Below are 51107 nucleotides of genomic sequence, written 5' to 3'. Positions count from 1 at the left end.
CCTCTGTTCAGCCAAGGTGGCATGCAGAGGGTGAGAAACATTGTCAGAGTTTTCCGTAAGGTCCTTTGTTCTACCACAGCCCCCAGTGTGTCCAGGTTGACTCCTATAACAGAGCCAGCCTTTCTGATCAGTTTATTGAGCCTGTTGGTATCACCCGTGTTGATGCCATTGCCACAGCACACCATCGCATAGAAGATTGTACTGGCGACAACAGACTGGTAGAACGTGTGAAGGAGAGGTCTGCAGACTCCAATGACCTCGGTCTCCTCAGGAAGTCAAGGCGACTCTGGCCCTTCTCACAGCCTCTGTGTTGGTGCTCCACTCCAGGTGCACCTCCAGCTACCTGCAGGTCCACACCACATCCCCACCAACGGGGAGCAGTGCAGGCTTACTCTTCCTAAAGTCCATCACCATTTCCTGTGTCTTACCGAAGTTGAGTCGCAGATGATTCAGCTTGCACCATTTGAGGCCGAGAGGAAAAATGGATAAGCCATGATGGAATGGTGCAGCACACTCGATGGGCCAAATGGCCTAACTCTGTTCCTATAGCTGATGGTCCGAGCAATCTTAGGGGTACAAAGCCATGAGGGGTGAAGGTAAGGTGAACGCGCACAGTCTCAAGAACAGCCTCGGCTGTAAGAGCAGTGAACGGTTTTCTCGATGTTGATACAGAGTCATGACTCGTAATGTGAACCCAAGAGGCTCTGCAGACATTGGAATCTTGATCAATGCACTCGAAAGCGAGTTCATCATCCTTCAGCCATACAGCTAAACAAAACATCGTTCCTCTGGGCCAAGGTGCAAAAACACAGTACGTACAGTCACTCATAGCACGTAGAGTTACTCTTCAGCACAGACAGTCACAATACAAATGCCAGAATGCGCTACCTGGTGTGGTGGTACAGGCAAGTACATTAGAGACGTTTAAAAGACGTTTTGGGTAGGCACATGGATGTGAGGACGGTGGAAGGATATGGACATTGTGGAGGCAGGAGGGATTAGTGTTTGATTTACTTTTTAGTGACGTTGTTGGCCGAAGGGCCTGTTCCTGTACTGGGCTAGATACCGTAAGTCCCTGAGCAGCATGGCCCAGAGACTGGCAGGTTGACATAAAGTGTGAGGGACGTGTTTATGTACGACGGCATAATGTTACGTGCATTATTACAGTGAGGTAACGTGGGCGCCACAGTGGCGTTACGGTTAGCGCACCGCAATTACATCACAAGACATTTTGGAGTTCAGAGTTCAATTGCAACGCCGTTCTGGATGTCCCCCATTCGGTCATGGCTGACTTTTTTTTTTAGCATTCCCGTTCTCCCCGTAACCCCTCACCATTCAAGAACCTATCAATTCTTAAATACCCTCAATGACCTGGCCTCCACAGCCTTCTGTGGCAATGAATTCCACGGATGCACCACCCTCTGGCTAAAGAAGTTCCTCCTCATCTCTGTTCCAAAGGGACATCCTTAAGTTCTGAGGCTGTTCCCTCTGGTCCTGAACTCCCCCCACTATATGAACGTCCTCCCTATCTAACATCCGCTAAGTTTCAATCATATCTGCCATCATTCTAAACCTTTGCGAGTGGAGACCCAGAGCCGTCAAACGCACCTCATGCGTGCTTGGCGCCACAGTAGCGTAGCACTTGGTGCAGCACTGATACAGCTTGGTGTTCGGAGTTCATTTCTGACTCCATTCTGTACGTTCTCCCCATGGAGTGTGTGGGATTTCCCTAGGTGCTCCAGTTTCCTCCCACTGTCCAAAGGCTCCTTGGTCGTTGTAAATTGTCCCGTGATTCGGTAATCGGGGTCGTTAGGTAGCTGTGGCATCACGACTCAGAGGCCCGGACGGGCCCTCTCCACTTACCGCTCAGTTTGTTCGTTTTGTGCCGTGTCATATAATGTGGGTATTGTCCTTGGCAAAGTTTTCTACAGAAGTGGTTTGCCATCGCCTTCTTCTGGGCAGTGTCTTTACAGGACGGGTGACCCCAGTCATTATCAATACTCTTCAGAGATCATCTGCCTGGTGTCAGTAGTCACATGTGATCTGCACCGGCTGCTCATATGACCATCCACCACCTCCTCCCACAGCTTCAGGTGACCCTGATCAGGGGGTTAAACAGGTGCTACACCTTGCCCCGGGGGACCTGCAGGCTAGTGGAGCACCTTACACCTCCTTTGGTAGAGACGCATCTCCACCCCACTACCAAGGGCAACAGCTATGGAAATGAACAGTTACCAAGACCCTTCATCAGGCCATAGTCTACTTTGTTATGATCTTGCACCCTTATCGTCTGCATACACTGCACTTTCTCCATAACTGTTACACTTTATTCTGCATTGTTATTGTTTTACCTCAATGCACTGTGTAATGATCTGATGACAGTGGTGTCGTCAGCAAACTTAAATATGGCATTGGAACTGTGCTTAGCCACACAGTCATAAGTGTAAAGCGAGTAGAGCAGGGGGCTAAGCACTCAGCCCTGTGGTGAACTTGTGCTGATGGAGATTGTGGAGATGTTGCTGCCCATCTGAACTGACTAGGGTCTGCAAGTGAGAAACTTGAGGATCCAGTTACCCAGGTCTTGGAGCTTATTGATCAGCTTTGAGTGGATAATAGTATTGAATGCCGAGCTGTAGTCGATAAAGAGCATCCTGATGTACAAGTTTGTTGTCCAGATGTTCCAGGGTTGAGTGAATTCCAATAAGATGTCACCTTCTGTTGACCCGTTGTGACATTAGGCAAACTGGAGCAGATCCAGGTTACTCCTCAGGCAGGAGTTGTTATGCTTCATCACCAACCTCTCAAAACGCTTCATCACAGAGGATGTAAGTGTTGCAGGATGATAGTCATTGAGGCAGGTCACCACGTTCTCCTTAGGCTACTGAAGAGAGGGACTAAAGACTCACTTAATTTTTAAATCTTTTTATTAATATATAATCTTATACAGCTATAAAATATAGAAATTCAACAAATTAGTATATATATAATTAATAAAGCTGAAAAAAAACATATATGCTAATGAAAAAAAATTTATAAAAGAAGAAGGAAAAAAGAGAACCCCAGCTAACTGCAAAAAAAACCCACGAACTATAAAACCAAAAAAAAGAAAAAAAAACCATTAGGAACCAACTCCCGGAGCGATACATCTTACAATCATTTATATATATATATATATATATAAAGAAAACAGCAACCGCCAAATCACATTCATATAACATAAAATTGGAAGGAAACCATGTAAATTCATTCAAATTAAATGATAATATTTAGCAAAGAGCCCCACCTTCTCTCAAAATCAAATCGGGGATCAAAAGTTCTACTTCTAATTTTTCCAAACTAAGACATAACGTTACTTGGGAAACCATTGAGTTAGTGTAGGAACAGAGGCATCTTTCCACTTCAATAAAATAGCTCTTCTTGCCAACAATAGCGAATGCAATTACATGTTGGTTTGAAAATGAAATACCCTGAATATGATGCGGAGCTATTCCAGATAGAACAGTCAATGTATTAGGTTGTAAATTAATTTTCAAAGCTTTAGAAATTGTAGAAAATAAGGATGTCCAAAAAGATTTAAACGAGGGACATGACCAGAACATATGTGACAAAGTAGCTACTTCATTTTTGCACCTATCACAGTAATTATCTACATTAGGGAATATTTTGGATAGTTAAATAATAGCGGTGAACAATTTTAAACTGAATTAAACAATGATTGGCACATATCGAAGAAGAAGTAACCATTTTCAAAACTCGCGACCAGTCTTCATTAACAAAAGTCATATTAAGTTCTCTCTCCCAATCTTGTTTAGTCTTCAGTGAGAGGTTGAGACTAAAGATATCGGTGAACACCCCAGCGGTTGATCAGCACAGGTCTTTAGTATTCGGCCAGGTACTCCGCCTGGGCCGGATGCTTTCTGTGGGTTCGCCCTCCTGAAGGATGGTCTCATGTCAGCCTCAGAGACCAAAATCACAGGGTCATCGGGGGCTGTGGGAATTTGTTTAGGTACCTCCATGTTCTGCCTCAAAGCGAGCCTAGAAGAAATTGATCTCATCTGGGAGTGAAACCTGTTGCTTGGTTCTGCTTTACAGGAGGAGATAGCATTCCCATTACCAATAAATCGAGTCCTCAAATCCCGACAACATCCTTGTAAAGTTTTTCCGTACTCTTTCAAATTGATTGATACCTTTCCTGTAGGTGCAGTGCTGGGCAAGGGTCTGAGGCACATGTACGGTATGTCATGGAATCTTTTTTTGTGCGTCAGCAGTATGGTGTGATACATAAAATTACTACAGTACTGTGCAAAAGTCTTCAGCCCCTTAGCTATATAATATATCTATATGTGTGTGTGTGCCTAAGGCCTTTGCACGGTACTGTAGGGGACCAGGTTAGGCCAATGGGGCCCGTTTCTATGTTTTGTCTCCATGTGTTTGGCCTCCCTGAGAGGTTGAGCCAGTCGGGTTTATTATCACTGACATGTTGTAAAATATGTTGTTTTGCGGCAGCAGTATATCGCTTTACATTTTAAATAACTATGAATTATGATTAGATTAGATTCAACTTTATTGTCATTGTGCCGAGTACAGATACAAAGCCCATGAAATGCAGTTAGCATCTGACCAGAAATGCAAAGAATAGTGTTATTTACAAAATAACTGCAAAATTATGATAAGAAAGAGATTAAAAATTAGATTAAATAAGTATGCAAAAAGAGAGCAGATATACTGAGGTAGTGTTCATGGGCTTATTGTCTGTTCAGAAGTCTGACGGCAGAGGGGACGAAGATGTTCCTGAATCGTTGAATGTGTGTCTTGAGGCTTCTGTACCTCCTCCCTGATGAGAACAGAGCATATCCTGAGTGGTGGGGGTCCTTAATGACGGATGTCACCTTTCTGAGGCATCGCCTTTTGAAGACGTGTTGGATTTTGGGGAGGGCTGGTGCACATGATGGAGCTGGCTGAGCTTACAACTTTCTGCCGCCTTCCTCGATCCCGTGCAGTGGCCCTTCCATACCAGTCAGCACGCTCTCCACCATACATCGGCAGAGATTTGCTGAGAGTCTTCGCAGATATACCAAATCTCCTCAAAATCCTGATTAATGCAGGCACTCTATTGTGGACTGAGAGAGGGAGGGGGGAATCATGGTTGGATAAATGAGAAGGGAGAGGGAGGGAGCAGGAAGCACCAGAAGGACATTCTGTGATGATCAATAAACCAATTGTTTGGAATCTAATGACCCTGTCTTGAGTCTCAGGGCTGGGTGTGTTTGCACCCACAACACTCCGCCACCCCTGGCACTCCTTCTCTGCCATCTGTCCCACACCCCTCCCGCGGTGCTCCATCTCACCGTTCCCAACATACTTTGCTCCCGCCAGATTCACAAACACGCTTTCCATGGTGACACCCCTCAACCCAGTCTTGTTGCTAACTACGTCCCTCTCTCCCTCTTCCTCCACCCTCTCCCTCCCTCCCATATACCCCTCCCCCTCCCCTCCTCCCCTTCCCCTCTCCTCTTCCCCTCTCCCCCTCCCCTCTCCCCCCCTCTCCCCCTCCCCTCTCCCCCTCTCCCCCTCTCCCCCCCTTTCCCCCTCCCCACTTCCCTCTCCCCTGCTCCCTCTCCCCCCCCCCAGGTGGAGATGCTGGAGAGGAAGTATGGAGGCTACTTCCTGAGCCGCCGGGCAGCCCGCACCATCCAGACAGCCTTCCGACAGTACCGCATGAACAAGAACTTCGAGCGCCTCCGCAGCTCGCTGAGCGAGAGCCGCATGTCGCGCCGCATCGTGCTGTCGAACATGCGGATGCAGTACTCGTTCGAGGAGTATGAGCAAGGCCACGGCGGCTGCTTCGAGGGCCGGGGGATGATGGCGACGATGGCGATGGGGCCAGGGCCAGGGCCCGGGCCTGGGCCGGCCATGTCGGCGGCGAGCCGGGGGCTCGGCTCCCGCAGCCACTCCGAACGCAGCGACCAGTTCCAGGAGGGCGGCTCCACCACGGCCTCCAGCGACCTCACCAACGAGATCACCGAGCTGGAGGAGGTCTTCTCCAAGCAAGTCCGCTCGCTCGCCGACTCCATTGACGACGCGCTGGGCCGGGAGCGCCGGGGGGAGGAGGAGGTGGACGAGGAAGAGGAGGAGGAGGAGGAGGAGGAGGACGAGGAGGAGGAGGAGGACGAGGAGAGCCGGACCGAGGCCAGGCGGGTGAAGGCTGAGGACTCCACCACCAGCTACAGTGACGTTACCCTGTACCTGGAGGAAGGGGAGGGCGCCCGCTCGGCCCCCGCCTCCCCGGCCCCCTCGGAGCCCTGGGCAGCGTCCCCCCGGGAGTCGGAGGCCCCCGAGCCGGGTGGCCGGCGGCCGGCCGCCTGCGCCGAGTGCCGCGACTACCGCAAGCGGGCCGCCCACTTGCCCCTGCTCACCATCGAGCCGCCCAGCGACAGCTCGGTGGACATGAGCGACCGCTCAGAGCGCGGCTCGCTGGGCCGGCAGCTGGCCTACGAGGCCGAGGCGCAGCCCCCGCTGCCGCCCCTGCCCCTGCCCCTGCCCGTGCCCATCCACCACCCTCCTCCCCCGCCGCCTCCCCCTCCTCCCCCGCCGCCGCCTCCCCCGCCGCCCGCACCCCGCCGCCTCGACCCTCCCGGCGAGGCCAGCCGCGACGGCAAGGCCGAGGCCGAGCTCTCGGACGGCGAGAACGACAGCCTGGACAGCACGCTGAACTCCAATGAGACCATCAACTGCAGCACGGGCTCGTCGTCGCGGGACAGCCTGCCCGAGGCGCCCACCTGCCCCCAGACCTACCTGCGCGAGACCCGACACAGCTGGGACTCGCCAACCCTCAACAACGACGTCTTCCAGCGCCGCCAGTACCGAATCGGCCTCAACCTCTTCAACAAGTACGTGAGCACGGGGTCCGGGGCGCCTCTGCGGTCTGCATGTGTGGTCGGGGGTGTGTACGGTCCACCTGGGTGGGGCACCACCGGTTCATCCATTCCTTCTCTCTCTCTATCTCTTTACCTCTATCTCTCTATCGAAGCTACTTCTCTACCTCTGTGTTTCTCTCTAAAATCCCCCTGCTCACTGTCTCTGTCTCTCTCTGTCTGTGTCTGTCTCTCTGTCTCTGTGTCTCTCTCTCTCTCTCTCTCTCTCTCTCTGTTTCTCTCTCTACCTCTTGAACCTCTGCTCTCTGCATCTTCTACATCTCTCACTTGCTCTTTGCTTTCATTCACACACACTGTCCATTTCTAACTCCATCTCTCCCTCTCCCTCCCCATCACACTCTCTCTCTCCCTCTCCCTGTCTCTCCCTCTCCCTGTCTCTCCCTCTCCCTGTCTCTCCCTCCCTCCCCGTCTCTCCCTCCCTCCCCGTCTCTCCCTCCCTCCCCCGTCTCTCCCTCCCTCCCCCGTCTCTCCCTCCCTCCCCTTCTCTCCCTCCCTCCCAGTCTCTCTCTCTCTCTCTCTCTCCCTGTCTCTCTCTTCCTCCCCCGTCTCTCTTTCCCCCTCCCCGTCTCTCTCTCTCTCTCTCTGTCTCCATCTCCATCTCTATCTCTATTCTCTCCTCCCTCCACAAGCCTGAGAGAGCAGACAGTACTTCTTGTGTCCCTATCGAGCTCTGGGGGTGATGCACGGTGCTTCAGCACTTGGGGATAGCCAGCCCCCATCTATTGGAAGTCGTGAATCTGCACGTTGAGATTCAATGCACTGCTGAAGGGACCCAGGCGTTGGTGGTGAGCAGGAGACAGGGAGGCACAATGGAGGCTTAGAATTTAGATGCGTGTTACGCCCTCCACCGTGTCCTAACCCCACTTCCCTCTCACTTGTCTGGGGCAGGAAACCCGAGAAGGGGATTCAGTACTTGATTGAGAGGGGCTTTGTGGCGGATACACCGGTGGGAGTCGCCCGCTTTATCCTCGAGCGCAAGGGGCTGAGTCGACAGATGATCGGCGAGTTTCTGGGCAACCGGCAAAAACAATTCAACCGCGACGTGCTGGAGTGAGTCCGCCACCTCCGCAAACCCTCCCCGCCTCGCCCGCGCCGAGCCCCTCCCCACTCCTCCGCCTCTCCTCCAAAACAAAAGATTGAGATTTCAACTCCGTGGCCTCTTCATTGGGTATGTCCCAGTGCTTGTGGTCTTCTGCTGCTGTCGTCCATCCTCTTCACGGTTCGCCGCGTTATGCGTTCAGAGATGCTCCTCTGCACACCACTGTTATTTGAGCTACCGTCCCCTTCCTGTCAGCTTGAACCAGTCTGGCCATTCTCCTCTGACCTCTCATTAACAAGCATTTTCACCCACAAAACTGCCCCTCACTGGGTGTTTTTTGCACCATTCTCTGTAAACTGCAGGGACTGTTGTGAGTGAAAATCCCAGGGGATCAGCAGCTTCTGAGATACTCAAACCACCCCATCTGGCACCAGCAATCATTTCACGGTCAAAGTCACATTTCTTCCCCATTATGATGTTTGGTCTGAACAACAACTGAACCTCTTGACCTTGCCTGCATCTTTTATGCATTGACTTGCTGCCACACGATTGGCTGATTAGATATTTATATAAACGTACAGGGGTACCGAACAAAGTGGCCGCTGAGTGTACTAATCAAACGTATGTTGAAACATGCACCGAAATGTGTCATTTGCGTTAGCAACGAATATAACCTCAGGATGTCCTGGGGACAGTCCCATAAGTGTCGCCACATAGCCTGCCCACAATGTTCAGAAGAACACAACAAGCAATAAATGACAACGGCAAAGCAAGTGCATTTCCTCCCTCCCACCTGCCCACACATACAGTCCTCCAAACCCAGGTCAGGCCTTCGGGCCTCCATCCTCCAGCTTAGGCCTTCAGGCCTCCTGGCTTCGGTCTCTGGATATCTAATAGACATTCGGGCTTCAATCTTTACTATCGAGCCCCAGACTACCCTATGACGAGACCCTGAACTCTGGACTTGCCAATCCACCAGACCTCCTGCATCCTACATCTGATCTTGGGACCTGCTGGCCTGGGAGAGCCTGGCACCTGCGGATGTCCTTCGTCACCCAACCACGTCGCTGGCCTTCGAGCGTGGATTGGAGGTGTGGCCTCTGGGTGCCCTCCATTGCCCGTCCACGTCACTGGACTTCGAACACGGAGCGCATAGTGGAGGCCTGATTCCTGACTCTGCTACATCCCCGCCCCCTAAACCCTAAACTGACCTCTAACTCCCCCAAATCCCTGTCTGTAAACCCTAACATGACACCAACTTCCCTCTCTGTCCCCAATTCAGCCCTACAAACTTAAAGAAATACGACTAAAACAGATTTATCAATTAACCAATCCACACCTGCGAACACGGAGCGGAAGCCTGGCCCCTAACCCCTCCGCACCCCTGTCCCTAAACCCCAGCCTGACCCTTAACTCCGCTTTCCCTCACTAAAACCATCCCTATAAACTTAAAAGAAACACCCGTCTGAGCCACAATCTCGTCGGAGACCGCAGTTCAACGTCGTCTCGACTGGTGAGTAGCCTTAACTGGAAACACTCATCAGGTTGGGCAGGGTTTGTGGGGGAGAGGGACGGAGTCAATATTACAAAACCGTTCTCTGACCTTTGCACTTCCCTACGCTCGCCGCTCCCTCACCTCTCAAAACCCTTCTCAATCCTTACCCTCCCCAACCAGTTTTCCTTCAAGGTGGCATTTGCACTTCCTGAGTGAGAGAGAGAGAGAGAGAGAGGTGGGGTACTGCCCAGTGACCCCTGGGTTAGAGAGAGAGAGAGAGAGAGATGGCCGACTGCCCAGTGACCCCTGGGTTATAGAGAGAGAGAGATGGACAGAGAGAGGGAGAGCGAATTGGACAAGGAGAGAGCGGCAGAGAGAAATGGAGAGGGGGAGGTGCAGGAATCAGCCAGGGTTCCTTCTCCCCATCAATGCCCAGAGGCCACTGGGTTAGAGTGAAGGGGGTAGAGAGAGATGGAGAGGGTGGAGAGATAGAGAAGGGGGGAGGGGGAGAAAGAGAGAGGTGGGGGAATCAGGTATGGTTCCTGCTCCCCAACACTGTCCCGTGACCCCTGGGTTAGAGAGAGAGGGAATGAAGAGTGATAGAAAGAGAAAGGGACAGAGGGAGAGAGAGATACGGGGGGGAAAGTCAGAGAGGTTTCCTACTCCCCGTCACTGCCCAGTGATCATGGCACGAGATGTCTGTAACCCCAAACCGCAGCCATCTGCAGACACATACACCTCAGGACCACAGGCACGTACAGCACACCAAATCCCTACTGATGGTCAATCGTTACAATAATCCAACACTAAGTCCATTTTACCCTCCCCGCCGGACACAGCAATCTCCTCCGGATTTGACCGCTCAGCTATATGGCACAAAGAATTTTCAGCGGCTGGCTAAACTGACTGCCCTCCCCCTACCCCCATCTGCTATACAGATATGCGCGCGTGCGCGCACACACGCGCACACACACACACACACACACACGCGCGCGCGATTAATCCCTCGTCTCTCCGTTGCCCCCTCAGCTGTGTGGTGGACGAGATGGACTTTGGCGGGATGGAGCTGGACGAGGCGCTGCGCAAGTTCCAGGCTCACATCCGCGTGCAGGGCGAGGCGCAGAAGGTGGAGCGGCTCATCGAATCCTTCAGGTGAGTGGCCCCCGCCCGGTTGGTCTCCGTCTCCATCCACTTCCCACAGGACAGCTCCTCATCCATCACCTGGCAAACACGCCTGCAGTCCCCACCATCACCTCCCCATCTATAACCGCCCCAGACCCTACAGCCCTCCCTGTCCACTGTACTCCTCCCCATCCCTGTAATCCTCTCCGGCCTCTACATCCCTCCCCATCTGGTGCCCCAACACCCCTCTCTTTTTAACCTCCTCCCTCCCCTACACACCTCCCTGTCTCTGTAACCTCCTCCGGCCCCTGCACCCCTCCTTCTCCTTGTAACCTCCACCTTCCCTTACACACCCTGTTTCTGTAACGCCCTCTGTCTACTGTACTCCTCCACATTTCTGTAATCCTCTCCGGACCCTACACCCCTCCTCTCTTCTTAACCTCCCCCGTCCCCCACACTCCTCCTGTCTCTGTAACCTCCTTCCTCCCCAATACCCTTCCCAATCTCTGTAACCCCCTCCCTTCCGGGACCTCTCCCTGTCTCTGTAACCTCCTCTGGCCCCTACACCCCTCCCTCTCTCAGTAACGTCCTCCTCTGTGCCCTACACTCCTCCTGTCTCTATAACCTCCTCCCTTCCCCATACCCTTCCCCATCTCTGTAACCTCCTCCCTTCCGGGACCTCTCCCTGTCTCTGTAACCTCCTCTGGCCCCTACACCCCTCCCTCTCTCAGTAACCTCCTCTGTCCCTGACACTCCTCCCAGTCTCTGACCCCCTCCAGCCCCTAATCCTGGTCTCTGTAAATGCCTCTGGCCCCTACACCCGTCCCTGTCTCTGTGACTCCTTCCAGCCCCAATGCCCCACCCAGTCTCTGTAACCCCCTCCATTCCGGGACCTCTCCCTGTTTCTGTAACCTCCTCTGGCCCCTACACTCCTCCCTCTCTCAGTAACCTCCTCCTTCCCCTACACTCCTCCTGGTCTCTGACCCTGTCCAGCCCCTAAACCTGGTCTCTGTAAACGCCTCTGGCCCCTACACCCGTCCCTGTCTCTGTGACTCCTTCCAGCCCCGATGCCCCACCCAGTCTCTGTAACCCCCTCCAGACTGCTGCCCCCTGCGTGCCAGTGGACGGGGCAGAGCAGGTGGTCCGGTCTGCGCTGTCGTCCCTGGGGGTCTAGTCTGACGCCTCACGCCCTGCCGCTCTCCCCAGCCAGCGGTACTGCATCTGCAACCCGGCGCTGGTGCGTCAGTTCCGCAACCCGGACACCATCTTCATCCTGGCCTTCGCTATCATCCTGCTCAACACCGACATGTACAGCCCCAACGTCAAGATGGAGCGCAAGATGAAAATGGACGACTTCATCAAGAACCTGCGAGGTGAGTGCCTGTCTCTGTTGGAGGGGGTGTGGCGTGAGGTGGGTGGGGAGGCGGAGGTGACCCTCAGTCAAGGTCTGAGTAAACTTAGTACAGAATTTATTTGTGTCACCATAATCTACCTCCAGATCTATTTTCTTGCGGGCATTTACAGGAACATAAAGAAATATAATAGAATTTATGAAAAACTATACAGTGTGCAAAAGTGTTAGGCACATATATACATATCTTGGGTGCCTAAGACTTTTGCACAGTACTGTATTTATCAACATGGAGCAGAGAGTGAGTGTAAATCTGGCAAGATCAAAGGATGTTGGGAATGCTGAGGGTACGGGGAATGCTGTGGGAGGGGTGTGGGGCAGGAGGCAGAGACTGAAATCACAGGGTCATCGGGGGCTGTGGGAATTTGTTTAGGTACCTCCATGTTCTGCCTCAAAGTGAGCATAGAAAGCATTGATCTCATCTGGGCTGGTCCCAGGACAAATCCTCTGAATTTTTTGAGTTGAATCGACCTTATTTCTTACATCTTTCACATACATGAGGAGTAAAAATCTTTACGTTCGTCTCCATCTAAATGTGCAACGTGCAATCATGGTAATTTATAATAAATAGAACAGTCAATGTAATGTAGAGTACACTCAAGTCAGTGTGAGTTCATCAGTCTGATGGCCTGGTGGAAGAAGCTGTCCCGGAGCCTGTTGTTCCTGGCTTTTATGCTGCGGTACCGCTTCCCGGATGGTAGCAGCTGGAATAGATTGTGGTTGGGATGACCTGGGTCCCCAGTGATCCTATGGGTCGTTTTTACACACCTGTCCTTGTAAATGTCCTGAATAGTGGGAATTTCACATCTACAGATGCGCTGGGCTGTCTGCACCATTCTCTTGAGATTGAGGGAAGTACAGTTCCCATACCAGGCAGTGATGCAGCCAGTCCGGATGCTCTCAATTGTGCCCTGTAGAAACCAAAACCAAGGAATTTAAAGTTACTTGATATAACACCAAGGAATTTAAAGTTGCTGACCCTCTCCACCTCCAATTCCCAATGAAGACTGGGTCATGGACCTCCGGTTTCCTCCTCCTATAGTCAATAATCAGCTCTTGGTTTTGCTGACATTGACTGAGAGGTTATCGACCAACCCCTATCTCCCTAGCATTTCCTGGGTCCTGAAGCCTCCCCCCCCACCACCACCCCTACCGTGAACTGGGTTTCCTACCTCTTCTGCCCTGATCATTGTCCATGAGTGAAGACCGTGGAGCTGCACGGGGCTGTGCCGAGCAGGGCACAAGTTAATCCCCTCGGCCTGCACGTGATCTGTATTCCTCGAATCTGGGCAGCATCCTGGTGAACTTCTGCCACGCCCTCTCCGAAGCTTCCACATACTTTCTGCAACCAGGACTCAGACTCGGGTTTATTACCACTGACGGATGCGGTGAAATCACGGAGAGCACGGCAGCGTAATGATCGACAGCCACTCACGATCCGGGTACGATTCCCGCCGCCATCTGTAAGGAGTTTGTATGTTCTCCCAGTGACTGTGTGGGTTTCCTCTCACCGTCCCAAGACGGACGGGTTAGGGTGAGTGAGTCGTGGGCTTGCTATATTGGCGACGGTATCATGACGACACTTCCGAGCTGCCTCCCAATACAACCCCGGACACAAACGACGCATTTCACAGTACGTGTGACAAATAAAGCTAATCTTTAAATCTTATCATTTTGTTTTGTGGTAGCAGTGCAGTACGTTTAAAAAATTGCAATTGAGGGTGGTGAGGTAGTGTTGATGAGTTCAATGTTCAATCAGAAAGTGATGGCAGAGGGGAAGAAGCTGTTCCTGAATCGTTGAGTGTGTGTCATCAGGCTCCTGTACCTCGTCCCTGATGGTAGCAATGAGAACGGGGCAGGTCCTGGCTGGTGAGGGTCCTTAATGATAGATGCCGCCTGTTGAAAGAAGTCCTCAATGGACACACCGCTCCAAATGTGGCCAAACTGAAGTTTTACAGAGCTGCAACATTACTTCCTGACACTCGTACCCCACTCCCCAACTGAGCATCACACTTGGAGTATTGTGTTCTGTCTGGCTGTCCTCATTATAGGGAAGCTTTAGAGAGGGATTTACCAGGATGCTGCCTGGGTTAGAGAGCACGTCTTATGATAAGATGTTACTTGAGCTAGGCTTTTCCCTTTGGAGTGAAGGACGAGAGGTGACTTGATAGAGGTGTACAGGGTGATAAGAGCAGATAGTCAGGATGAAAATGGCTAGTACGGGGGGGGGAGCGCAATTTTAAGCTGTCTTCTATACTTCATAAACTTTTTATTCCCCTCTCTGGCCTCTTCCCTCTTTTCCTCATCTGCCCATCGCCTCTCTCTGGGTCCCCTCCTCCTTCCCTTCCCAAACCCCCATGGTCCACCCCACCTCCTATCAGATTCCTTCCTCTCCAGCCCCTTACCTTTCCTACCCTCCTGGCGTCACCGATCACCTTCCAGCGATCCTCCTTCCACGCTTTTACTCTGGCGTCTTTCCCCCTTCCTTTCCACTCCTGGAGGAGGGTCTCGGCCCGAAACGTCGACTGTTTATTCACCTCCATCGACGCTGCCTGACCTGCTGTGTCCCTCTAGCATTTTGCTTGTGCTTTGAAGGTATTGCAGGAAAGTATAGGGAGGGATGTCAGAGGTAACACACAGAGTGATGGGTGTGTGGAACTTCCTGTCAGGGGTGACGGTGGAGGCAGATACAGCAGGGACATTTAAGAGAGTCCGAGGTGGGCACCTGGATGATAGAAAACTGGAGAGTTATGTGGGAGAGAAACATGAGAAGAGGTTAAAAGTTTGGCAAAACGTTGTCGCCGGAGGACCTGGACTGTGCTGGAGTGTTCTGTGTTCTAATATTCCGTGAAGGGAAGCATGCTGTACACTTCTCCTTTACCCCACTCCTACATGTGTTGTAACATTCAGCCGTTTCTGGACTTCGGCTCCACATCGCTGCTGCTCGCGGTCTTGGTGGTGGCCATGTACACTCCCCCAGCATTTGCCCTCCTCAACACCTGACACCCAGGTTTAACTCCATCTGCCATTCTGCACAGTGGGGAAAGCCCAGCGCCGTCTCTGCTTACTGAGAGGGTGAAGAGAGCTGGACCGCGCACGTCGACACTCACGTCCTACTGCAGATGCGTAGTTGGCATCCTAACAAGCTGCACCACTGCGCGGTACGGAAGCTGCACTGCGGTGGGCGGGAAGGCTTTCCAACGGGCAGTCAAAACTGCCCAACGCATCTCTGGCATCAAGGGCATATATAGAGAAAGGTTTCAGTAACGTCGTGAAGGATCCCACCCACCCTGCTCGTGGGCTGTTTGTCCCACTCTCACCAGGGAGGAGGCCACGGTAACAGGACCAACAGACTCAAAGACAGTTACTTTTCCCAAGCAGTCAGGCCGATCAAAACCGCCAGCCACTAACCCACCCCTCCACGCCCCCGACCACCACTCCTTTATCATTTCCTGTCAGTCACCTTATGTACAGACACTCCTGTGCCTAATGTCACTTTATCAATCTCGTACACCACTGTGCAAAACGTCTTGTACATCTATCATTAGGGTGCACAAGACTTTTGCACAGTACAGTATTTATCACTGTGGAGCGGAGAGCAAGTCTGGTGGGAGCAAAGGATGTTGGGAATGGCAAGGGTGGCGCACCGTGGGAAGGGTGAGGGACAGGTGGCAGAGAAGGAGGGCGGGGTAACGGGGAGGGTGGTGTAGGGTGCAGACACACCCAGCCCTGAGCCACCAGGCAAGGTCATCTGATTCCAAACAATTGGTTTACTGCTCATTACGGAATGTCTCTCTGGTGCTTCCCACTCCCTCACCCCTCTCCCAACCATGATTCCCCTCTCCCTGGCCCCCTTCCCACTCTCAGACCACAACAGAGACCCGTATCAGAATCAGCTTTATCATCACTCACATACGTCGTGAAATGTGTTTTATATTTTGCGGCAGCAGTAGAGTGCAATACATAAAATTACTACAGTGCTGTGCAAACGTGTTAAGCACCCTAGCTATGTGTGTGCGTATACAGAAGACTTTTGTACAGTACTTCATACAAGCTATCTTGCTTATTTATATTTATTGTTTTTTTTATTGTGACTTTTACCTTGTATGTTTTTTTCTGTGTTGCATCATATCCAGAGTAACAATTAATTTGTTCTCCTTTACACTGGGGTACTGGAAATGACATTAAACTATCTTGAATCTTGAATTTCTCCGTCTCGGCCTGCTGCACAGATTTTGCAAATTCCTGTGCCTTCCACAGCAGTTAATTCTGTGACAAGTCTCTTTAATTATAGCAAAAAGGGGGGGGGCGTTGTACTTCAGTAGGACCCACCAGGATAGGACGTACACAATGAGTGGTAGGCACTGAGGAGTGGCGGGGAGTCTGGGAATACCGATCCATCATTCCTTGAAAGTGGCGGCACAAAGAGAGCTTTCTGCAGATTGGCCTTCATCTATCAGAGTATCGAATATGGGGGATGGGATGTTATGTTGAGTTTGTATAAGACATCAGTGAGGCAGAATTTGGAGCATTGTGTGCAGTTTTGGTCACCTACACCCAGGAAAGAAATCAGTAAGATTGGAAGAGTGCAGAGAAAATGTACAAGGATGTGCAAGGGCATGAGGGTCTGAGTTGCAGGGAAAGGTTGAATAGTTTAGGATTTTATTCCCTGGAGCGTAGGAGAATGAGGAGAAATTTGAGAGAGGTATAGAAAGTTATGAGGGGTATAGATGGGGTAAATGCAAGCAGGCTGGGATTGAGCAAGACTGGAAGGAGACGTTGTGGGTTACACTCATTCACTGATCCGGATACAGTGAAATATTTAAGGGGACCTTCAACACTCATGGAATGAGCCGCCAGTGCTGGATGTGAGTTCGATTGCAACGTTTCGGAGAAGCTTGGATGTACATGGATGGGAGGAGTGTGGGCCAGGTGCAGGTCGCTGGGACAAAACTGTTTAGTACAGGCTAGATGGGCTGAAGGGCCTGTTTCTGTGTTGTGGTGTGCTGTCACTGTATTATCAATTCTAGACACCAGTCTGTCGGGCCGGATCGATAAGGTGAGCAAAGGTTCAATGTTTTGGACTGAGAACTTTCACCTGAACTCATTAAGGTCTCGGCCTGAAACGTCGACTGTTTATTCCCCTCCGTGGATGCTGCCTGACGTGCTGAGCTCCTCCAGCGTTTTGTGTGTGTCACATTCAGACTGGCTTAAGGAGCCCGCAAGGGGGAAGGAGGCAGGGACACCACGCACAGTTTGTGGGAATTCCGAGTCACCGTGCCCTCGTTATTTGCTCTGCAGGGGTGGACAATGGGGAGGACATTCCCCGGGATATGCTAGTGGGAATCTACCACCGGATCCAGAAACGGGAGCTCCGGACAAACGATGACCACGTCTCCCAGGTCCAAGCTGTGGAGCGCCTGATTGTCGGGAAGAAGCCGGTAAGGGCAGAGTGTGTTGATGTCATGGATTACACACATGATGGCTCCCTCCACGCCGTCCCGTCACACACTCCCTCCACGCCGTCCCGTCACACACTCCCTCCACACCGTTCCGTCACACCACACACTGACTCCACACCGTCCCGTCTGATCACACACTCCCTCCACACCATCCCGTCGCACACTGCCTCCGCACCGTCCCGTCGCACACTGCCTCCGCACCGTCCCGTCGCACACTGCCTCCGCACCGTCCCGTCGCACACTGCCTCCGCACCGTCCCGTCGCACACTACCTCCACACCGTTCCGTCACATCACACACTGCCTCCACACCGTCCCGTCACACACTCCCTCCACACCGTCCCGTCCGGTCACACACTCCCTCCACATCGTCCCGTCGCACACTGCCTCCGCACCGTCCCGTCGCACACTCCCTCCACACCGTCCCGTCGCACACTACCTCCACACCGTTCCGTCACATCACACACTGACTCCACACCATCCCGTCACACACTCCCTCCACACCGTCCCGTTACACACTACCTCCACACCGTCCCGTCACACACTGCCTCCACACCGTCCCGTCACACACTGCCTCCACACCGTCCCGTCCCGTCACACACTCCCTCCACACTGTCCCGTCCCGTCACACACTCCCTCCACGCCGTTCCGTCACATCACACACCGACTCCACGCCGTCCCGTCACACACTCCCTCCACACCGTTCCGTCACATCACACACTGCCTCCACACCGTCCCGTCACACGCTCCCTCCACACCGTCCCGTCACATCACACACTGCCTCCACACCGTCCCGTCACACGCTCCCTCCACACCGTCCTGTCCCGTCACACACTCCCTCCACACCGTTCCGTCACGTCACACACTGACTCCACACCATCCCGTCACACACTCCCTCCACACCGTCCCGTTACACACTACCTCCACACCGTCCCGTCACACACTGCCTCCACACCGTCCCGTCACACACTCCCTCCACACTGTCCCGTCCCGTCACACACTCCCTCCACACCGTTCCGTCACACACTCCTTCCACACCGTTCCGTCACATCACACACTGCCTCCACACCGTCCCGTCACACACTCCCTCCACACCGTCCTGTCCCGTCACACACTCCCTCCACACCGTTCCGTCCCGTCACACACTCCCTCCACGCCGTTCCGTCACATCACACACCGACTCCACGCCGTCCCGTCACACACTCCCTCCACGCCGTTCCGTCACATCACACACCGACTCCACGCCGTCCCGTCACACACTCCTTCCACACCGTTCCGTCACATCACACACTGCCTCCACACCGTCCCGTCACACGCTCCCTCCACACCGTCCTGTCCCGTCACACACTCCCTCCACACCGTTCCGTCCCGTCACACACTCCCTCCACGCCGTTCCGTCACATCACACACCGACTCCACGCCGTCCCGTCACACACTCCCTCCACACCGTTCCGTCACATCACACACTGCCTCCACACCGTCCCGTCACACGCTCCCTCCACACCGTCCCGTCACATCACACACTGCCTCCACACCGTCCCGTCACACGCTCCCTCCACACCGTCCTGTCCCGTCACACACTCCCTCCACACCATTCCGTCACGTCACACACTGACTCCACACCATCCCGTCACACACTCCCTCCACACCGTCCCGTTACACACTACCTCCACACCGTCCCGTCACACACTGCCTCCACACCGTCCCGTCACACACTCCCTCCACACTGTCCCGTCCCGTCACACACTCCCTCCACACTGTCCCGTCCCGTCACACACTGACTCCACACCGTCCCGTCACATCACACACTGACTCCACACCGTCCCGTCACACACTGACTCCACACCGTCCCGTCGCACACTACCTCCACACCGTTCCGTCACATCACACACTGACTCCACACCATCCCGTCACACACTCCCTCCACACCGTCCCGTTACACACTACCTCCACACCGTCCCGTCACACACTGCCTCCACACCGTCCCGTCACACACTGCCTCCACACCGTCCCGTCCCGTCACACACTCCCTCCACACTGTCCCGTCCCATCACACACTCCCTCCACGCCGTTCCGTCACATCACACACCGACTCCACGCCGTCCCGTCACACACTCCCTCCACACCGTTCCGTCACATCACACACTGCCTCCACACCGTCCCGTCACACGCTCCCTCCACACCATCCCGTCACATCACACACTGCCTCCACACCGTCCCGTCACACGCTCCCTCCACACCGTCCTGTCCCGTCACACACTCCCTCCACACCGTTCCGTCACGTCACACACTGACTCCACACCATCCCGTCACACACTCCCTCCACACCGTCCCGTTACACACTACCTCCACACCGTCCCGTCACACACTGCCTCCACACCGTCCCGTCACACACTCCCTCCACACTGTCCCGTCCCGTCACACACTCCCTCCACACTGTCCCGTCCCGTCACACACTCCCTCCACGCCGTTCCGTCACATCACACACCGACTCCACGCCGTCCCGTCACACACTCCTTCCACACCGTTCCGTCACATCACACACTGCCTCCACACCGTCCCGTCACACGCTCCCTCCACACCGTCCTGTCCCGTCACACACTCCCTCCACACCGTTCCGTCCCGTCACACACTCCCTCCACGCCGTTCCGTCACATCACACACCGACTCCACGCCGTCCCGTCACACACTCCCTCCACACCGTTCCGTCACATCACACACTGCCTCCACACCGTCCCGTCACACGCTCCCTCCACACCGTCCCGTCACATCACACACTGCCTCCACACCGTCCCGTCACACGCTCCCTCCACACCGTCCTGTCCCGTCACACACTCCCTCCACACCATTCCGTCACGTCACACACTGACTCCACACCATCCCGTCACACACTCCCTCCACACCGTCCCGTTACACACTACCTCCACACCGTCCCGTCACACACTGCCTCCACACCGTCCCGTCACACACTCCCTCCACACTGTCCCGTCCCGTCACACACTCCCTCCACACTGTCCCGTCCCGTCACACACTCCCTCCACGCCGTTCCGTCACATCACACACCGACTCCACGCCGTCCCGTCACACACTCCTTCCACACCGTTCCGTCACATCACACACTGCCTCCACACCGTCCCGTCACACGCTCCCTCCACACCGTCCTGTCCCGTCACACACTCCCTCCACACCGTTCTGTCACGTCACACACTGACTCCACACCGTCCCGTCACATCACACACTGACTCCACACCGTCCCGTCACACACTGACTCCACACCGTCCCGTCGCACACTCCCTCCCCACCGTCCCGTCACACGCTCCCTCCACACCGTCCCATCACACACTCCCTCCACACCGTCCTGTCCTGTCACACACTCCCTCCACACCGTTCCGTCACGTCACACACTGACTCCACACCGTCCCGTCACACACTCCCTCCACACCGTCCCGTCGCACACTCCCTCCCCACCGTCCCGTCACACACTACCTCCACACCGTCCCGTCACACACTACCTCCACACCGTCCCGTCCCGTCACACACTCCCTCCACACCGTCCCGTCACATCACACACCGACTCCACACCGTCCCGTCACACACTCCCTCCACACCGTTCCGTCACATCACACACTGCCTCCACACCGTCCCGTCACACGCTCCCTCCACACCGTCGCGTCACATCACACACTGCCTCCACACCGTTCCGTCACACGCTCCCTCCACACCGTCCCGTCCCGTCACACACTCCCTCCACACCGTTCCGTCACGTCACACACTGACTCCACACCGTCCCGTCACATCACACACTGACTCCACACCGTCCCGTCACACACTGACTCCACACCGTCCCGTCGCACACTCCCTCCACACCGTCCTGTCGCACACTACCTCCACACCGTTCCGTCACATCACACACTGACTCCACACCATCCCGTCACACACTCCCTCCACACCGTCCCGTTACACACTACCTCCACACCGTCCCGTCACACACTGCCTCCACACCGTCCCGTCACACACTGCCTCCACACCGTCCCGTCCCGTCACACACTGCCTCCACACCGTCCCGTCCCGTCACACACTCCCTCCACGCCGTTCCGTCACATCACACACCGACTCCACGCCGTCCCGTCACACACTCCCTCCACACCGTTCCGTCACATCACACACTGCCTCCACACCGTCCCGTCACACGCTCCCTCCACACCGTCCTGTCCCGTCACACACTCCCTCCACACCGTTCCGTCACGTCACACACTGACTCCACACCATCCCGTCACACACTCCCTCCACACCGTCCCGTTACACACTACCTCCACACCGTCCCGTCACACACTGCCTCCACACCGTCCCGTCACACACTCCCTCCACACTGTCCCGTCCCGTCACACACTCCCTCCACACTGTCCCGTCCCGTCACACACTCCCTCCACGCCGTTCCGTCACATCACACACCGACTCCACACCGTCCCGTCACACACTGACTCCACACCGTCCCGTCGCACACTCCCTCCACACCGTCCTGTCGCACACTACCTCCACACCGTTCCGTCACATCACACACTGACTCCACACCATCCCGTCACACACTCCCTCCACACCGTCCCGTTACACACTACCTCCACACCGTCCCGTCACACACTGCCTCCACACCGTCCCGTCACACACTGCCTCCACACCGTCCCGTCCCGTCACACACTGCCTCCACACCGTCCCGTCCCGTCACACACTCCCTCCACGCCGTTCCGTCACATCACACACCGACTCCACGCCGTCCCGTCACACACTCCCTCCACACCGTTCCGTCACATCACACACTGCCTCCACACCGTCCCGTCACACGCTCCCTCCACACCGTCCTGTCCCGTCACACACTCCCTCCACACCGTTCCGTCACGTCACACACTGACTCCACACCATCCCGTCACACACTCCCTCCACACCGTCCCGTTACACACTACCTCCACACCGTCCCGTCACACACTGCCTCCACACCGTCCCGTCACACACTCCCTCCACACTGTCCCGTCCCGTCACACACTCCCTCCACACTGTCCCGTCCCGTCACACACTCCCTCCACGCCGTTCCGTCACATCACACACCGACTCCACGCCATCCCGTCACACACTCCCTCCACACCGTTCCGTCACATCACACACTGCCTCCACACCGTCCCGTCACACGCTCCCTCCACACCGTCCCGTCACATCACACACTGCCTCCACACCGTCCCGTCACACGCTCCCTCCACACCGTCCTGTCCCGTCACACACTCCCTCCACACCGTTCCGTCACGTCACACACTGACTCCACACCGTCCCGTCACATCACACACTGACTCCACACCGTCCCGTCACACACTGACTCCACACCGTCCCGTCGCACACTCCCTCCCCACCGTCCCGTCACACGCTCCCTCCACACCGTCCCATCACACACTCCCTCCACACCGTCCTGTCCTGTCACACACTCCCTCCACACCGTTCCGTCACGTCACACACCGACTCCACACCGTCCCGTCACACACTCCCTCCACACCGTCCCGTCGCACACTCCCTCCCCACCGTCCCGTCACACACTACCTCCACACCGTCCCGTCACACACTACCTCCACACCGTCCCGTCCCGTCACACACTCCCTCCACACCGTCCCGTCACATCACACACCGACTCCACACCGTCCCGTCACACACTCCCTCCACACCGTTCCGTCACATCACACACTGCCTCCACACCGTCCCGTCACACGCTCCCTCCACACCGTCGCGTCACATCACACACTGCCTCCACACCGTTCCGTCACACGCTCCCTCCACACCGTCCCGTCCCGTCACACACTCCCTCCACACCGTTCCGTCACGTCACACACTGACTCCACACCGTCCCGTCACATCACACACTGACTCCACACCGTCCCGTCACACACTGACTCCACACCGTCCCGTCGCACACTCCCTCCCCACCGTCCCGTCACACGCTCCCTCCACACCGTCCCATCACACACTCCCTCCACACCGTCCTGTCCCGTCACACACTCCCTCCACACCGTTCCGTCACGTCACACACTGACTCCACACCGTCCCGTCACACACTCCCTCCACACCGTCCCGTCGCACACTCCCTCCCCACCGTCCCGTCGCACACTCCCTCCCCACCGTCCCGTCACACAATACCTCCACACCGTCCCGTCCCGTCACACACTACCTCCACACCGTCCCGTCCCGTCACACACTCCCTCCACACAGTTCCATCACATCACACACTGCCTCCACACCGTCCCATCACACACTCCCTCCACACCGTCCCGTCACACACTCCCTCCACACTGTCCCGTCACATCACACACTCCCTCCACACCGTCCCGTCACGTCACACACTGACTCCACACCGTCCCGTCCCGTCACACACTGCCTCCACACCGTCCCGTCACACGCTCCCTCCACACCGTCCCGTCACATCACACACTGCCTCCACACCGTCCCGTCAAACGCTCCCTCCACAGCGTCCTGTCCCGTCACACACTCCCTCCACACCGTTCCGTCACGTCACACACTGACTCCACACCGTCCCGTCCCGTCACACACTGACTCCACACCGTCCCGTCCCGTCACACACTGACTCCACACCGTCGCGTCCCGTCACACACTGCCTCCACACTGTCCCGTCACACACTGCCTCCACACCGTCCCGTCGCACACTCCCTCTGCACCATCCCATCGCACACTCCCTCCCCACCGTCCCATCACAGACTCCCTCCACACCGTCCCGTCACACACTGCCTCCACACCGTTCCGTCACATCACACACTGACTCCACACCGTCCCGTCACACACTACCTCCACACCGTTCCGTCACATCACACACTCCCTCCACACCATCCCGTCGCACACTGCCTCCGCACCGTCCCGTCGCACACTGCCTCCGCACCGTCCCGTCGCACACTGCCTCCGCACCGTCCCGTCGCACACTGCCTCCGCACCGTCCCGTCGCACACTGCCTCCGCACCGTCCCGTCGCACACTGCCTCCGCACCGTCCCGTCGCACACTACCTCCGCACCGTTCCGTCACATCACACACTGACTCCACACCGTCCCGTCACACACTACCTGCACACCGTCCCGTCACATCACACACTGCCTCCACACCGTCCCGTCACACACTGCCTCCACACCGTCCCGTCCCGTCACACACTGCCTCCACACCGTCCCGTCCCGTCACACACTCCCTCCACACCGTTCCGTCACACACTGACTCCACACCGTCCCGTCACACACTCCCTCCACACCGTCCCGTCACACACTCCCTCCACACCGTCCCGTCACATCACACACTGCCTCCACACCGTCCCGTCACACACTGCCTCCACACCGTCCCGTCCCGTCACACACTCCCTCCACACCGTTCCGTCACACACTCCCTCCACACCGTTCCGTCACATCACACACCGACTCCACACCGTCCCGTCACATCACACACTGCCTCCACACCGTCCCGTCACACGCTCCCTCCACACCGTCCCGTCACGTCACACACTGACTCCACACCGTCCCGTCACACACTGCCTCCACACCGTCCCGTCACACGCTCCCTCCACACCGTCCCGTCACACGCTCCCTCCACACCGTCCTGTCCCGTCACACACTCCCTCCACACCATTCCGTCACGTCACACACTGACTCCACACTGTCCCGTCACATCACACACTGACTCCACACCGTCCCGTCACACACTGACTCCACACCGTCCCGTCGCACGCTCCCTCCCCACCGTCCCGTCACACGCTCCCTCCACACCGTCCCATCACACACTCCCTCCACACCGTCCCGTCCGGTCACACACTCCCTCCACACCATCCCGTCGCACACTGCCTCCGCACCGTCCCGTCACACACTGCCTCCGCACCGTCCCGTCGCACACTGCCTCCGCACCGTCCCGTCGCACACTCCCTCCGCACCGTCCCGTCGCACACTACCTCCGCACCGTTCCGTCACATCACACACTGCCTCCACACCGTCCCGTCACACACTGCCTCCACACCGTCCCGTCCCGTCACACACTCCCTCCACACCGTTCCGTCACACACTCCCTCCACACCGTTCCGTCACATCACACACCGACTCCACACCGTCCCGTCACACACTGCCTCCACACCGTTCCGTCACGTCACACACTGACTCCACACCGTCCCGTCACACACTGACTCCACACCGTCCCGTCGCACACTCCCTCCCCACCGTCCCGTCACACGCTCCCTCCACACCGTCCCATCACACACTCCCTCCACACCGTCCTGTCCCGTCACGCACTCCCTCCACACTGTTCCGTCACGTCACACACTGACTCCACACCGTCCCGTCACATCACACACTGACTCCACACCGTCACGTCACACACTCCCTCCACACCGTCCCGTCGCACACTCCCTCCCCACCGTCCCGTCACACACTACCTCCACACCGTCCCGTCCCGTCACACACTCCCTCCACACCGTTCCATCACATCACACACTGCCTCCACACCGTCCCGTCACACACTCCCTCCACACCGTCCCATCACACGCTCCCTCCACACCGTCTCGTCACATCACACACTGACTCCACACCATCCCGTCACACACTCCCTCCACACCGTCCCGTCACACACTCCCTCCACACTGTCCCGTCACATCACACACTCCCTCCACACCGTCCCGTCACACGCTCCCTCCACACCGTCCCATCACACGCTCCCTCCACACCGTTCCGTCACGTCACACACTGACTCCACACCGTCCCGTCACACACTCCCTCCACACTGTCCCGTCACATCACACACTGCCTCCACACCGTCCCGTCACACGCTCCCTCCACACCGTCGCGTCACATCACACACTGCCTCCACACCGTCCCGTCACACACTACCTCCACACCATCCCGTCACATCACACACTGCCTCCACACCGTTCCGTCACACGCTCCCTCCACACCGTCCCGTCCCGTCACACACTCCCTCCACACCGTTCCGTCACGTCACACACTGACTCCACACCGTCCCGTCACATCACACACTGACTCCACACCGTCCCGTCACACACTGACTCCACACCGTCCCGTCGCACACTCCCTCCCCACCGTCCCGTCACACGCTCCCTCCACACCGTCCCATCACACACTCCCTCCACACCGTCCTGTCCCGTCACACGCTCCCTCCACACCGTTCCGTCACGTCACACACTGACTCCACACCGTCCCGTCACACACTCCCTCCACACTGTCCCGTCACATCACACACTGCCTCCACACCGTCCCGTCACACGCTCCCTCCACACCGTCCCGTCACATCACACACTGCCTCCACACCGTCCCGTCACACGCTCCCTCCACACCGTCGCGTCACATCACACACTGCCTCCACACCGTTCCGTCACACGCTCCCTCCACACCGTCTCGTCACATCACACACTGACTCCACACCGTCCCGTCACACGCTCCCTCCACACCGTCCCATCACACGCTCCCTCCACACCGTTCCGTCACGTCACACACTGACTCCACACCGTCCCGTCCCGTCACACACTGCCTCCACACCGTCCCGTCACACGCTCCCTCCACACCGTCCCGTCACATCACACACTGCCTCCACACCGTCCCGTCACACGCTCCCTCCACAGCGTCCTGTCCCGTCACACACTCCCTCCACACCGTTCCGTCACGTCACACACTGACTCCACACCGTCCCGTCCCGTCACACACTGACTCCACACCGTCCCGTCGCGTAACACACTGACTCCACACCGTCGCGTCCCGTCACACACTGCCTCCACACCGTCCCGTCACACACTGCCTCCACACCGTCCCGTCGCACACTCCCTCTGCACCATCCCATCGCACACTCCCTCCCCACCGTCCCATCACAGACTCCCTCCACACCGTCCCGTCACACACTGCCTCCACACCGTTCCGTCACATCACACACTGACTCCACACCGTCCCGTCACACACTACCTCCACACCGTTCCGTCACATCACACACTCCCTCCACACCATCCCGTCGCACACTGCCTCCGCACCGTCCCGTCGCACACTGCCTCCGCACCGTCCCGTCGCACACTGCCTCCGCACCGTCCCGTCGCACACTGCCTCCGCACCGTCCCGTCGCACACTACCTCCGCACCGTTCCGTCACATCACACACTGACTCCACACCGTCCCGTCACACACTACCTCCACACCGTCCCGTCACATCACACACTGCCTCCACACCGTCCCGTCACACACTGCCTCCACACCGTCCCGTCCCGTCACACACTCCCTCCACACCGTTCCGTCACACACTGACTCCACACCGTCCCGTCACACACTCCCTCCACACCGTCCCGTCACACACTCCCTCCACACCGTCCCGTCACATCACACACTCCCTCCACACCGTCCCGTCACACACTGCCTCCACACCGTCCCGTCCCGTCACACACTCCCTCCGCACCGTTCCGTCACACACTCCCTCCACACCGTTCCGTCACATCACACACCGACTCCACACCGTCCCGTCACACACTGCCTCCACACCGTTCCGTCACACACTCCCTCCACACCGTCCCGTCACACACTCCCTCCACACCGTCCCGTCACATCACACACTGCCTCCACACCGTCCCGTCACACACTGCCTCCACACCGTCCCGTCCCGTCACACACTCCCTCCACACCGTTCCGTCACACACTCCCTCCACACCGTTCCGACACATCACACACCGACTCCACACCGTCCCGTCACACACTGCCTCCACACCGTTCCGTCACATCACACACTGCCTCCACACCGTCCCGTCACACGCTCCCTCCACACCGTCCCGTCACATCACACACTGCCTCCACACCGTCCCGTCACACGCTCCCTCCACACCATTCCGTCACGTCACACACTGACTCCACACTGTCCCGTCACATCACACACTGACTCCACACCGTCCCGTCACACACTGACTCCACACCGTCCCATCGCACGCTCCCTCCCCACCGTCCCGTCACACGCTCCCTCCACACCGTCCCATCACACACTCCCTCCACACCGTCCCGTCCAGTCACACACTCCCTCCACACCATCCCGTCGCACACTGCCTCCGCACCGTCCCGTCGCACACTGCCTCCGCACCGTCCCGTCGCACACTGCCTCCGCACCGTCCCGTCGCACACTGCCTCCGCACCGTCCCGTCGCACACTGCCTCCGCACCGTCCCGTCGCACACTGCCTCCGCACCGTCCCGTCGCACACTCCCTCCGCACCGTCCCGTCGCACACTACCTCCGCACCGTTCCGTCACATCACACACTGCCTCCACACCGTCCCGTCACACACTCCCTCCACACCGTTCCGTCACACACTCCCTCCACACCGTTCCGTCACATCACACACCGACTCCACACCGTCCCGTCACACACTGCCTCCACACCGTTCCGTCACATCACACACTGCTTCCACACCGTCCCGTCACACACTCCCTCCACACCGTTCCGTCACGTCACACACTGACTCCACACCGTCCCGTCACACACTGACTCCCCACCGTCCCGTCGCACACTCCCTCCCCACCGTCCCGTCACACGCTCCCTCCACACCGTCCCATCACACACTCCCTCCACACCGTCCTGTCCCGTCACGCACTCCCTCCACACCGTTCCGTCACGTCACACACTGACTCCACACCGTCCCGTCACATCACACACTGACTCCACACCGTCACGTCACACACTCCCTCCACACCGTCCCGTCGCACACTCCCTCCCCACCGTCCCGTCACACACTACCTCCACACCGTCCCGTCCCGTCACACACTCCCTCCACACCGTTCCATCACATCACACACTGCCTCCACACCGTCCCGTCACACACTCCCTCCACACCGTCCCATCACACGCTCCCTCCACACCGTCTCGTCACATCACACACTGACTCCACACCATCCCGTCACACACTCCCTCCACACTGTCCCGTCACATCACACACTCCCTCCACACCGTCCCGTCACACACTGACTCCACACCGTCCCGTCACACACTCCCTCCACACTGTCCCGTCACATCACACACTGCCTCCACACCGTCCCGTCACACACTCCCTCCACACCGTCCCATCACACGCTCCCTCCACACCGTTCCGTCACGTCACACACTGACTCCACACCGTCCCGTCACACACTGCCTTCACACCGTCCCGTCGCACACTCCCTCCGCACCATTCCGTCGCACACTCCCTCCCCACCGTCCCATCACAGACTCCCTCCACACCGTCCCGTCACACACTGCCTCCACACCGTCCCATCACACACTCCCTCCACACCGTCCTGTCCCGTCACACACTCCCTCCACACCGTTCCGTCACATCACACACTGACTCCACACCGTCCCGTCACACACTGCCTCCACACCGTCCCGTCACACACTCCCTCCCCACCGTCCCGTCACACGCTCCCTCCACACCGTCCCATCACACACTCCCTCCACACCGTCCTGTCCCGTCACGCACTCCCTCCACACCGTTCCGTCACGTCACACACTGACTCCACACCGTCCCGTCACATCACACACTGACTCCACACCGTCACGTCACACACTCCCTCCACACCGTCCCGTCGCACACTCCCTCCCCACCGTCCCGTCACACACTACCTCCACACCGTCCCGTCCCGTCACACACTCCCTCCACACCGTTCCATCACATCACACACTGCCTCCACACCGTCCCATCACACACTCCCTCCACACCGTCCCATCACACGCTCCCTCCACACCGTCTCGTCACATCACACACTGACTCCACACCATCCCGTCACACACTCCCTCCACACTGTCCCGTCACATCACACACTCCCTCCACACCGTCCCGTCACACGCTCCCTCCACACCGTCCCATCACACGCTCCCTCCACACCGTTCCGTCACGTCACACACTGACTCCACACCGTCCCGTCACACACTCCCTCCACACTGTCCCGTCACATCACACACTGCCTCCACACCGTCCCGTCACACACTCCCTCCACACCGTCCCATCACACGCTCCCTCCACACCGTTCCGTCACGTCACACACTGACTCCACACCGTCCCGTCACACACTGCCTTCACACCGTCCCGTCGCACACTCGCTCCGCACCATTCCGTCGCACACTCCCTCCCCACCGTCCCATCACAGACTCCCTCCACACCGTCCCGTCACACACTGCCTCCACACCGTCCCATCACACACTCCCTCCACACCGTCCTGTCCCGTCACACACTCCCTCCACACCGTTCCGTCACATCACACACTGACTCCACACCGTCCCGTCACACACTGCCTCCACACCGTCCCGTCACACACTCCCTCCACACCGTCCCGTCACGTCACACACTCCCTCCACACCGTCCCGTCACATCACACACTGCCTCCACACCGTCCCGTCACACGCTCCCTCCACACCGTCCCGTCACATCACACACTGCCTCCACACCGTCCCGTCACACGCTCCCTCCACACCGTCCTGTCCCGTCACACACTCCCTCCACACCGTTCCGTCCCGTCACACACTGCCTCCACACCGTCCCGTCACACACTGCCTCCACACCGTCCCGTCGCACACTCCCTCCGCACCGTCCCGTCGCACACTCCCTCCCCACCGTCCCATCACAGACTCCCTCCACACCGTCCCGTCACACACTGCCTCCACACCGTCCCATCACACACTCCCTCCACACCGTTCCGTCACATCACACACTGACTCCACACCGTCCTGTCACACACTACCTCCACACCGTTCCGTCACATCACACACTGACTCCACACCGTCCCGTCACACACTCCCTCCACACCGTCCCGTCCGGTCACACACTCCCTCCACACCGTTCCGTCACGTCACACACTGCCTCCACACCGTCCCGTCACACACTCCCTCCACACCGTCTTGTCACACACTGTCTCCACACTGTCCCGTCCTGTCACACACTCCCTCCACACCATTCCGTCACATCACACACTGACTCCACACCATCCCGTCACACACTCCCTCCACACCGTCCCATCACACACTCCCTCCACACCGTCCCATCACATCACACACTGCCTCCACACCGTCCCGTCACACGCTCCCTCCACACTGTCCCGTCGCACACTCCCTCCCCACCGTCCCATCACAGACTGCCTCCACACCGTCCCGTCACACACTCCCTCCACACCGTCCCGTCACAAGATCAGCGTAAGTAGAACACTGATGTCTGACCATCTGCTCCCCAGGTTCTGTCTCTACCCCACCGGAGACTGGTCTGCTGCTGCCGTCTCTACGAGGTCCCAGATCCAAACAGGCCACAGAAACCTGGTCTACACCAGCGTGAGGTGTTCCTTTTCAATGACCTGCTCGTGGTGAGTCTCTCCCTCGCTGTCTGCTCTCCACCTCTGTGCTTCTCTCTGCTACCTCTCTTTCTGTCTCTCTCTATCACTCCACTGCTGGCTCGCACTCTCTCTCTCTCACTTCTCTGTCTTTGCACTCTCTCCTTCCTTCCTTCCCTCCCTCACTCCCTCCCTCACTCCCTCTCTCACTCCCTCCCTCACTCCCTCCCTCAATCTTTCTCACTCACTTTCCCTCTCACTTTCCCCCTCCCCCTCCTTCCCCTCCTTCTCCCTCTCCTTCCTAACCTCTCACCCTCACCCCTTCCACCCCACTCCCCCTCCACCCCCTGTCTCTCGGAATCAGGTTTAATATCACCAGCATATGTTGTGAAATGTGTTAACTTTACGGTAGCAGTACAGTGCAATACATGATAAATACAGAAAAATAGCTGAATTACAGTAAGTATATGTATACTAAATAGTTAAATTGATTAAGTAGTGCGAAAACAGAATTTTTTAAAAAGTAATGAGGTACTGTTCATGTATTAAATGTCCATTCAGAAATTGGATGGCAGAGGGGAAGAAGCTGGTCCTGAATCGTTGAGTGTGTACTTTCAGGCTTTGTGCCTCCTCCCTGTTGGTAGCAATGAGAAGAGGACACGTTCTGAGTGATGAGTGTCCTTAATGACGGACTTTGCCTTTTTGAGGCACCGCTCATTGAAGATGTCTCGGATACTACGGAAGCTAGTGCCCAAAATAGAGCTGCTAAGTTTACAACTCTCTGCAGCTTACTTCGACCCTGTGCAGTACCCCCATCCCAACCATACCAGATGGTGATGCAGCCTGTCGGAATCCTCTCCACGGTACGTCTGTAGAAATTTTCGAGTGTATCAGGTGACAAACCAAATCTCCTCAAACTCCTAATGAAATATAAGCTCTCTTGCCGCCTTTATAACTGCATCAATATGTTGGGACCAAGTCAGATCCTCAGAGATCTTGACACCCAGGAATCTGAAATTGCTCACTCTCTCCACTTCTGATCCCTCTATGAGGATTGGTTTGTGTTCACTCGTCCTACCCTTTCTGAAGTCCACAATCAGCTCTTTGGTCTCACTGACATTGAGTGCCAGGTTGTTGGTGCGACACCACTCAACTAGCTGGTATATCTCGCTCCTGTACAGCCTCTAATCTCCATCTCAGGTTCTACCAACAATGGTTGTATCATCAGCAAATTTATAGTTGGCATTTGAGCTATGCCTAGCCGCACAGTGTAGGGAGAGTAGAGCAGTGGGCTAAGCACACATCGCTGAGGTGCACCAGTGTTGATCGTCAGTGAGGTAGAGATGTCATTTCCGATCCACACAAATTGTGGTCTTCCGGTTAGGAGGTCGAGGATCCAGCGGAGGGAGGTACAGAGGCCCAGGTTCTGTAGCTTATCGATCGGGACTGTGGGAATGATGGTATTAAACGCTGAGCTATAGTCAATGAACAGCATCCTGACATAGGTGTTTGTGTTGTCCAGGTGATTCAAGGAGAGCCAATGAGATCACATCCACTGTAGACCTATTGTGATGATAGGCAAATTACAGTGGGTCCAGGTCTTTGCTGAGGCAGGAGTTCATTCTGCCCATGACCAGCCTCTCAGAGCATTTCATCACCGTGGATGTGAGTGCTACCGGACAATAGTCATTGAGGCAGCTCACCATGCTCTTCTTGGGCACTGGTGTGATTGTTGCCTTTTGAAGCAGGTGGGAACTTCTGACTGTAGTAGTGAGAGATTCAAAATGTCTTTGAATACTCCCGCCAGTTGGTGGGCACAGGTTTTCAGTGATTTACAAGGTACCCCATCGGGGCCTGCCGCCTTGCAAGGGTTCACCCTCCTGACAGGCAGCCTGACATTGGCCTCCGAGACAAGGATCACAGAGTCACCGGATACAGCAGGGATCTTCACAGCTGTAGTTATATTCTCCCTTTATAAGTGGGCATAAAAGGCATTGAGTTCATTTGGGAGTAAAGTATCGCTGCCATTCATGATGTTGGGGTTTGCTTTGTAGGAAGTAATGGCCTGCAAACTCTTCCAGAGTTGGCGTGCATCCGATTCCACCTCCAGCCTCGTTCAGAATTGTTCCTTAGCCCTTGAAATAACCCTCTGCAAGCCGTACCTGTTTTTTCTTGTACAGACCTGGGTCACCAGATTTAAATGCCGCAGATCACTAACCTCCAGGTTTATCCATGGCTTTTGGTTTGGGAATGTACAGTCAGTCTTTGTAGGCACAGACTCATCCACACAGGTTTTAATGAAGTTGGTAACAACTGCAGCATACTCATCCAGGTTCGAAGATGAATCCCTGAATACGATCAACACCACCGATTCAAAGCAGTCCTGTGCTTCCCTTGTCCATACCTTCTTGGTCCTCACTACTGGTGCTGCAGTCCTCAGTCTCTGCCTATACTCAGGGAGTAGAAGTGCAGCCAGTGAGGGTGTGGAATAGCACCATAGGCACTCTTGATCTTAGTGTAACGGTGGTCCAGTGAGTTGGTTCCTCTGGTACTACAAGTAATAATTATTTAGAGACTTTTTTGAGCTGGCCTGGTTAAAATCCTCCCGAATGACAGGGAAGGCATTAGGATACACCGTTTATTCCATTGCTCAGATCATCTGGAGCCTGCTCGACCTCGGCCTGAGGTGGGATGTACACTGCTACCAAGATGATCGCAGAAATCTCCCGCAGCTGGTAAAATGGACAGCACTCGATAGCAATGTGTTCCAGGTCTGGGCAGCGTGACTGGGACAGGACACGTTTGTACACCACGGGGAATTGGTCATGAAGCAAACCCACCCCTCTTCAGCCCCGCCTTCGACTTTGACTTTAAAAGACTCAGTGGTCCGATCTTGGCAGCGTACAATGAACCCGTTGATCTGAATTGCGCCTGGAATGGGAGGGGTTAACCTAAATTCCATGAAGAAAAAGATGCAAGTGGTCCCAGTGTCTCTCTGATGGAGCGCCCTAGCTCAGAGATCTTCAGCTTAACTTACCAGAGGCTGTACGTTTGGCAGCAAGGTAGTCGGAACTGGGAGTCGAAGAACTCGTTTTGTTTATAAACACCTCATTAACCCAGCGGCACAACGTCATTTCCGCCGACGTCTTAAGGGGACAGCTGCTGGGCGCAGTCCAATCTATTTCCGTCGGTCAATTGTTTAATCACATTAAAACACCGTCACTAACAGTACAGACCTCAGATGCAGTTGTGGTTCTCAGCTGTAGCAGGCTGAAATGGGAATCTTTGATCGTTTCCATCGGAGCTGCCGCTTCGAGTCGCCTTTAATTTGGAAGTGTGTCCTTCTCACCCATTATCTCCCTTTCTCTCACCCTTTCTCTGCTCTCTCTCCCTCTCCTCTCTGGTCTCTCTCTGTCTCATCCGCTCCGTTTCTCTCTCTGCCCCTCTCTTGCCCCTGACTCTCATAAATTCCAGTCTTGACCATCCTCTCCTTTCCACAGCTACATCCCTCTCTCCTCATCACTCTCCTCTGCCCTCTATCTTTCCCCATCTCGCCTTCCTTCCTTTCCCTCTCCCCCGCCATCTGTTTCTCCAAACCTTCCTTTCCAACTCCCCTCACTGTCTCCATCCCTCCCTTCCAACTCCCCTCACTCTCTCAATCCCTCCCTTCCAACTCCCCTCATTCTCTCCATCCCTCCCTTCCAACTCCCCTCACTCTCTCCATCCCTCCCTTCCAACTCCCCTCACTCTCTCCATCCCTCCCTTCCAACTCCCCTCCCTCTCTCCATCCCTCCCTTCCAACTCCCCTCCCTCTCTCCATCCCTCCCTTCCAACTCCCCTCACTCTCTCCATCCCTCCCAACTCCCCTCACTCTCTCCATCCCTCCCTTCCAACTCCCCTCACTCTCTCCATCCCTCCCTTCCAACTCCCCTCATTCTCTCCATCCCTCCCTTCCAACTCCCCCCACTCTCTCCATCCCTCCCTTCCAACTCCCCTCACTCTCTCCATCCCTCCCTTCCAACTCCCCTCCCTCTCTCCATCCCTCCCTTCCAACTCCCCTCACTCTCTCCATCCCTCCCTTCCAACTCCCCTCATTCTCTCCATCCCTCCCTTCCAACTCCCCTCCCTCTCTCCATCCCTCCCTTCCAACTCCCCTCACTCTCTCCATCCCTCCCTTCCAACTCCCCTCCCTCTCTCCATCCCTCCCTTCCAACTCCCCTCCCTCTCTCCATCCCTCCCTTCCAACTCCCCTCACTCTCTCCATCCCTCCCTTCCAACTCCCCTCACTCTCTCCATCCCTCCCTTCCAACTCCCCTCACTCTCTCCATCCCTCCCTTCCGACTCCCCTCACTCTCTCTATCCCTCCCTTCCAAATCCCCTCACTCTCTCCATCCCTCCCTTCCAACTCCCCTCACTCTCTCCATCCCTCCCTTCCAACTCCCCTCACTCTCTCCATCCCTGCCTTCCAACTCCCCTCGCTCTCTCCATCCCTGCCTTCCAACTCCCCTCGCTCTCTCCATCCCTCCCTTCCAACTCCCCTCATTCTCTCCATCCCTCCCTTCCAACTCCCCTCCCTCTCTCCATCCCTCCCTTCCAACTCCCCTCCCTCTCTCCATTCCTCCCTTCCAACTCCCCTCCCTCTCTCCATCCCTCCCTTCCAACTCCCCTCCCTCTCTCCATCCCTCCCTTCCAACTCCCTCTCTCCATCCCTCCCTTCCAACTCCCTCTCTCCATCCCTCCTTTCCAACTCCCCTCACTCTCTCCATCCCTCCCTTCCAACTCCCCTCACTCTCTCCATCCCTCCCTTCCAACTCCCCTCACTCTCTCCATCCCTCCCTTCCAACTCCCCTCCCTCTCTCCATCCCTCCCTTCCAACTTCCCTCCCTCTCTCCATCCCTCCCTTCCAACTCCCCTCGCTCTCTCCATCCCTCCCTTCCAACTCCCCTCATTCTCTCCATCCCTCCCTTCCAACTCCCCTCCCTCTCTCCATCCCTCCCTTCCAACTCCTCTCCCTCTCTCCATCCCTCCCTTCCAACTCCCCTCCCTCTCTCCATCCCTCCCTTCCAACTCCCCTCCCTCTCTCCATCCCTCCCTTCCAACTCCCCTCCCTCTCTCCATCCCTCCCTTCCAACTCCCTCTCTCCATCCCTCCTTTCCAACTCCCCTCACTCTCTCCATCCCTCCCTTCCAACTCCCATCCCTCTCTCCATCCCTCCCTTCCAACTCCCCTCACTCTCTCCATCCCTCCCTTCCAACTCCCATCCCTCTCTCCATCCCTCCCTTCCAACTCCCCTCCCTCTCTCCATCCCTCCCTTCCAACTCCCTCTCTCCATCCCTCCTTTCCAACTCCCCTCACTCTCTCCATCCCTCCCTTCCAACTCCCATCCCTCTCTCCATCCCTCCCTTCCAACTCCCCTCACTCTCTCCATCCCTCCCTTCCAACTCCCCTCATTCTCTCCATCCCTCCCTTCCAACTCCCCTCCTTCTCTCCATCCCTCCCTTCCAACTCCCCTCACTCTCTCCTTCCCTCCCTTCCAACTCCCCTCACTGTCTCCATCCCTCCCTTCCAACTCCCCTCCCTCTCTCCATCCCTCCCTTCCAACTCCCGTCATTCTCTCCATCCCTCCCTTTCATATTCTGTCCTCCTCCCTTTTTCCATCTCCCCATCTCTCACTCTAACCCCTAGCACATAACACCATAACACACAGCAGAATTAAGCCATCCAGCTAACAGAGTCAGCTCCACCATTCTATCGTGGCTGATTTATTTTCCCTCTCAACCCCATTCTAACGTTTCTGTCCGTATCCTTTAACACCCTGACTAATCAAGAACCTATTCGCATCCGCTTTAAATATACCCAATGTCTTGGCCTCTACAGCCGTCTGTGGCCATGAATTCCACAGTTTCACCACCCTCTGGCTAGAGAAACTACTGCTCATCTCTGTTCTGAAGGGATGCCCAGTCTTCCTGCTTCCTGTCTCTGGTTTAACCCTTCATACCCTCTCACCCCAAACACACTTTCTGTCAGCTCCCCCCTCCCCCCCTCCCCCAGATCCTGGTTTAACCTGTCTCCCCCTCCCTGCCTCTCCCAGGTCACCAAAGTCTTTCAGAAGAAGAAGATCTCAGTGACCTACAGTTTCCGCCAGTCCTTCGCCCTCCACGAGATGAAGGTTAACCTCTTTCAGAACGCCTGTAAGTCCCGCTCGAGGCGTACCCTCCTCCCGTCGGGAGGGAGAGCCAATCTGCTCGGCTGGTGGGAGAGGGGGACGGGTGGTTGTTGGATTCCGATGTTTTTAATACAAGGTTCTTTCTGAAGTCAGGAAAGAGGCACAAAACGTGTTGCTTGACGATCGTTTTATTGGGCGTCAATAGAGCAGAGAGGGCGGGAAGCAGACAGTAACAAGAGCGGGCAGGTGAGCGAAGGGAGAGAGAAGCAAAAGAGGAGAAAATGGTGGTGTCGCTGTGTGGTCAGCTCTTTATATACTCCACAGATAAGCAACCTTGCATTCAAATTTGTAGATAAGAGTCAACCAATCGGAAAACCCTGTTCAAATCATGCAGCCCCAGAGCTTCCCGAATCATACAGAATTGTAACCACTAGGGGGCACTCTAAACATTTGCATATTTATTCTATGACCACTAGGAACCACACTAACCAATTACATGTGTATAGGTAGCTATTTAAACAAATACAAGCAGATATTTAATTGTTAAACTGCAAAGAAAGTAACAAACAGTCTAATCCATCAGCAGGGAGTGCGGTCTCCCGAGGCAGTGAGCGGTAGGGCACTGAGGAGTGTGGTAGAACAGAAGGATCTGGGAATACAGATCCATAATTCGTTGAAAGTGGTGTCACAGGGAGAAAGGCTCGTAAAGAAAATCTTTGGCACATTGGTCTTCATAAATCATAGTGTTGAATACAGGAGGTGGAATGTTCTACTGAAATTGTATATTGGTGAGGCCTGATTTGGAGTATTGTGTGTTGGCTGTGGGTGAGTGGGGCATTCGGTTGGCAGTTAAATGAACCATTTGTCATAGGCAAGGCAGACATGTTGGGTGTGGGCACGTGTGGCCACGGTCGCTGTGTGCTAGTTCTGTGCAAAAGTCTTAGGCACATATCTATAGCTAGGGTGCCTCAGCCGTTTGCACAGGACTGTATTTATCAATGTGGAGCGGAGAGTGAGTTTATATCGGTGAGAGCAAAGAATACTGGGATTAGCAAGTGTGGAACACTGCAGGAGGGGTGTGGAACAGGTGACAGAAAAAGCCAAAAATATAAAGGAGGATAGTAAAAGCTCCTTTAGGTATGTGAAGAGGAAAAAATTAGTTAAGACCAAAGTTGGGCCCCTGAGGACTGAAACGGGTGAAATTATTATGGGGAACAAGGAAATGGCAGACGAGCTGAACAGGTACTTTGGATCTGTCTTCACTAGGGAAGACACAAACAATCTCCCAGATGTAATAGTGGCCAGAGGACCGAGGGTAACAGAGGAACTGAAGGAAATTTGCATCACGCAGAAAATGGTGTTGGGTAAACTGATGGGACTGAAAGCTGGTAAATCCCCAGGGCCTGATGGTCTGCATCCCAGGGAACTTAAGGAGGTGGCTCTAAAAATCGTGGTCGCATTGGTAATCATTTTCCAATGTTCTATAGATTCAGGATCAGTTCCTGCAGGTTGGAGGGTAGCTAATGTTATCCCACTTTTTAAGAAAGGAGGGAGAGAGAAAACAGGCAATTATAGACCAGTTAGTCTGACATCAGTGGTGGGGAAGATGCTGGAATCAATTATAAAAGATGTAATAGCGGCATATTTGGATAGCAGTGGCAGGATAGGTCCGGGTCAGCATGGATTTACAAAGGGGAAGTCATGCTTGACTAATCTTCTGGAGTTTTTTGAGAGTGTGACTATGAAAATGGACATGAGAAAGCCAGTGGATGTAGTGTACCTGGACTTTCAAAAAGCCTTTGATAAGGTCCCTCATAGGAGGTTAGTGTGCAAAATTAGAGCAAATGGTATTGGGGGTAGGGTACTGATATGGATAGAAAATTGGTTGGCAGACAGCTATTTACAATATACATTAATGATTTAGATGAAGGGATTAAAAGTAACATTAGCAAATTTGCAGATGACACAAAGTTGGGTGACAGTGTGAAATGTGAGGAGGATGTTATGAGAATGCAGGGCGACTTGGACAGATTGGGTGAGTGGGCAGATGCATGGCAGATGCAGTTTAATGTGGATAAATGTGAGGTTATCCACTTTGGTGGCAAGAACAGGAAGGCAGGTTACTATCTGAATGGTGTCAAGTTAGGAAAAAGGGAAGTGCAATGAGATCTAGGTGTCCTTGTTCATCAGTCACTGAAAGCAAGCATGCAGGTACAGCAGGCAGTGAAGAAAGCTAATGGCATGCTGGCCTTCATAACAAGGGGAATTGAGTATAGGAGCAAAGAGGTCCTTCTGCAGCTGTACAGGGCCCTGGTGAGACCACACCTGGAATATTGTGTACAGTTTTGGGCTCCAAATTTGAGGAAGGACATTCTAGCTATTGAGGGAGTTCAGCGTAGGTTCACGAGGTTAATTGCCGGGATGGTGGGACTGTCACATCTTGAAAGATTGGAGCGACTGGGGTTGTATACACTGGAATTTAGAAGGATATGATTGAAACATATATTATTAAGGGATTGGACACGCTAGAGGCAGGAAACATGTTCCCGATGTTGGGAGAGTCCAGAACCAGAGGCCACAGTTTAAGAATAAGGGGTAGACAATTTAGAATGGAGTTGAGGAAAAACTTTTTCACGCAGAGGGTTGTGGTTCTGTGGAATGCTCTGCCTCAGAAGGCAGTGGAGGCCAATTCTCTGGATTCTTTTAAAAGAGAGTTAGATAGAGCTCTTAAAGATAGCGGAGTGAAGGGATATGGGGAGACGGCAGGAAAAGGGTACTGATTGTGGATGATCAGCCATAATCACAGTGAATGGTGGTGCTGGCTCAAAGGGCTGAATGGCCTACTCCTGCACCTATTGTCTATTGTCTGTTGAGTGTCAAAGGGGAGGGAGGGGTAGTGTGTGGGCAGACACACCCAGCCCTGGGACACCAAACAATTCCAAACCATTGGTTTATTGTTCATTACAGAATGTCTCTCTGGTGTTCCCCTCATCCTTCCCCCTTCCCAACCATGATTCCCCTCTCCCTGCCCCCTCCCTACGGTCCACAATAGATACCCAGATCAGAATCAGATTTATCATCACTCATTTATGTCATGAAATTTGATTTTTTTTGCTGCAGCAGCAGTACAGTGCAATACAGAAAATTGCTACAGTATTGTGCAAAAGTCAGGCACTCTAGCTATATATATGCCTAAAACTTTTGAAGAGTACTGTACCTTGACAATGCCGGCTGTGATACTGTGGGCAAGCATGACCATATCCGCTGTGGCCTGAGCAGACATATTGGCTGCAGAGAAAAGGTGGCCAGGTTGGCTGTGAGCAAAAGTTGCTTATTGGCTTTGGGCAAGGGTGGGCATGTCAGCTTTGGGCAAGGGCGGGCATGTCGGCCGTGGGCAAGGGCGGGCATGTTAGCTTTGGGCAAGGGCGGGCATGTCAGCCATGGGCAAGGGCGGGCATGTCAGCCGTGGGCAAGGGTGGGCATGTTAGCTTTGGACAAGGGTGGGTATGTTGGCCGTGGGCAAGGGCGGGCATGTTAGCTTTGGGCAAGGGCGGGCATGTTAGCTTTGGGCAAGGGTGGGCATGTCGGCCGTGGGCAAGGGCGGGCATGTCAGCTGTGGGCAAGGGCGGACATGTTAGCTTTGGGCAAGGGCGGGCATGTTAGCTTTGGGCAAGGGTGGGCATGTCAGCCGTGGGCAAGGGCGGGCATGTTAGCTTTGGGCAAGGGCGGGCATGTTAGCTTTGGGCAAGGGCGGGCATGTTGGCCGTGGGCAAGGGCGGGCATGTCGGCCGTGGGCAAGGGTGGGCATGTTAGCTTTGGGCAAGGGCGGGCATGTCGGCCGTGGGCAAGGGCGGGCATGTCAGCCGTGGGCAAGGGCGGGCATGTTAGCTTTGGGCAAGGGTGGGCATGTTGGCCGTGGGCAAGGGTGGGCATGTTGGCTGTGGCTGGGAGGCTATGTTTCTGTTGGGCAAAGAGCCCCTGTCTGGTATTATAGCCTCACCCTTTTTTCTGCAAGGTTTTAAAGTCAGTCACCCTGCCGTCTCCTCTTTCCCTGACAGACTATCCCCATGGGATCAAGTTGGCCTCCTCCATTCCCAGCGCCGAGAAGAAGATTCTGATCATATTCAATGCCCCCAGCGTCCAGGATCGCACGAGGTTCGCCAGCGATCTGCGCGAGTCTGTGGCCGAAGTTCAAGAGATGGAGAAATATCGCGTGGAATGTAAGCCCTCACCTCTCCCCCCACCCACCGCTCCTCTGGACAGGGGACGGTCCAGATCCTGGCACTGATGAGTGTGATGAGAAGGTGTCCTGTCTTGGGTTTGGATGCCTTGGGGTTTAGAGGAACAAGAGGTAACCTTAATCCCAAGGGTGATGCTGAGGGACAATCACCACTGCCCCCTGAAGAAGGGTCTCGGCCCGAAATATCATCTGCTTACTCTTTTCCATAGATGCTGCCTGACCTGCTGAGTTCCTCCAGCATTCTGTGTGTGTGGCCCTGGATTTCCAGTATCTGCACAATCTCTTGTGTTTACAACAGTATGTAGTAGGTCATTTAAAACTGAGGCAGGTCGAAACCTGTCTCCAAGGGCATTGGTTCTCCAGACCAGGGGTTCCCAACCCTGGGTCCACGGACCCCTCGGTCAATGGGAGTCAGGGCTCATGGCATAGAAACAGCTGGGAACCCCTGATCTAAACGGTGGTGAAGGCCAGCTCTTTATTTCTTTGGGTGGCACGGCAGCGTAGTGGTTAGCACAACGCTTTACGGTACCAGCAATCCAGGTTCAATTCCCGCCACTGCCTGTAAGGAGTTTGTACGTTCTCCCCATGACCGCGTGGGTTTCCTCCCACAGTCCAAAGACTGACCGGTTGGTAGGTTAATTGGAAACTGTCCTGTGATTAGGCTCAGATTATATTGGGAACTGCAGCCCAGAGGGCCAGATGGGCCTATTCCAAGCTCTATCTCAATAAATCAATATGTAATTAATGTGGAAATGGATAAATATTGGAAAGATTGAGCAATTAGAGTGCTGGCACAGGAGAGGAGTTGTGGCCAGCCTCACGTCAGCCACGGTCAAAAGGTGTAGGAACAGAATTGGGCCAGTCGGCCCATTTGATTCTGCCCCGCTATTCCATCATGGCTGATTTATTATCCCTCTCAACCCCACCAGAAACGCTGGATCGCAGGAGACAGAGAGGTCATTCCCGGGAAGAGAGGGCAGTGAAGTGAGGTGGTGGGGGAGCCTGGGAGAGAGGAATCCCAGCTGAGATCACCATGGCATAAAGACCAAACCTGAAGCACTCGGGACGACTTTGTTGCCCAAATGACCAAATCAGAATCCCAATCAGATGTATTATCACAAATGTGCAAAAGTCTTAAGCACAGATATCTAGCTAATATGCCTAAGACCTTTGGACAGTACTGTATTTGTCAACATGGAGTGGAGGGCAAGTTTGTAAATCTGGCAGGGAACGAAGGATGTTGGGAATTTCTGTATGCGCGTAGATTGGGAAAATCAGATTGGTACTAGATACCAAGCAGGGGAATTTCTAAAGTGCCCACGAGATGCTTTTTATGGTTGAGCCCACTAGGGCATCAGCTATTCTGGATTGGGTGTCATGGAATTGATTAGGGAGTTTAAGGTAAAGGAACCCTTAGGAGTAGAGTGATCATAATATGATAGAGTTCAGCCTGAAATTCTAAAGTCAGATGTATTAGTATTACAGTGGTATAAAGGGAATTATAGAGGCATAAGAGAGAAGCTGGCCAAAATTCATTGGAAAAGAACACTGGCAGGATGACAGCAGAGTAGTAACGGCTGGAATTTCTGGAAGTAATTCAGGAGGTGCAGGATATATACATCCTAAAGAGGAAGAAGTATACCAAAGGCAAGATGACACAACCATGGCTAACAAGAGAAGTTAAAGCCAACGTAAAAGCCAAAAGGGGGGGCATATAATAGAGCAAAAATTAGTGGGAAGTTAGAGGATTGGGAAGCTTTTGAAAACCAACAGAAAGCAACTAAAGACATTATTTAGGAAAAGTTGCAATTCGAAGGTAAGGTAGCCGTCAAAATTAAAGAGGATACCTAAAGTTTCTTCGGATACATAAAGTGCAAAAGAGAACTGTCTGTCTGTCTCCTGCGAGTGGATATCGGACAGTTGGTAAACGATGGCGGAGGGTTAGTAGTGGGGGGGGGAACTGTTGAACTATTTTGCATCAGTCTTCACTGTGTGAGACACTACCAGCATGCTGGAACTTCGAGAGTCAAGTTACCATTACTAGGGAGTAGGTTCTTGGGAAGCTGGAAGGTCTGAAGGTAGATAAGTCACCTGGACCAGGTGCTGTACACCCCAGGTTCCTGAAAGAGGTGGCTGAAGAGATTGTGAAGGCATTAGTAATCATTTTCTAGAATCACTAGATTCCAGAAGATTGGAAAATTGCAAATGTCACTCCACTCTTCAAGAAGGGAGAGAGGCAAAAGAAAGGAAATTGTAGGCCGGTTAGTCTGACTCAGTGGTTGGGAATGTGTTGAAGTCAGTTATTTAGAATGAGGTCTCAGGGTACTTGAGACACAATGATAAAATAGGTTGTAGTCAGCATGGTTTCCTCAAGGGAAAATCTTGCCTGACAAATCTGCTGGAATTCTTTGAAGCAATAATAAGCAGGATAGACAAAGGAGATGTTGCATAACTTGGGTTTTCACAAGGCCTTTGACAAGGTGCCACACGTGAGGCTGCTTAACAAGCTACGAGCCCATGGTATTACAGGAAAGATTCTAGCATAGATAAAGCAGTGGTCAATTGGCAGCAGACAAAGAGCAGGAATAAAGGGAGTATTTTCTGGTTGGCTGCTGGTGACTAGAAGGTCAGTGTTGGGACCGATTCTTTTTACATTATACGAGGGGTGATTGACAAGTCCGTGGCCTAAGGTAGAAGGGGTCAATTTCAGAAAACCTAGCACATTTACTTTTCAACATAGTCCCCTCCTACATATACACACTTAGTCCAGCGGTCGTGGAGCATATGGATCATGGACCTCCAGAAAGTGTCCACAGCAAGGGTGATTGATAAGTTCGTGGCCTAAGGTAGAAGGAGATGAGTTATTAACTTCAAACTTTCTGCATAATCACTCAAAGCGTTGAACTGCACGTGCATGTAACAAGAGCTGTAGAACTCACCTCCTTCTACCTTAGGCCACAAACTTCTCAATCACCCCTGCTGTGGACACTTTCTGGAGGTCCAAGATCCGAATGCTCCACGACCGCTGGACTAAATGTATAAATGTAGGAAGGGACTATGTTGAAAAGTAAATGTGCTAGGTTTTCTGAAATTGACCCCTTCTTCCTTAGGCCACGGACTTGTCAATCACCCCTCGTATGTCAATGAACGCCTTGTGGCAAAGTTTGTGGACAACGTGAAGATTGGTGAGGGGGCAAGAAGTTTTAAGGTAGTAGAGAGGCTATGGAAGGACTTAGACGGATTAGGAGAATGGAGAAATAAATAGCAGATGGAATACAGTGTTGGGAAGTCTATGGTCATGCACTTTGGTAGAAGAAATAAAAGGGTAGGCTATTTTCTGAATGGAGAGAACATTCAAAAATCTGAGGTACAAGGGGACTTAGGACTCCATAAAAGTTAATTTGCAGGTTCAGTCTGTGGTGAGGAAAGCAAATGTAATGTTGAGGGTTTGTAAAGCACTGGTGAGGCCTCACTTGGAGTATTGTAAGCACTTTATCTGAGAAAGGATGTGCTGACATTGGAGAGGGTTCAAAGGAGATTCACAAAAATTATTCTGGGATTGAAAAGCTTGTCATACGAAGAACGTTTGATGGCTCTCAGCCTGCACTGAATGGAATTCAGAAGTACCAGGGGTGACCTGATTGAGACCTATCGAATGTTGAGAGGCCTTGATAGAGGGGATGCAGAGAGGATGTTTACTGTGGTGGGGAAAACCAGCGAACACGGCCTCAGAATAGTGGGACGTCCATTTAGAACGGAGATGAGGAGGAATTTCTTTTGCCAGAGAGTGGTGAATCTGTGGAATTCGCTGCCACGGGCAACAGTTGTTATGTATATTTAAGGCAGGGGTTGATAGATTCTTGATTAGTCAGACCGTGAAGGGATACGGTGAGAAGGCAGGAGACTGGGGCAGAGAGGGAAAATGGATCAGCCGTGATGAAGTGGCAGGGCAGACTCAATGGGCCAAATGGCCTAATGCTGTTCCTATATCTTATGGTCTTATGGAATGGTGAGGGTGGAGCAGTGAAGGTGTTAGGGAAGGAGTGCCAGGGCCCCTCCCCCTGCCCCTTTCCCACTCCCAGTCCACAATAGAGACCCATATCAGAATCAGGTTTATCATCGCTCAAATATGTCATAAAATTAGTTTTTTCTGCGGCAGCAGTACAGTGCAATACATAAAATTACTACAGTATCGTGCAAAAGTCTGAGGCACCCTGGGATATATATATGTGCCTAAGACTGTTGTAGTTATATAAAAACAAGAGGTTCTGGAGATGCTGGAAATCCAGAGCGACACATTCACAATGCTGGGGGAGCTCAGCAGGTCAGGCTGGAAGTGAATAAACAGTCAGCGAACCGGGCCGAGACTTACCTTCACGACTCGTATATTTAAAAAATGGAATTAAGTAAGTAGCGTTCAAGTGTTCCTCGTCCAATGAGAAATCTGAGGGCAGACGGGAAGATGCTGTCGCTGAAACGTTGTGTGTGTGCATCCAGGCTCCCGTAGCTGCTCCCCAGTGAGAACAGGCCTGGTTATGTAAACGGCAATATGCTATTAACCCAGGGGGTTGCTGACACTAGGTGGAAGCGGTTTCTGGTCTCAGAGCAACCAAAGCAACCTGCCACACTGCAACCAAAGTAGTTGCACAGGGGCGTTTATATATAGAATATCAGATCCCCCGGAGTGGGGTTACAGGCTGGGGTCTAATCCAGGGGTTTGGGGGGTTTATATATAGAATATCAGATCCCCAGGAGTGGGGTTACAGGCTGGGGTCTAATCCAGGGGTTTGGGGGGTTTATATATAGAATATCAGATCCCCAGGAGTGGGGTTACAGGCTGGGGTCTAATCCAGGGGTTTGGGGGGTTTATATATAGAATATCAGATCCCCCGGAGTGGGGTTACAGGCTGGGGTCTAATCCAGGGGTCTGGGGGTGTGTTTATATATAGAATATCAGATCCCCAGGAGTGGATTATGGGCTGGGATCTATCCAGGGGTATGGGGAGTGCTTTATATATAGAATATCAGATCCCTGTAAGTGGGTTATGGGCTGGGGTCTATCCAGGGGTTGGGGGGAGGTTTATATATAGAATATCAGATCCCCAGGAGTGTGTATGGGCTGGGATCTGACCCAGGGGTTCTAACATTGCTCACTGCCCCACACCCCTCCTCCCGCTGCAGCTGAGCTGGAGAAGCAGAAAGGCGTGATCCGCACCAGCATGTCGCAGAGCGCCAGCCTGAAGAAGGACGCCCTGAACGGGACACTGACCAGTCTGGACGACACGTACGCCATGGCGGAAGGTCTGAGGCGCAGTGCGCTCAGCAGCTCCCTACGGGATCTCTCTGACGCAGGTAACCCGCTGGGAAGGGGAGGAGTCAGTTGGAGATGCTTGGGGAAAGCATCTTGGACGTGACCGAGCGGGGTCTCTGCTAACCCCTCTCCTCTTACCCAGACCACAGGCTCATCTCCAAGTGAACAGAATCACCCACTCCCAGAGTCAGACACAGAGTGAAGCTCCCTCCACACCGTCCCATCACACACTCCAGGGGTCTGACACAGTGTGAAACTCCCTCCACACCGTCCCGTCACACTCTCCCGGGGTCAGACACAGAGTGAAGCTCCCTCCACACCGTCCCATCACACACTCCCAGGGTGAGACACAGATTGAAGCTCCCTCCACACCGTCCCATCACACACTCCCGGGGTCAGACACAGAGTGAAATTCCCTCCACACCGTCCCATCACACATTCCCAGGGTCAGACACAGAGTGAAGCTCCCTCCACACTGTCCCATCACACACTCCCAGGGTCAGACACAGCGTGAAACTCCCTCCACACCGTCCCATCACACACTCCCGGGGTGAGACACAGATTGAAGCTCCCTCCACATCGTCCCATCAGACATAGAGTGAAACTCCCTCCACACCGTCCCATCACACATTCCCGGGGTCAGACACAGAGTGAAGCTCCCTCCATACTGTCCCATCACACACTCCCGGGGTCAGACACAGAGTGAAACTCCCTCCACACCGTCCCATCACACACTCCCGGGGTCAGACACAGAGTGAAGCTCCCTCCACACCATCCCATCACACACTCCCGGGGTGAGACACAGAGTGAAGCTTCCTCCACACCGTCCCATCACACACCCCCAGGGTCAGACACAGAGTGAAGCTCCCTCCACACCGTCCCATCACACACTCCCGGGGTGAGACACAGATTGAAGCTCCCTCAACACCGTCCCATCACACACTCCCGGGGTCAGACACAGAGTGAAGCTCCCTCCACACCGTCCCATCACTCACTCCTGGGGTCAGACATAGAATGAAGCTCCCACCACACCTTGCTGTCGGACACAGAGTGAAGCTCCCTCCACACCGTCCCATCACACACTCCTGGGGTCAGACACAGAGTGAATCTCCCTCCACACCGTCCCATCACACAGTCCCAGGGTCAGACACAGAGTAAAGCTCCCTTTACACACTCCTGGGGTCAGATGTAGAATGAAGCTCCCACCACACCTTCCTGTCGGACGCAGAGTGAAGCTCCCTCCACACCGTCCCATCACACACTCCCGGGGTCAGACACAGAGTGAAGCTCCCTCCACACTGTCCCATCACAGAATCCCAGGGTAAGACACAGAGTGAATCCCCCTCCACACTGTCCCATCACACACTCCTGAGGTCAGACACAGAGTGAATCTCCCTCCACACCATCCCATCACACACTCCCAGGGTCAGACACAGAGTGAATCTCCCTCCACACCGTCCCATCACAGAATCCCGGGGTCAGACACAGAGTGAAGCTCCCTCCACACCGTCCCATCACACACTCCCGGGGTCAGACACAGAGTGAAGCTCCCTCCACACAGTCCCATCACACACTCCCGGGGTCAGACACAGAGTGAAGCTGTCTCCTCTCCATCCCAGCACGCACTCCCATATGAGTGAGATGTCTACTGGTAACTGTGTTGTGCTTGGATGGAGGCTGGGAAAGCCTGATTACATATCGCACTGTCACTGTTTTTGAGGCACTCCTGCGGTCCTGTTGAAGGCCAGGTTTAGCGGGGTGGAGAGTTGCCTGGTGTGCAGAGCGGTGTAAGTCGATGTGGCAACATCCCGGGATACGCTCTGACGTGGCAAAGCGAGGGGTGGTGCAGGGTGCTACTGTGGACAGCTCCCGTAGCTCTGTGGGTTCCTGTTTGGAGAGAGACAAGCAAGGGTGATGCACGTCACTGTTGACTGGCTGGCGTACCCCTTTCCTACGTGTGGGTTCATTGCCCGTTCCGGAGTTCTGCAGGAGGAACGGTCAGAGTCAGATTGGGGAATTATTGAGGGCGGGCCAGCTTGGTATCCGCCCGGGACCTTTTTCCCCGGATCTGTCTCCCTCAGGACAGCACAGCATGTGAGGGCTACCCCAGACAGAATGTTTCCCTCAGACAGAGCGAGGCATCAAGTGGGAGACGTCACTGAGTGTCAGCAGGACAGTTCCCAGAGAGGTTTGGGAATATCGTTCATGTCCTGGGGGTCCTCTGTCACCACCCTGTAATTACTGGGGTGACAGGTCCGTTCTGTCTGACGTAGACTCGCACTGCCGGATGGGGAACACCGGGGTGAGAGGGAGGCACTGGGAGCTGTCCCTTCGGCCCCCCCCCAACTCTTCACACCATCTGTCTGATTTGCAATGGGTACACTTTCTCTTTGAGACCTGTGATGTCATTAGCTCGAGTGTGAGGAATGGCGCAAATGTGGTGCAGAAAAGTGACGCTGTCACCGATATATGATGTCAGAGGAAAAGGGTGATGTAATGCTATATGTGACATTCAGGGGCAGGCTTTAGTTCCACAGGGAAGGGCTGGTGCCATGGAGGGAGGTGTTGTCATTGGTGTCTGATGTGACATCACTGTAATGTCATCAGAGTGATGACACTGAGACTGCATGATGTCAATGTCACTGGGTTTACAGGATGTCACCAGTCAGTGATGTCATTGGGTTGTGTGATGTCACTGGGAGTGTGTGATGTCACAGGAAGATTGTGTGAGGTTGTGGGGAGCGTGCGATATCACGGGGAGAATGATGTTAACAGGTGAAGTGTCATGTCATGTCAGGAATCGGAGAGCTCAGAGGAGAGTGTGATGTCGCTGGAACTGACCAGTACCGTTTCAGGGTTCCTTGTGATGTGGCAATTTGTGTTTTCTGTCCTGGAGGGTGTGATGACACATCTGAGTTCAGTTGGTTTTCGTGTCAGTGTTTCTTACTCTGATCTTCCCCTGCCTGTCCTGGAGCTCTGCTGCATTCCGCACCTCCCCGCTGACCCCTCGGTGGCCCAGGAGGACACCGCTCCGACGTGGGCAGTGTGCAGTTTCTGCCTTCCCCCACACCAGAGCCCTCGGCAGCTGCAAGAGGCCGCCCTGTCCTGATCACCCGCTCGAACGGGGCGGGGGGTCAGTCCGAACTGAGGCCCCACAGCGGCTGGAGACTCCATCAAAGCTGGCCACCTCACCGCTTCTCCCCATTCTGTGACCAACACCCCCAGCCATCAGCTTCCCTGTGGAGGGCCCACTCTCCCCTCACCAAAACCCAGTTGTAGGTACGTGACTCAGTGTGTGTGTGTAGATTCTGCATGCGTCTATGGCGTGTGTGGTTACGTGTGTGTGAATATGCAGGCATGGTGTGTAGATGTGTGTACGTGCCTGATCTTCTGTGTGTAAATGCGTCTGTGTGTGTGTGAGAGACTAGGTAGATGCCAGTGTACATCAATGTGTTGGGTTGATTTCTGTGGCCAACCGTCAACCACGTTTTCGGAAATATTTCCATAGGGATGTGTGTGTCTATAGATGTGTGTGTGTGTGTGTGTGTGTGTGGGAGGTGGGTGGGTGGGCTGGGGTCTCTCGCTGTCCTGT

At 54.7% G+C, this 51107-nt stretch overlaps 1 protein-coding gene across 1 annotated transcript; it reads left to right on the top strand.

Annotated features, from left to right (window-relative positions):
- Positions 1 to 5635: 5635 nt before the first annotated feature.
- Positions 5636 to 47829, top strand: LOC140192809 (IQ motif and SEC7 domain-containing protein 2-like). Its single transcript, XM_072250288.1, has 9 exons — positions 5636 to 6890; positions 7824 to 7985; positions 10499 to 10621; positions 11798 to 11964; positions 17304 to 17443; positions 31706 to 31831; positions 37890 to 37989; positions 42023 to 42184; positions 47386 to 47829. Exons 1-9 carry the CDS (start codon positions 5638 to 5640, stop codon positions 47616 to 47618), a joined length of 2466 nt encoding a protein of 821 aa, XP_072106389.1. The 5' UTR covers positions 5636 to 5637; the 3' UTR covers positions 47619 to 47829.
- Positions 47830 to 51107: the final 3278 nt, after the last annotated feature.

Source organism: Mobula birostris, unplaced genomic scaffold, assembly GCF_030028105.1.
Source record: "Mobula birostris isolate sMobBir1 unplaced genomic scaffold, sMobBir1.hap1 scaffold_2712, whole genome shotgun sequence".
NCBI classification, from domain to species: Eukaryota; Metazoa; Chordata; class Chondrichthyes; order Myliobatiformes; family Myliobatidae; genus Mobula; species Mobula birostris.
This window is presented reverse-complemented; position numbering and strand designations above follow the sequence as displayed.

Coding starts and splice junctions, on each gene's coding strand:
- LOC140192809 (XM_072250288.1), top strand. CDS start 5,638: ATGCTGGAGAGGAAGTATGGAGGCTACTTCCTGAGCCGCCGGGCAGCC. Junction 10,622..11,797: donor CGGCTCATCGAATCCTTCAG/GTGAGTGGCCCC, acceptor CGCTCTCCCCAG/CCAGCGGTACTGCATCTGCA. Junction 17,444..31,705: donor TGATTGTCGGGAAGAAGCCG/GTAAGGGCAGAG, acceptor TCTGCTCCCCAG/GTTCTGTCTCTACCCCACCG.